This window comes from Ranitomeya imitator, chromosome 2 (assembly GCF_032444005.1).
Source record: "Ranitomeya imitator isolate aRanImi1 chromosome 2, aRanImi1.pri, whole genome shotgun sequence".
In the NCBI taxonomy this organism is placed as follows: Eukaryota; Metazoa; Chordata; class Amphibia; order Anura; family Dendrobatidae; genus Ranitomeya; species Ranitomeya imitator.
In genome coordinates, this window is record NC_091283.1 from 628,652,322 (window position 1) to 628,713,269 (window position 60,948).

At 45.2% G+C, this 60,948-nt stretch overlaps 1 protein-coding gene across 3 annotated transcripts; it reads right to left on the bottom strand.

Annotated features, from left to right (window-relative positions):
* Window positions 1–28,765: 28,765 nt before the first annotated feature.
* Window positions 28,766–60,467, bottom strand: LOC138665253 (uncharacterized). 3 transcript variants are annotated; one of them, XM_069752561.1, is made up of 8 exons: window positions 60,343–60,467; window positions 47,119–47,986; window positions 42,117–42,202; window positions 41,938–42,016; window positions 41,754–41,851; window positions 39,223–39,331; window positions 30,006–30,159; window positions 28,766–29,925 (listed from the first exon to the last, which is right to left on the bottom strand). In XM_069752561.1, exons 2-8 carry the CDS (start codon window positions 47,963–47,965, stop codon window positions 29,169–29,171), a joined length of 2,130 nt encoding a protein of 709 aa, XP_069608662.1. In that variant the 5' UTR covers window positions 47,966–47,986; window positions 60,343–60,467; the 3' UTR covers window positions 28,766–29,168. The 3 variants fall into 3 exon arrangements, with proteins under 3 accessions (XP_069608662.1, XP_069608664.1, XP_069608663.1); XM_069752562.1 differs by lacking the exon at window positions 28,766–29,925 and adding an exon at window positions 32,670–32,737 and having other exon boundaries at window positions 30,014–30,159; XM_069752563.1 differs by lacking the exon at window positions 30,006–30,159.
* Between the last annotated feature and the right edge of the window lie 481 nt (window positions 60,468–60,948).

Sequence of the window (60,948 nt, forward strand, 5' to 3'; positions counted from 1 at the left end):
TTCCGGATGTACATCTGATTAAGAAACACCCGGTGCTCCTGTGCCCACCTGATGGAATTGGTGAGACTGTTCCTGTTATTTATCTTAAAGTTACAGTTACCACTTTATGCAGTACCTGTTGTTAACTGTCCATTTTTGATATACGTATCTGGGTGCATGGGGATTGCTGTTGTCTCTGAGATGTTTTGACACAGCTTTCATGAACCCTGTCTCAGAAATATAGGTTCCGAAATTACGGTCGGTAACTTTTTTACCATGTCTGGGGCTTATCAGTCTCTGATATCCATTATTTATGGTTGAGACGTGGCCCCTGTGTCTTATGTGTTCACTTGGGTGACTATTTTTAACTAACTTTATAGTATTAAAAGTTATGTTTTAATTTCCACTTTTTTTGCTTTGTTATGATTTATTAGTGGGATCATCTGTATGATTCACACTTAAATACAGATGTTTGCTTTGTTACTGCTATATACATACATAAATACATATTCTAGAATACCCGATGCGTTAGAATCGGGCCACCACCCAGTCTCTATATAACGACCAACATGGATATTACCGCCATATGGTCAGTGGTAGATACCAGTCTTACAGAACATATAAGAGATCACAGCACAGTTACAGATAATGACTTACTGCTGACGTTCTTTCTGATGGAATCGTTCACTTTTCCCGTCTTTTCCATCTGGCCCAGACCGACATGACAACTTCTTCCAGCAACGACTCAACTGCAGAGAATACAAATAAGACACGTTTCACTTCTCATATTCCAACCCCATCACCATCTATTCCCAACGTGCACAAACTCCTCATCCTGCTGATACCCCAATACTGAGCCGCTGCTGCCACGTGTGTCCCTATTAATGCACCTGATACCCCAATACTGAGCCACTGCTGCCCTATGTGACCCTATTACTGCACCTGATACCCCAATACTGAGCCACTGCTGCCGTATGTGTCCTACAGCACCTGATACCCCAATACTGAGCCGCTGCTGCCGTATGTGACCCTATTACTGCACCTGATACCCCAATACTAAGCCGCTGCTGCCGTACGTGTCCCTATTACTGCACCTGATACCCCAATACTGAGCTGCTGCTGCCGTATGTGTCCCTGTTACTGCACCTGATACCTCAATACTGAGCCACTGCTGCCGTATGTGACTCTATTACTGCACCTGATACCCCAATACTGAGCCGCTGCTGCCGTATGTGTCCCTATTACTGCACCTGATACCCCAATACTGAGCCGCTGCTGCCGTATGTAACCCTATTACTGCACCTGATACCCCAATACTGAGGCACTGCTGCCGCATGTGCCCCTATTACTACACCTGATACCCCAATACTGAGATGCTACTGCCGTATGTGTCCCTATTACTGCACCTGATACCCCAATTCTGAGCCGCTGCTGCCGAATGTAACCCTATTACTGCACCTGATACCCCAATACTGAGATGCTGCTGCCGTATGTGTCCCTATTACTGCACCTGATACCCCAATACTGAGCCGCTGCTTCCGTATGTGTCCCTATTACTGCACCTGATACCCCAATACTGTGCCACTGCTGCTGTATGTGACCCTATTACTGCACCTGATATCCCAATACTGAGCCGCTGCTGCCATATGTGACCCTATTACTGCACCTGATACCCCAATACTGAGCCACTGCTACCGTATGTGTCCGTATTACTGCACCTGATACCCCAATACTGAGCCGCTGCTGCCGTACGTGTCCCTATTACTGCCCCTGCTGTGTGGTTCTCTGTGCCCTCTAAATTCTATGGTACCCTTCTATAATATAGCAATGCCAGGTGCAAGTGTCTTAGAAAACAGAGCCCATATTTTGATAGTCACAGTAACCTGAGTTCCCCTATAACAATAAGTGCCCACTTTACATTTAATAATGTCCCGAGTCTCCCCCTGTATAGCTCCCCTATACACAGTATGATGCTCTCCTATACACAATATACTGACCCCTTAGTAGCCTCCAAACTGATGGCTCCAACACTGTAATCCCCACACTGTATGATGCCCCTCTAGATAACCTCCATATAGTATAATGCACCAGATCGTCCTCAATATAGTATAATGCACCAGATAGTCCTCAATATAGTATAATGTACCAGATAGTCCTCATCATAGTATAATGTACCAGGTAGTCCTCAATATAGTATAATGTACCAGATAGTCCTCAATATAGTATAATGCACTCCCCATAGGCCTACTCAATATTGTATAATGCACCCCCTCATAGGCAGACCCTGTAATATAAGGTAGCACCCACAGGCAGACCCTATAGTATAAAGCAGCACCCCAATAGGCAGACCCTGTAGTATAAGACAGCACCCCTATAGGCAGACCCTGTACTATCAGGCAGCACCCCTATAGACAGACCCTGTACCATAAAGGCAGCACCCCTATAGGCAGACCCTGTATTATAAGGCAGCACCTCCATAGGCAGACCCTGTAGTATAAGGCAGCACCCCCATAGGCAGACCCTGTAGTATAATATAATAATAATAATCTTTATTTTTATATAGCGCTAACATATTACGCATAAGGCAGACCCCTCATAGGCAGACCCTGTAGTATAATGCAGACCCCCCAATGGCAGACCCTGTAGTATAAGGCAGACCCCCTCCCTAGGCAGACTCTGTAGCATTAGGCAGACCCTCCCATAGGCAGACCCTGTAGTATTAGGCAGCAAGGTGGCTCAGTGGTTAGCACTGCAGCCTTGCAGCACTGGAGTCCTGGGTTCTAATCCCACCTTGGACAACATCTGCATGGAGTTTGTATGTTCTCTCCGTGTTTGCGTGGGTTTCCTCCGGGTACTCCGGTTTCCTCCCACATACCAAAGACATACTGATAGTGAATTTAGATTGTGAGCCCCATCGGGCTGTAAAGCGCTGCGGAATATGTTAGCACTATATAAAAAAAAAGATTATTATTATTATTATTAGGCAGACCCCCCATAGGCAGACCCTGTAGTATAAAGCAGCACCCCAATAGGCAGACCCTGTAGTATAAGACAGCACCCCTATAGGCAGACCCTGTACTATCAGGCAGCACCCCTATAGACAGACCCTGTACCATAAAGGCAGCACCCCTATAGGCAGACCCTGTATTATAAGGCAGCACCTCCATAGGCAGACCCTGTATTATAAGGCAGCACCCCCATAGGCAGACCCTGTAGTATAATATAATAATAATAATCTTTATTTTTATATAGCGCTAACATATTACGCATAAGGCAGACCCCTCATAGGCAGACCCTGTAGTATAATGCAGACCCCCCAAAGGCAGACCCTGTAGTATAAGGCAGACCCCCTCCCTAGGCAGACTCTGTAGCATTAGGCAGACCCTCCCATAGGCAGACCCTGTAGTATTAGGCAGCAAGGTGGCTCAGTGGTTAGCACTGCAGCCTTGCAGCGCTGGAGTCCTGGGTTCTAATCCCACCTTGGACAACATCTGCATGGAGTTTGTATGTTCTCTCCGTGTTTGCGTGGGTTTCCTCCGGGTACTCCGGTTTCCTCCCACATACCAAAGACATACTGATAGTGAATTTAGATTGTGAGCCCCATCGGGCTGTAAAGCGCTGCGGAATATGTTAGCACTATATAAAAAAAAAGATTATTATTATTATTATTAGGCAGACCCCCCATAGGCAGACCCTGTAGTATAAGGCAGACCCCCCCATAGGCAGACCCTGTAGTATTAGGCAGACCCCCCATAGGCAGACCCTGGAGCATTAGTCAGACCCCCTATAGGCAGATCCTGTAGTATTAGGCAGACCACCTGATAGGCAGACCCTGTAGTATTAGGCAAACCCCCCATAGGCAGACCCTGTAATATAAGGCAGACCCCCCACAGGCAGACCCTGTAGTATTAGGCAGACCCTGTATATTAGGCAGACCCCCCATAGGCAGACCCTGTAGTATTAGGCAGACCCCCTATAGGCAGACCCTGTAGTATTAGGCAGACTCCCCCATAGGCAGACCCTGTAGTATTAGGCAGACTGCCCTATAGGCAGACCCTGTAGTATTAGGTAGACCCCCCATAGGCAGATTGTGTACTATATGTGCACACGATGCAGATTTAGTGCAGAACTGCAGCAGATTTTTCTGCAGCAGAAACGCTGCAGAACTGCACTGTGATTTACAGTACAATGTAAATCAATGTGAAAAAAAAAAAGCTGTGCACATGGTGCAGAAAAATCTGCACCCCTCCATTATAGAAATCCACAGTGGTAAAATCTGCACAAAAAAACCATAAAAAACACACAAAAAACGCATAAAAAACGCACCTGTGGATTCTGCCAGGAGATGCAGATTTAGTGCAGATTTTATGCAGAAAATTCTGCACCAAATCTGCATCGTGTGCACACAGCCTTTGGCAGCACCCCTTAAAAAAATAAATACCTCTTCTTTCTGGTTCCTGCACTGCTCTGAGTTCCCGCTCGCCTCGGCACCGCGCAGTGACTCATCGCATCCCCTGTCAGCGTTGCCGACGTCAGATGCTGACAGGGGGATGATGGGGGAAGGAGCGCAGCGCTCCTTCCCTCATCATTGGGGTCAGCTGTATCGGCTAAATGCCGGTACAGCTGACCCTGCGATGACAGGTGGGGGGCCCACTGCTGGCACCCGGTCCCCCCGCCTGCTCAGGAGCCCCATAGCGGTCGTCGGCAGAGCAGGGAGATCAATTCTTCCTGCTATGCCGCAGAATGTAACTATATCGGCGCGCGCAGTTACAGTAGCGTAGCTCCAGGTGGACCCCTCTCAGAGCACCAGGCCCAGTGTGCCCGCACCCTCTGCCCCACCGGTAGCTACGCTACTGCATGAGACAACTTACACAAGTGAGTGGGTCTGTGCACATGTCAGTGTGTTTCCACAGACAGTGTTTCCATGTGCCCCACACATAGACATGTCCGTTTTTTCCTGTCAGCACGGATGGCAAAACGTCCCGCACACGTGCACATGGAGATCACACATGGATGTCATCCGTGTGACACGCATTGGCAGCGGGGAAGAAGCGCTACTGTAAGTTGTATGGTAAATAAAGACACAGCCAGAATAAAGTCCTTTATCTAATATATAATTGCCTAGAATACTACTTCCTGCAATTTGTGCCAACTTCCGTGGCTTTGTCCGGAGCTAATGTCCGGAGCTAATGTCCGGAGCTAATGTCCGGAGATTAATTGCCTAGAATACTACTTCCTGCAATTTGTGCCAACTTCCGTGGCTTTGTCCGGAGCTAATGTCCGGAGCTAATGTCCGGAGCTAATGTGCGGAGATAATGTCCGGAGCTAATGTCCGGAGCTAATGTCCGGAGCTAATGTCCGGAGATAAGTGACGTCAACAGTGTCCAGTGTCTGATTGGTTGCCGCCTGCTGCGAGCGACCAATCAGAAACGTGCCGTACTGTGACACACTCCGCCCGCCATTTTGGTGTGATTTTTGAATTTTTACCTCACAGCAAGTTTCTACTGCGTGGAGGCGGGCCCAGTGACGTTGCTCTTCAAGCTCCTGCCGAATTTCGTCAAAAAAATGATAATACCATTTACCAAAACTATATATATTTAGTTGTGAAGTGGTTCAGTGACATTTTCACACCAATTTTGAACTTTTGTTTGGTGTTTTCTCCATATACTGCCTATTATTCACTGACTGTTATACTGAGAAACTGCCGTTTATTAACCTTTTCTTTGCCACATTGGGTATATTGCTCTATTATTTGCCACATAAGGACATTGTCCATTATTGCCCAGCAATTTCTCTGCAATATAAACTGCCTATTTATTAATATCTGTATTCCTGCAAAGAACTATTGCCTATTATTAACTGGCTATTTTCCTACTACCTGACACTGCCCACAACACGCAAAGTTGTCGTCTGATGTCTTTCATCCCTCCCCTCATAAGCATGTTCATGGATCCTGTGTAACTGTACCTTAAATAACAAGAATTGTCAAGAGCTGGTGAGTGCAGCCATTTTTTGTTCTTTCTTACTATTATTTATTAATTGTATTATTCTTACATTTGAATAAATAAAGTATATATGGATTCTAGACTCCCGATTCTTTAGAATCGGGCTGCCATCTAGTTAGAAATAAAACAGCACAGTTTTACTTTTTTATTTAAAAATAAAAAACACAGTTATTCTCACCAAACGCCTAATTCCACTGAAAGCTAAGTAAAAAGCCCCTATCTGCTGTCATTATTGATGAGCGAATATACCAGGCAACCCCCACATGTACTTATGCTAGCTAACAGATGTAAATCATTAAGCTGCAGCAAGAAAATCTAAATCTCCGAGCACTAAAAAATACTCGGAGTACCCCGGAGCATGCTCGAGAAATCTCCAGTAACGAGTATATTCGCTCATCACTAGCTGTCATTGCTCTGACTTGAATATAAGGCTTGCATGAGTCTCTCGCATCAAGTCCTCCTAGCTGCACACTCTGGTCCCGAGTGCTGGCGGCAGTTCTGGGACTTGATGCGCGAGTTGATCGCATTGAACTCGCAAATGTGAATCCGGCCTAACTCATCATTCTCCCCTGTTCGTGCCGATCGCCGGCAGAGCAGGGGAGAAGGATGAGAACCATGTTCAGCACCTGGTACCGGGGAACAGCGCTTACTGTAGCGCTTCTTCCCTGCCGGCCGTCTGTGTGGTACTGATGCAGCACAGGATTGCCACACGTGTGCCGCAAGCATTACACACATGGACACGGATATCTCCAGTACCGTTTTTCTGATATCAGAAATAAATGGATGTGCGAAACAGGCCTTAGAAGAAGGGAGGGAAAAATGAAAGAGCCGAAATAAAAAACAGTAGCATTCCATGATTGCACACTTAAGGGGTTATAGAGGACATGTGTGTGAGTCAGTGCTGCTGACTTATTACGGTATGTTTCCACAGTCAGGAAACACTGCGGATTGGACACTGCGTACAGCCGCAGTGACCAGATGTTACAGCATTCCATCTCCACTATGCATTCAAAGACGCAGGTGACAGACCCGCATATACACACATATGGCGCGTCCTTATAGACTGCTGCATGTCTATTTATCTTGCTGGGATGCTCAGTCTCCGCAAGATAAATATCACAGTCCAATGTATAGGATGCGGTGATTCCACATGGTTCAATGAACAGATGTGGAATCACCACACGTCAGTAGGAGCAGCGCTCCTCCCATCACCCCGCTGTCAGCGTCTGATGGCGCCGACAGGGGGCGCGATGACGTCACTGCTCGGCGCCCGCGGTCCGGAGGTGAGCTGAAGCAGCGCAGGAACCAGGAAGAAGAGAGGTGAGTATGCATTGTTTTTCTTTATGGTGGTGCTGCCTTATACTAGAGTCTCCTGGGGGGCAGGGGGTGCTGCCTCACAGAGTCTGCCTGTGGGAAGTGGGGGCTGCCTTATACTACAGAGTCTGCCTGTGGGGGGTGCCTGCTTACAGAGTCTGCCTGTGGGGAGGGGGCTGCCTTATACTACAGAGTCTTCCTGTGGGGGGGCTGCCTTATACTACAGAGTCTGCCTGTGGGGGGTGCTGCTTTACAGAGTCTGCCTGTGGGGAGGGGGCTGCCGTATACTACAGAGTCTTCCTGTGGGGGGGCTGCCTTATACTACAGAGTCTGCCTGTGGGGGGTGCTGCTTTACAGAGTCTGCCTGGGGGGGGGGTGCTGCCTTACAGAGTCTGTCTGTGGGGAAGGGGGCTGTCTTACAGAGTCTGCCTATGGGGAGGGGGGCTGCCTTACGCTACAGAGTCTGCCTGTGGGGGGTGCTGCCTTACAGAGTCTGCCTGTGGGGAGTGGGGGATGCATTATACTACAGAGTCTGCCTGGGGGGGTGCTGCCTTAGAGTCTGCCTGTGGGGAGGGGGGCTGTCTTACAGAGTCTGCCTGTGGGGAGGGGGGGCTGCCTTACAGAGTCTGTCTGTGGGGAAGGGGGCTGTCTTACAGAGTCTGCCTATGGGGAGGGGGGCTGCCTTACGCTACAGAGTCTGCCTGTGGGGGGTGCTGCCTTACAGAGTCTGCCTGTGGGGAGTGGGGGATGCATTATACTACAGAGTCTGCCTGGGGGGGTGCTGCCTTAGAGTCTGCCTGTGGGGAGGGGGGCTGTCTTACAGAGTCTGCCTGTGGGGAGGGGGGGCTGCCTTATACTAGTCAGCCAGTGGGGAGGGGGCTGGCTTACACTACAGAGTCTGTGGGGGGGTGCTGCCTTACAGAGTCTACCTGTGGGGAGGGGGGCTGCCTTACAGAGTCTGCCTGTGTGGAGGGGGGCTGCCAAATACTACAGAGTCTGTGAGGGGTGCTGCCTTATACTACAGAGTCTGCCTGTGGGGGTGCTGCCTCATACTACAGAGTCTGAGTCTGCCTGTGGGGAGGGGGGCTGCCTTATACTACAGAGTATGCCTGTGGGGGTGCTGCCTTATACTACAGAGTCTGCCAGTGTGGGGGGTGCTGCCTTATACTACAGAGTCTGCCTGTGGTGGGGTGCTGTCTTATACTGCAGAGTTTGCCTATGGGGCTGCCTTATGCTATAGAATCTGCCTATGGGGGTGCATTATACAATATAGAGTAGGCCTATGGGGAGTGCATTATACTATATGGAGTCCTATGGGGAGTGCATTATACTATATTGAGGACTATCTGGTGCATTATGCTATATGGAGGCTAACTGGGGTGCCATCATACAGTGTGAGGATTACATTGAGGGGGTCATCTTACAGTGTTGGAGCCATCAAACAGTTTGGGGGCTACTAAGGGGACAGTATACTGTGTGGGTGGTACTATACAGTGAGGGGGCATTATACTGTATATTAAAGAGCATCATACTGTGTATAGGGGAGCTGTAAGGGGGGAGACTCGGGACATTATTAAATGTAAAGTGGGCACGTATTGTTATAGGGGATCTCAGGTTTCTGTGACTGTCAAAGGGGTACACAGGGCATTATTACTTTCTAGGGGGCAAAATATTGGCACTATTTTCTAGGGAACTTGCACCCGGCATTACTATATTATAGAGAGGTGCTTTAGAATTTAGAAGGCACAGAGAACCACACAGCAGGTGCAGTAATAGGGACACATATGGCAGCAGCAGCGGCTCAGTATTGGGGTATCAGGGGCAGTAATAGGGACACATATAGCAGCAGAGGCTCAGTATTGGGGTATCAGGGGCAGTAAGAGGGACACATACAGCAGCAGCGGCTCAGTATTGGGGTATCAGGGACAGTAATAGGGGCATACGGCAGCAGCGGCTCAGTATTGGGGTATCAGGTGCAGTAATAGGGACAAATACGGCAGCAGCGGCTCAGTATTGGGGCATCAGGTGCAGTAATAGGGTCACATATGGCAGCAACAGCTCAGTATTGGGGTATCAGGTGCAGTAATAGGGACTCATACGGCAGCAGTGGCTCAGTATTGGGGTATCAGGGGCAGTAATAGGGACACATACGGCAGCAGCGGCTCAGTATTAAGGTATAAGGGGCAGTAATAGGGTCACATACGGCAACAGCGGCTCAGTATTGGGGTATTAGGTGGAGTAATAGGGACAGATACGGCACCTGTGGCTCAGTATTGGGGTATCAGATGCAGTAACAGGGACACATATGACAGCAGCGGCTCAGTATTGGTGTATCATGTGCAGTAATAGGGACACATACGGCAGCGGCTCAGTATTGGGGTATCAGGGGCAGTAATAGGGACACATACGGCAGCAGTGGCTCAGTATTGGGGTATCAGCAGGATGATGAGTTTGTGCAGGTTGGGAATAGATGGTGATGGGGCTGGAATGTGAGAAGTGAAACGTGTCTTTGCTGTGTTCTCTGCAGATGAGTCCTGTTCCATCAGAAAGAATGTCAGCGGTAAGTTATTATCTGTAACTGTGCTGTAATCTCTTATATGTTCTGTAGGAATGTCATCTACCACTGACAATATGGCGGCAATATCCATGTTGGTTTTTATATAGAGACTAGATGGTGACCCGATTCTAACGCATCAGGTATTCTAGAATATGTATAGTAGTATATAGCACAGCCCACGCAGTATATAACACATCCCACATAGCATAGAACACAGCCCACGTAGTATATAACACATCCCACGTAGTATATAGCCCAGCCCATGCAATATATAACACAGCCCACGTAGTATATAACACAGGCCACGTAGTATATAACACAGCCACGTAGTATATAGAATAGCCACGTAGTATATTGCCCAGCCACGTAGTATATTGCACAGCCATGTAGTATATAGCACAGCCCATTTAGTCTATAGCACAGACATAGTATATAACACAGCCCACGCAGTATATAACACAGCCCATGCAGTATATAACACAGCCCACATAGTATATAACACAGCTACGTAATATATAGCAATGTGGGCACCATATCCCTGTTAAAAAAATAATTAAAATAAAAAATAGTTATATAATCACCTTCCGGTGGCCCCCGGATCCAGCCCAGGCATTAAGCGATGCTCCTCGCGACGCTCTGGTCCCAAGAATGCATTGCGGCAATAACACGTGATGATGTAGCGGTCTTAGGCAAAAAAAAAAAAGGGATATGAGATGGTTTACTGTATGTAAACCATGTCTCATATCATGTCGGGGTTGTGAAGGAGATAGGAAAAGCCGGCAATTGAATTACCGGCTTTTCTCCTATCTAGCGCTGTATGATATATTAATATATATATATATATATATATATACTAGATTGTGGCTCGATTCTAACTCATCGGGTATTCTAGAATATGCATGTCCCCGTAGTATATGGACAATGATGATTCCAGAATTCGCGGCAGACTGTTCCCGTAGCTGATTGGTCGAGGCAACCTTTATGACATCATCGTCGCCATGGCAACCATTATGACATCTACGTCGATACTGTGCCCGTCGCTGATTGGTCGAGGCAACCTTTATGACATCATCGTCGCCATGCTGTGCCCGTCGCTGATTGGTCGAGGCCGCCAGGCCTCGACCAATCAGAGACACCGGGATTTCCAGGACAGACAGACAGACAGAAAAACCCTTAGACAATTATATATATAGATATATGTGTCTCACTGATATATATATATATACTAGATTGTGGCCCGATTCTAACGCATCGGGTATTCTAGAATATGCATGTCCCCGCAGTATATGGACAATGATGATTCCAGAATTCGCGGCACACTGTGCCCGTCGCTGATTGGTCGAGGCAACCTTTATGACATCATCGTCGCCATGGCAACCATTATGACATCTACGTCGATACTGTGCCCGTCGCTGAATCAGAAACGTGAGATGTCTACGTCCTTTATGACATCATCGTCGCTGTGCCCGTTGCTGATTGGTCGAGGCCTGGCGGCCTCGACCAATCAGAGACGCGGGATTTCTACGTCGATGCTGTGCCGGTCTCTCATTGGTCGAGGCCTGGCGGCCTCGACCAGAGAGCCGGGATTTCCAGGACAGACAGACAGACAGAAAGACAGACAGACGGAAAAACCCTAAGACAATTATATATATAGATATACCCCTATACTATGTGTAGACATTTATTTTAGCTATTCTATTCTGTCAGTGTGATTTTACTGTACACCGCACTGAATTACCGGCTTTTCTATAGACCAAGTAACACTGTTGGTCCGTGTGTAATCCATATTTTTCTCGCCCCCATAGACTTTCATTGGCGATTTTGTTTGCGCAATACAGTGACAAACGCAGCATGCTGCGATTTTCTACGGCCGTAGAAGACCGTATAATACGGATCAGTAAAATACGGCAGATAGGAGCTGGGGCATAGAGAATCATTGTACCGTATGCAATCCGTATTTTCTGCACCTCTCATACGTCCGTAAAACTTGCTAGTGTGACGCCGGCCTCAGGGTGCGTCACCCAGCTGTAATCAAGGTTACCTGGTTATAGGTCCACTAAAAAGTTTCACACCCTTCCCGAGCCAAAACCCTAGCTACGCCTCTGCACACGTACAAAAGCCGCTGCGCTTTGGATGGGGCAAGTGTCCACTGCGTCCAGGCGCTGCCAATCCGTACCATGGAAACATACCCTTAAACTGTTATTTTACATATACCTGGATCTGTCCACAGTTTTTGTTTTACTCAGATTTATATTATTACTTTCCCACTGTAGAGCAGCAGGAACTCCAGGAATTAATGAGAGGTAGAAATCCTTCTCCTGCCAGTGCCTCCTCACCTCAGTGCCTGTGCTCATCCTACAGCTGCTGGACATCTGTTGTGAATTCTGCTTTTGGGCTCCCTCCGGTGGTTGTAGGTGGTAATGCAGTTGTCCCTGGGCTGCAGTCCTGGACAGGTGTATCTGCTGATTGCAATTCCGACTGGGGTATTTAGGTTTGCAGGACTCATTAGTCCTTGCCAGTTGTCAATGTTTCTTGGGAAGTGTTGGACCTCCGTCTGGCTTCTCCTGCTTAGCTGTCAATTCAGCAAAGATACTGTGTCTGTTTCCTTTCTATGGCACACAAGCTGTGTGCTTGTTTTTTGATTGTATTTCTGCTCTGAGTATAGGATTCTCTGGAGTTGCAGAGATATGTTCCACGTCTTTAGTTAGATGGAGGAATTTTTTGTATAATCTGCTGTGGATATTTTTGGAAGGGTTTTAATACTGACCGCACAGTACTCTGTCCTATCCTTTCCTATTTTAGCTAGAGTGGCCTCTTGTGCTAAATCCTGTTTTCTGCCTGTGTGTGTCTTTCCTCTCCTACTCACAGCCAATATTTGTGGGGGGCTGCCTATCCTTTGGGGTTCTGCTCTGAGGCAAGGTAGAATTCCTATTTCCATCTATAAGGGTATTTAGTCCTCCGGCTGTGACGAGGTGTCTAGGGTTTGTTAGGTACACCCCACAGCTACTTCTAGTTGAGGTGTTAAGATCAGGATTTGCGGTCAGTATAGTTACCACCTACTCCAGTGAAAGTTTTCATGCTGCTCCAAGGTCACCGGATCATAACAGACATCCACCACTGTCCAGTCTGTGCGACTGCAGATTGGGATCTATCACAGAGATCATATGTACACTCACTACACTGAGCAGCCATCAAAGTAATGTATATGTTCTTGTGGGAGGAGCTCAGTCACAACAGAGCATTGCCAATCATTCCCCACTTGTACACACTGCTCTAAGGGTATGTCCACATGTTGCGGATTCCATTGCTGATTTTTCCATGCGGATTCTGCAGAATCTGCAGGTAAAATGCCCTCAGTTTTACCTGTGGATTTTCTGAAGATTTTGTGCGGAATTACACCTGTGGATTCCTATTATGGAACAGGTGTAAAACGCTGCAGAATCCGCACAAAGAATTGACATGCTGCGGAAAATAAAGCGCTGCGTTTCTGCGCGGAATTTTCTGCATGTGATTTTGTTTTTCATAGTACTGTACTGTACAACGCATGGAAAACTGCTGCGTATCCGCAGCCAAATCCACAATGTTTGCACATACCCTAAGTCTCCTCCTCGACTCCTCCCAGCCCCCAGTTAGGCAGGGGAATAAAAAAAGTGGTGAGCCGGCCCCCGTCATTCACATCAAAGAGCTGGCTCTTCATCTCGGATTGTTCACGAACGACACATCACTAAATAGTCCATGATGGAGAAGGCTCCTTTCCGGTGTCCCCACTAGAACAGGCTCGAGAGGTCCCTGCATTGAGAGATGTCAGCACAGCATTTTGGGGAGTATTGCGCAATGTGATAATGGATTAAACATCAACAATTTTACAAGAATTAATAATATAACAACTCAGTTTATTACTGTAGAGATGTAAGCATGAAGGTAAAGTCATATTTCATGTACAGTATAGACCAAAAGTTTGGACACACCTTCTCATTTAAAGATTTTTCTGTATTTTCATGACTATGAAAATTGTATATTCACACTGAAGGCATCAAAACTATGAATGAACACATGTGGAATTATATACTTAACAAAAAAATGTGAAACAGCTGAAATTATGTCTTATATTCTAGGTTCTTCTAAGTAGCCACCTTTTGCTTTGATGACTGCTTTGCACACTCTTGGCATTCTCTTGATGAGCTTCAAGAGGTAGTCACCGGGAATGGTCTTCCAACAATCTTGAAGGAGTTCCCAGAGATGCTTAGCACTTGTTGGCCCTTTTGCCTTCACTCTGCGGTCCAGCTCACCCCAAACCATCTCGGTTGGGTTTAGGTCTGGTGACTGTGGAGGCCAGGTCCTCTGGCGTAGCACCCCATCACTCTCCTTCTTGGTCAAATAGCCCTTACACAGCCTGGAGCTGTGTTTGGGGTCATTGTCCTATTGAAAAATAAATGATGGTCCAACTAAACGCAAACCGGATGGAATAGCATGCCGCTGCAAGATGCTGTGGTAGCCATGCGGGTTCAGTATGCCTTCAATTTTGAATAAATCCCCAACAGTGTCACCAGCAAAGCACACACACCATCACACCTCCTCCTCCATGCTTCACGTTGGGAACCAGGCATGTAGAGTCCATCCGTTCACCTTTTCTGCGTCGCACAAAGACACGGTGGTTGGAACCAAAGATCTCAAATTTGGACTCATCAGACCAAAGCACAGATTTCCACTGGTCTAATGTCCATTCCTTGTGTTCATTAACCCAAACAAGTCTCTTCTGCTTGTTACCTGTCCTTAGCAGTGGTTTCCTAGCAGCTATTTTACCATGAATGCCTGCTGCACAAAGTCTCCTCTTAAGGCCGGGAACACACACAGTGAGATATGGCCGAGTCTCGCAGGTTAAAACCAAGCTCTGGCACTGGCACTCTGGAGCGGAGTGTGCAGCCGCATAGCAATACATGGAGCTGCACGCTCCGCTCCGGAGTTCCAGTGCCAGAGCTTGTTTTTAACCTGCGAGACTTGGCCATATCTCGCTGTAGTGTGATCCCGGCCTAACAGTTGTTGTAGAGATGTGTCTGCTGCTAGAACTCTGTGGCATTGACCTGGTCTCTAATCTGAGCTGCTGTTAACCTGCAATTTCTGAGGCTGGTGACTCGGATAAACTTATCCTCAGAAGCAGAGGTGACTCTTGGTCTTCCTTTCCTGGGGCGGTCCTCATGTGAGCCAGTTTCTTTGCAGTGCTTGATGGTTTTTGCAACTGCACTTGGGGACACTTTCAAAGTTTTCCCAATTTTTCGGACTGACTGACCTTCATTTCTTAAAGTAATGATGGCCACTCATTTTTCTTTACTTAGCTGCTTTTTTCTTGCCATAATACAAATTCTAACAGTCTGTTCAGTAGGACTATCAGTTGTGTATTCACCAGACTTCTGCACAACACAACTGATTGTCCCAACACCATTTATAAGGCAAGAAAGTCCCCTTAATAAACCTGACAGGGCACACCTGTGAAGTGAAAACCATTCCCGGTGACTACCTCTTGAAGCTCATCAAGAGAATGCCAAGAGTGTGCAAAGCAGTCATCAAAGCAAAAGGTGGCTACTTTGAAGAACCTAGAATATAAGACATAATTTCAGTTGTTTCACACTTTTTTGTTAAGTATTTAATTACACATGTGTTAATTCATAGTTTTGATGCCTTCAGTGTGAATGTACAATTTTCAGTCATGAAAATACAGAAAAATCTTTAAATGAGGTGTGTCCAAACTTTTGGTCTGTACTGTAGATGAAAGTGGGACCCTGGAGAGGATGTTACTGGTGGGCCCTTGGCATTCCCGTCCGACACAGACCAGATCGGAGAGAGATGGCGCCTCCACTCAACGACAACTAGCCCTCACTGCCCATAATAAACCCCATAGAGGAAAGAAAAGAAAACCACCTCAAAAAAACATGGTGTGTGACTACAATGTACCAGCAGATAAATAAGAGTGAAGATAAGTCACAGATGTAAAGGGCCAGAGTCATTTTGATGGTTTAGATGCCAGACCCAGTCATACTGAACATAGGGCAACCCGTTAAGAATATACCATTAAATGCAAGAATATAATATATTCAAAGAGTAATGGGGGCACTGACCCTAAAAAGTCAGGCCTAATAGTGTCCCTACTTTGCCACGGAGGTTGGCACCCCGATGGAACGAGATGGCGCCCCCCGCTCAACGAAGGCTTGCCGTAGGTGACCCTAGTGTTCCCTGAGAATGACAGTAATATATGCTGCCAAATGTTTAGTGAGAGGTATAGCTAAATACAAGGCTGGAGAGAAATCACACTTGTGCTAGTTTCACACATCAGTTTTTTCGCCGCATGCCTCATCCAGCGTAATTTGTGAAAACAGGATGGGACGGAACCGTTTTGTCCAGTTTTCCATCCGGTTTTTGACGGATCCAGTTTTTAAGAACGCCCCTGGGAGGCTCCAAAATGTGATTGGCCCCCTCAAAACTATATATACAGTCTTCCTACAGCCCATCAGTCACAGGTTGGAGAGGAGCAAGTGTTTGTAGAGAGATGGATGTCATTATTGCGAAGATTCTGCAGAACAACTTGGATTTCATTGTGGAGGCGAATCGATTGAAAGCAATTGTTCTGGAGAAGGAGCGAGAGAGACAACGCATCATGCGTCTGCGCCGTTTGTGGATCCACCCAATCACCGCACTGAGAACGACACGTGTGGAGTAGGAAACTGGCTAATAGGAGCAGTGCCTAGTAAAAGGACTATAAAAAAATATTTTCTACATGCATTTGCATATTTCCCATAAGGGATGGGGGCAGTGTTCTGGATCACTGCATTGAGAAACACGTGATGGTGTCTCCGCGGTGTTGGATGTTTTTATCTCCCCGAGGTCATTCATCGTTATGTTTATAGTCCTTTTACTAGGCACTGCTCCTAATAGCCAGTTTCCTACTCCACACTGATGAGGGGCAAATACCCCGAAACAGCTGTCTGTGGATGGATACCATGTTTTCGCATAGGTAGTTTTCCTTTTGGATGCTGCCCTTCCCGTGGTTGTTCCTTCCCGGTGAAAGACCTGGCTATTTATTGCTTGCATTGAGAAACACGTGATGGTGTCTCCGCGGCTTTTCTACATACATTTCCAGTTCAGACTGGGAATTTCCACCATCTCCGGAATTGTAAAGCACACTTGCCGTGCACTGTGGGACTTTTTGCTCGATGAATTTATACCACATCCCACAATGAAAATTGGTTGGAAGTAGCCGAGAAGTTCCAGCAAGTGTGTCAGTTTCCCAATTACTTGGGCGCACTGGACGGGAAACATATCCCTATTGTGAAACCGGCTGGTTCGAGATCAGAATATTTTAACTATGAAAAGTACTTTTCCATTGTGCTGACGGCCATTGCCGATGCGGATTATAAATTTGTAGTGGTGGATATTGGGGCATATGGCCGCTCTAATGATTCCCAAGTTTTCAAACTGTCTGCAATGGGGCGCCATTTGTATGGAAACACCTTTCAATTCCCCCCCCCCCCCCCCCTCCCCCAAGACCACTGTCTCAAACCTCTGGGCCACCAATGCCTTTTGTTTGTGTTGGGGATGGAGCCTTCCAGCTGTCAGAACATCTGCTGAAACCCTACTCCAGTCGTGGATTAACACAAACAATAAGAATTTTTAACTACCGCCTCACACGTGCACAGAGAATGGTGGAGTGCGCTTTTGGGATTTTGACCGCCAAATGGAGAGTTCTACTGACATCTATAAACTTGAATACAGACACTGTTGACAAGGTGGTGAAAGCTTGTGTTGTCCTGCACAATTTTGTGATTTCCAAGGAACAGATTTCCATTGAGGACCACTCTGAAGAAACCACCTTGGCTGATTATAACAAAATAACGTATAGAAGTTATGTGACAGTTTCCCAAATTAGGGACCAATTCGCAGAATACTTTATGTCACTGGCAGGATGAGAGAGTTTGAACAATTTGTCTTTGACCTTGCAACGGTATTTGACCTACTTTTACCCAAGTTTTGTACCTGTTTGTGTGCTACCCAAAGTATTTTACCTTCTTTTACCCAAGTTGTGTACCTCTTTGGGTTCTACCCAAAGTATTTTACCTTCTTTAACCCAAGTTGTGTACCTGTTTGTGTTCTACCCAAAGTATTTTATCTTCTTTTACCCAAGCTGTGTACCTCTTTGGGTTGTACCCAAAGTATTTTACCTTCTTTTACCCAAGTTGTGTATCTGATTGGGTTCTACCCAAAGTATTTTACCTCTACCAATAAACCATCTTTAACCCAAGTGTTAACTATACATTATAAAGAAAATACAAATTTGCTTTAAAAACACAGTTTTATTACAACTTTTTTGAACAAAACAATAAAATTCTGTTTGGCAACACAAAAATAAACTTTATTTGGCTGCGCCAAAACTTAGAATTTTGAATACGTCGGGGTGGAGATAGTGCTGGAGGGGCTGTCAGATAGGGACACTTCAACAGCGGGAGTGTGGAGAGAGGAATGTGGTGGTGGTGGTGGGGAAGGATCAATAGGTAGTGGTGGAGAAAGCAAGTGAACGGGTGGACAGGAAACTGGGAGTTGGGTTAGGAATTTGGTATGATGGAGGGGTGTAGCTTATGTTTTGGGAGGATTGGGAGGCTGAAGCGTTGAGGGGTGGAGAAGGGGGTTGGGACATGATGGGTGAATGAGGCTGGTGGTAGTGGGCAGGGAGAGGAGGTGCAGAAGATGTTGGAAACTGATATGGGGAGGGATGTTCATACTGGTCTGGATGGTGGGAAGGGGCACGGGCGGGATGCTGGTAGTGGTCTGGATGGTGGGACGGGGCACGGTCACGATGTGGGTAATGGTGAGGTTGGTGGGACGGGGCTCGGGCACGTTGCTGGTACGGGTCAGGAGGATGGTAGTGGCTGTAGGGAGGGACAGTGGCTGAATGGGGGCAGGTGCAGGAGGGGTGGCAAGTGCGGTGGCTTTGGAGGCAATGAGCGCTAGAGTAGACTGGCAGGCTTCCATTACTTGCATCTGCTGATCAGTAGATAGCTTCTCCATTTGCTCGAGTACCGACCGGAAAAAAGTGTGGTTCGGTGACTGACTTGCCTGTGAACGCATCGTTAGCAGAAGTGTATGCAACTCGTGTATGCTTTTATTTATTAAAGGGAACCTGTCACCCTGTTTTTTCAGTATGAGATAAAAATACCGTAAAATAGGGCCTGAGCTGTGCTTTACAATAGGGTATTTTTTGTCCCGATTCCCTACCTATGCTGCCGAAATACCTTACAAAAGTCGCCGTTTTCGCCTGTCAATCAGGCTGGTCTGGTGAAAAGGGCGTGGTCACAGCGCTGTTTCTCCCCCACATCTTGCTTATCTTCCCGTTGGTGGCGTAGTGCTTCTCGCATGCGCAAGTGCCGAATGCACTGCGCAGCTGTAGAAAAAGAGCGCGATCTGCGCTATTCAGCGGTTTATCGGTGGGCGCGGCCATCTTCCTGAGGCCGCGCGTGCGCAGATGGAGTGTCCTGCTTCCCGGGGCTTCAGGAAAATGGCCACGGGATGCCGCGCGTGCGCAGATGGAGATCGCGGCGGCCATTTTCCTGAAGCCGAGATGGCGTACAGAAAAAGCTATATCCTCACCAGCAGATTTATGCAATGGAACCGGCCAGGATGCTCCAGCACTGGTGGATGGTACCGAGGGATCAGATGGGTGGGAAGGTGCAGAGGGGCCGGGACTGTCGAAGTGTCCCTCGGTGGCGGACTCCTGAGGGATCGCCCCAGAAGGGTTCAACGCAGCTGCAGGCTCCCGACAGTGCTGTGGAACAAAGGAAAAAAAAAAGTAATTAATATGCTGATATTGCATGGCCCTTGCTGAAACAACAAAAGAGGGTTAGACTTGTAAAACATTGCTTATTACATGTGGTGGGTAATATTTACCTTCGCGTCAACATCGTTGACCTGAGGAACGACAGGGCTAGGGCATATTTGTATCTGCTCCTGCGTCCTCCAGAACCACTCGGGGCTCACATCTCTTTGTTGAACTCCTTTTTAAAAGCGATCCCTGATAGACCGCCACCGCTTCACAATCCTCTCACCTGTAAAAAAGGAGAAACACAAATTGGTAAGATACAATCCTTTGAATGCATCAACATAACTGAACTGTGTATACTTACGTTCTTGATTCTGGGCCGAACATCGAGGTCCTCCCAGTTCTCAACTAGCTGTTGGCATACTTGTTCCCAGAGTCGACGGGTCACTATGACATCAGCATGGCGGCGGTCACCCATGTTCCACAGCGGCTCCCTGTCTCAGATCAGATCGATGAGGAGGTCAATATTGAGGCTGACCTCCTCACCGTCCGAATCAGGAGCACGCTGTGAAGCCTGTTATAAAAAAGGGCAAAAAAATAAAATTAGATTCAAAACAAAGAAAATACCAAAAAACAAAGCAAAAAAAAAAAGTCGGTCGCCACGACTCTCACACCAAAGACCCTGGGAACCACTCGCCGAGGACCTCTTGATGGAGCACCAGAATCCGAACTCTAAAAGAAAAACATAGCAATTATGTGCTTCTAGTTTGCCTTTTTATGTGTTGTGTACATTTTGATATCTATAATGATCATTCTGTTCATGTTGTGCGATGTGCCCAATGATCTGTTTCTATGTGTTGTGTGCATTGTTCTTTCTGTAATCTTTTGTTTTTATGTGTTGGGTGTAGTGTGTGGTGTGTGGTTCCGCGATGCATGAAAGAAACATACCAATTGTGATCCCGCTCCAGATCTTTCTCCACCCCTTCGGTCTTCTTCTGGAAGCACCTCTTCTGCAGCATACATACAGAGAGAGAGCTAGACAGAGAGAGAGCTAACCAAAGAGAGAGAGCTAGACAGAGCGAGCAAGACAGAGAGAGAGCGTGAGAGAGCTTGAGCGAGAAATTATATAAAAAAGATATATTCACCTCAGTGCGCTGCCGACTAGAGGTAGGGCTCCCAGAAGACATGGCTGATGGCAGGTAGGCTCTTGCTGGCAGGCAGGCTAGGCTCTTGCTGGAAGGCAGGCAGGCTAGGCTCTTGCTGGCAGGCAGGCAGGCTAGGCTCTTGCTGGAAGGCAGGCAGGCAATGCTCTTGCTGGAAGGCAAGCAGGCTAGGCTCTTGCTGGAAGGCAGGCAGGCAAGGCTCTTGCTGGCAGGCAGGCTAGGCTCTTGCTGGAAGGCAGGCAGGCTAGGCTCTTGCTGGAAGGCAGGCAGGCTAAGCTCTTGCTGGAAGGCAGGCAGGCAAGGCTCTTGCTGACAGGCAGGCTAGGCTCTTGCTGGAAGGCAGGCAGGCAATGCTCTTGCTGGAAGGCAGGCAGGCTAGGCTCTTGCTGGAAGGCAGGCAGGCAAGGCTCTTGCTGGCAGGCAGGCTAGGCTCTTGCTGGAAGGCAGGCAGGCAATGCTCTTGCTGGAAGGCAGGCAGGCTAGGCTCTTGCTGGAAGGCAGGCAGGCTTGGCTCTTGCTGGAAGGCAGGCAGGCTAGGCTCTTGCTGGAAGGCAGGCAGGCAAGGCTCTTGCTGGCAGGCAGGCAGGCTCTTGCTGGAAGGCAGGCAGGCTAGGCTTTTGCTGGAAGGCAGGTAGGCTAGGCTCTTGCTGGAAGGCAAGCAGGCTAGGCTCTTGCTGGAAGGCAGGCAGGCTAGGCTCTTGCTGAAAGGCAGGGTGTGGCAGGATGTTGGCTCTCTTGCTGGAAGGCTGGAAATGAGTGAGGGCCTCAATGGCATTGTTTTATAAATGCGTCCTGGGGGCAGTCCTATAGGTTCTGAGCATGCTCAGATTAAAAAACTGGATCAGGCCGCCGGATCCACCTTTTTCCAGATCCGGCGCATTCCGGCATCCATAGACATGCATTTTAGCGAAAAGCCAGAGGAGCCGGATCCAGCTCCTTCCGGCTTTTTCGCTGCAGACAAAAAAACTTTACAGTAAATTTTTTTCCAGACGCCGCAATCGAAATTTTCGCCGGATCCGGAAAAAAAACGGAAGGAACGCTGGGCTATCCGGCGCTAATAAAAGTCAATGGGGAAAAAACGGTTCCGGTTTTTATTTTTGCCGGTTCTGGTTTTTCAGAAAAAAGCTGTAATCAGCTGGAATGAAAAAACCTGATGTATGAAAGTAGCCTTACCTGGATAGAAGAATTGTGTTAGTATAGTGCACAAAGAGTCAACAATATGCAAGAAGTGGGATCCTAAATACACCCTAGAATGTTCCCAACCGATGTGACAGCAATAGTATCCCTGTTAAATAGTGATGAGCGAGTATACTCGTTGCTCGAGATTTCCCGAGCATGCTTGGGTGTTCTCCGAGTATTTTTTAGTGCTCGGAGATTTAGTTTTCTTTGCTGCAGCTGAATGATTTACATCTGTTAGCCAGCTAGATTACATGTGGGGGTTCCCTAGCAACCAGGCAACCCCCACATATACTTATGCTGACTAACAGATGTAAATCTTTCAGCTGCGGAGAAGAAAACTAAATCTCTGAGGACTAAAAAATACTCAGAGGACACCCGAGCATGCTCGGAAAATCTCGAGCAACGAGTATACTCGCTCATCACTACTGTTAAATCTTAGATGCAATTAGATAGCTTAACATACATACATTTTCTCAAGGCACTCTAAAAAAAATGAATACAGTGTCCCGAATAGTTAGAGATGCTACAATCAGGGAAATAGGACAAAGAACTGACTAGTTCGTGTCAATGGATGGTCAGTAACCCGGAGCTGAGTAACGAACTATCATTACTAATGGTCACTTCCCTGCTATTTCCTCACAATAGATATCTCGGAGATTTTCCTTGACACACTATTTTATAGCATGTTAGTTTTTTGGATGGCAATGTGCATCTTACTTGGAGTATCTAATCTATTTCATCAAGGCCAATTGGACGATTGCAATATTACAAGTTCTGTTTACTCGGTGCGTGGTATTGTTTTGTCGTTGCTTTGTGGAGATCCTCAGGCTTGGGCATTTTCTTTGCCTGAGGATTCTCCAGTTTTGCTCCGATGTTTTTATATCTGCTCAGGGGCTCATTTATGATGACCCCTATAAAACTGAGGCTGATGAATCAATGATCCGTAGGTTGGTACTTAGGTCAGACGCTAGGCAGTGGAGACCTTCTGGAATGGCCCAGCTCTACGTAGTTAATTCTGCCAGCGTCGCTCTAGTAAAATACTTGATATGATAGTTTATACTCCCTCTCTGTTGTCCCTGGGTGAGGCCATGTCTTTCTCGGTGTGCCTTTGGGATAAGGACACATTTGAGACTGTTTCTGTATTTACTCCCTCTCATCCTATTGAGGCAGGTGAACGTAGGCAAAGTGGAGCCTGCAGAGAGTCCAAGGAGCGAGTTGTCAAACAACTTCTCTTCTCAGTTTATTCTGCGGTTGAATGGGTCATGTAATGATTCAGTGTTTCAAATGGAACAACAAATTTCATAAAAATAATGATGATATAATATAGAAAAAGATTAAGATGTAAAGACATTGATCCTAACAGTGTGAAGTTATCTCATGCATACTACAGGTTGTTTTTTACAAGTATCTTTGGTTACAAAATCTGGAGTTACAGTGGCATGTAAAAGTTTGGGCACCCCTGGTCAAAATTACTGTTATTGTGAACACTTAAGCAAGTTGAAGATGAAATGATTTGTAAAAGAACTATAGTTAAATATAGATAGATGAAGGGGTTAATGTTGATATTGTCTGCGCTGTAGATATATAGTAAATCCAAAAGATATTTCATATTAAGAATGGTGGTTTATTCAACGCGTTTCAAAGTCTTGGTGACTTCTTCATCAGGAAATACCACACAAATCTTTTTGTGATTTGTGTGGCATTTCCTGATGAAGAAGTCACTAAGACTTTGAAACGCGTTGAATAAACCACAATTCTTTAAATGAAATATCTTTTGGATTTACTATATATCTGCAGCGCAGACCATGTCCACATTGACCACGTCATCTATAGTATGGTCAACAGCTGACCCATGGATCTGCTGCAGCGGATATTTGTACATGCTACAACAGCTTCATCTGGTGAGTATAATCCATTTGTTATATTACTGTACATCGGATAAGACACTATTTGCGCTGATCTCTCCAAACAGTTTATTCGGTGTATAGTTAAATATGACACATTTCCTTTGTATTTTAGGCAAAAAAAATATATTGCTATATTGTCATTTTTTATATTTTAAAAATTACAAAAAGAAAAATGAACCGATACAAAAATGTGGATATCCTTGGAGATTTTGATGCTCAGATAATTTTGACCAATGTTTCATATTTAATTAGCCTGTTAGGGTTATGGCTTGTTCACTATCATCACTAGGAAAGGCCAGGTGATGCAAATCACAACTTTATAAAACCCAGCCTTCACTAACTTTGTGCCAAAAAACAGTAGCCATGGGTTCTTCAAAGCAGCTGCGTAGCACTCTGAAAATTAAAATGGTGGAGGCCCACAAAGGAGAAGACTATAAAAAGATAGCAAAGTGTTTTCATGTTGCCCTTTCCTCAGTTTGAAATGTAGTTAAGAAATGGCAGTTAACAGGAACAGTGGAAGTATCACGGTTCCACCCCTCAGTGTGTCTGGGATGCAGTTACTGACAGCTCAGCAGTCCAATCTGGTACAGGGGTGTGCTGAAGCTGTCAGTACTTTGATTGACAGCTTAGCCATCCAATCTGGTACAGGGGCGTGCTGAGCTGTCAGTGTGTTGATTGACAGCTCGACTATCCAATCTGAGACTGTCAGGGGTCGGCTGTCTCCAAGTGTTCATTATTTCAGGTAATTGTCATGCTACTTAACTGAGCTGTGTCTCCCAGAACCTTGTCAATTGTACATTCAGCTTGTGAGGTTTGTTTACCTGTGCCTTGAGTTCTGTATGTTTGATCTGTAGCCTGACCTTGAACTTCGTTCTGACCATTCACATGTTTAACCCCTTCAGCTCTGATCCATTATCCTTCCGGTACGGTGACCTCAGAACATTAAATTACTACGCTTTTGTCTCTTCCTTCTGTTTATGACGTACCCTCCTGGCTTCTGACCTTGGACTTTTTGACCATTCTGACTCACGGCTTGAGAAGAGACTAGGGTCATAGGAAGTCAAGATAAGGTATGGAAGACCAAGCACAATTTCAGTGACAGAGGTTCGTAGGATTGCTAGAAAGCCAAATCAGAATCCCCGCTTGACTGCAAAAGACCTTCAGAAGGAATTAGCAGACTTTTGAAGCTGTGGTACATTGTTCTACTGTTCAGAGACACCTGCACAAATATGGCCTTCATGGAAGAGTCATCAGATGAAAACCTGTCCTGCGTCCTCACCATAAAATTCAGTGTCAGTAGTATGCAAAAGAACATCTAAAAAACCCTGATGCATTTTGGAAACAAGTTGTGTAGACCAATGAGGTTAAAAATAGACCTTTTTGGCCACAATGATCAAAGGTATGTGTGGAGAAAAAAGGGCACAGAATTTCAGGAAAAGAACATCTCGACAATCATTAAACATTGGGATAGATCAATCATGTTTTTGGGTTGTGTTGCAGCGAATGAAACGGGGAACATTCCACAGGTAGAGGAAAGATTGGATTTAATGAAATTTCAAGAAATTCTTGATGCAAACATAACACCATCTGTAAAAAAAAAAAGCTGAAGCTGAAAAAAAAAGGATGGTTTCTATAAATGGATAATGATCCTAAACACGCGTTAAAATCCACAATAGACTACCTCAGAAGGTGCAAGCTGAAAGTTTTACAATGGCCCTCACAGTCCCCTGATCTAAACATCATTGACAATCCTTGGCTAGACCTCAAAATAGCAGTGCATGCAAGAGAACCCAGAAATCTCACAGAACTAGAAGAATTTTACAAGGAAGAATGGATGAAAATTCCTCAAACAAGAATTTAAAAAGACTCTTGTCTGGCTACAGAAAACGTTTACAAGCTTTGAAACTTTCAAAAGGGAGTGCTTCTAGGTACTAACCATATAGAGTGCCCAAACTTTAGCATCGGCACATTTTCCTTGTTGTAATTTTTAAAATCTAAAAGATGACCTTTTTTTTGCCTAAAATACAGAGAAAATGTTTAATATTTAACTTTAGACTTTTTAGAGATCATTTCATCTTCAACTTGCTTAATTGTTTACAATAACAGTAATTTTGACTGGGGTGTCCAAACTTTTACACACCACTGTATAGTTAACTCTGCATTTATTGACTCGGGTTCTGACTTAGATCTCATTGACAGTGATTTTGCTTTTCAGTGTGGCTACAGTGTCAACACTCGGACATTGTATCCAAGTATCAGCAATTGATAATTCTTCCCTTACCCAAAGTCATATTACTTCTAAATTTTAGAATGTGTGCATAAGAGTGGGAGTGTTACACACAGAATCTATGTCTTTCATGGTCTTTCCATCATTACCAGCTAAAGTTGTGTTGGATATGCCTTGGTCAGTGAGGCAGGCGCACTCCCTTAGGGGTCCCGAGCATTTGCAGCAGGAGCTTTACAGATTATAGCATGGTAGCAACTAGAAAGGAGTTGAGTTTTTGAGGGAATGATGTCACAGGAAGGGGCAGGGCCTCCTTCAGTCCAGTGAAGACACAATGGCGGGAAGCAGCATTATGCTGAGGTTACTGGAAAGGAGAGGAGGGAAATATTATGGATCCGTGTACAGATGGGAATGAGGACATAGGACTCAGTGTGAGTGCTTGAGGATGTATTTTGGAAAAAGTTGATGCTACTTGAGTGGGGCTTTATGGAGAAGGGTGGCACGATGAGGGACTTTGTGGAGAAGGGGGCACGATGAGGGGCTTTGTGAAGAAGGGGAGCACAATGAGGGGCTTTGTGGAGAAGAGGGGCACAATGAGGGGCTTTGTGGAGAAGGGGGGCATGATGAGGTGCTTTGTGGAGATGGGGCACATGATGAGGGGTTTTGTGGAGAAGGGGGCATGATGAGGGGCTGTGTGGAGAAAGAGGGGCATGATGAGGGGCTGTGTGGAGAAGAGGGGCATGATGAGGGGCTGTGTGGAGAAGGGGAGCATGATGAGAGGCTTTGTGGAAAAGAGGCATGATGAGAGGCTTTGTGGAGAAGAGAGGCATGAAGGGGGCCATGATGAGGGGTTTTGGAGAAGGGGCATGATGAGGAGCTTTGTGGAGAAGGGGGGCTTGATGAGGGGCTGTGTGGAGAAGAGGGGCATGATGAGGGGCTGTGTGGAGAAGGGGAGCATGATGAGAGGCTTTGTGGAAAAGAGGCATGATGAGAGGCTTTGTGGAGAAGAGAGGCATGAAGGGGGCCATGATGAGGGGTTTTGGAGAAGGGGCATGATGAGGAGCTTTGTGGAGAAGGGGGGCTTGATGAGGGGCTTTGTGGAGAAGGGGGGATGATGAGGGGCTTTTTGGAGAAGGGGGGATGATGAGGGGATGTGTGGAGAAGTGGGAGGATGAGGGGCTGTACGGCGAAGGGGGGGATGATGATGAGGGGCTGTGTGGAGAAGGTGGGATGTAGCGCTGTGAGGAAAAGGGGGTTATGAGGAGGGGCTGTGTGGGGAAGGGGGTGATGATGCATACTGGGTGGCTGCAAGGTGAAGGGGGTGATGTAACTCCCTTGTAGATTTAAAACAAACAAAAACAAAAAAAAAGCTTACTCAAGCTCTAGGCGCACAGAAGCACGGAATCCCTGGGACCACATGTAAAATAAAAACATGGAGAAAAATCCAGCTTCTTGGAAATTCCAAAATTTATTGAACAACAGATACAAAATCAAAATGTGCTAAGTTGCAGGAACAGTTTCAAACACACGAGGCCATGTGCATCTGAAACATGTTGCTAGGCTGTCTCTGCAATTTAGCATGTTTTGATTTTTTAGCTCTTTCAATAAAATTGGGAATTTCCAAGAAGCTGGATTTTCTTCACATTTGTAACTCCCTTGTGACTGTGTTAGGAAGTGGGTAATGTCACTGTTGTAATGCTGCATGTTGGTGGGGCTCTGGGGGTAGAGGGTTATGTCACTTGTGTGCTTTTTGTTTTTGTTATCTCTAACGTGACTAAGCTCTACTTATTGTTTTGTAAAACTCATTGTTATAGACTTGTATGTATCAATATATTTAGATCTTTCTCCTTTTTGTTAGTTTTATTAAACAAATAAATAAGTCTATTTGAGAACTATGGGTTGAATTTTTATTTCTAAAGCTTGTTCACACATTACAATTTGCTGGGGAAACAATCTGTAGCAAAGTCCTCACCTGTAGACCCACACTAAATCATTCAGATCTCGTTGACAATTTCTTTCCTGTTCTCAGCAGCATTTTAGCATTTTTTTTTGGTCAGAAATATGACAGTGACATTTAAAGGGAACCTGTCACCCCGAAAATCGCGGGTGAGGTAAGCCCACCGGCATCAGGGGCTTATCTACAGCATTCTGTAATGCTGTAGATAAGCCCCCGATGTATCCTGAAAGAGGAGAAAAATACGTTAGATTATACTAACCCAGGGGAGGTCCCGCTGCTGGTCCGGTCGGATGGGTGTCTCTGGTCCGCTGCGGCGCCTCCCATCTTCATTCCAAGACGTCCTCTTCTGATCTTCAGCCACGGCTCCGGCGCAGGCGTACTTTGTCTGCCCTGTTGAGGGCAGAGCAAAGTACTGCAGTGCGCAGGCGTCGGGCCTCTCTGACCGTGGCTGAAGATCAGAAGAGGACGTCTTGGAATGAAGATGGGAGGCGCCGCAGCGGACCAGAGACACCTATCCGACCGGACCAGCAGCGGAACCGCCCCTGGGTGAGTATAATCTAACGTCTTTTTCTCCTCTTTCAGGTAACATCGGGGGCTTATCTACAGCATTACAGAATGCTGTAGATAAGCCCCTGATGCCGGTTGGCTTACCTCACCCGCGATTTTCGGGGTGACAGGTTCCCTTTAAAAGGATAACAGCTGTGGGCTGAGCTCCAATCCACCTGTGGCTGTTAAAAGGTACAGGATGGATGATTAAATTGTAAATTTATTTTGTTTGGATCACATTAAACAATTTAGTGTTCAAACTATGTGTATTTTCTTACTCATTACATTTAAGGCTTGAACCTTCTGTAAAATGATGTTGGACACACATTGTTGGAGATTGTAAGACATTGTTTACTGTATGCTGTACAAGTCATTACTACAATTTACAATCTACAAATGTATTTTTTTTGGTTTAAAAACACATAGTTCAACATTTCCCCCCCCCCCAAAAAAAAAAAAATAACAAACTTATGAAATAACAAAACATGTTTATGACAAAGAATATATATTACGAATTATAAAAAGAGCCAGAACATCAAGGAGGAGGTACATGCCTGGGTGATACAGACATTTCTGATGTTAGATGTTGTGGGTGAAAGTTGGCTGAAGAAGAGGGAAAAGTGTGGAGTGAAGGGTTATACGCTGTGGCTGTTTGAAGAGCAGTATAGGTATGGGCAGAATGCGATGGAGGCAAGGGATTGTGTGGTTGGCGACCACAAAAAAAACGAGGTCGATTTTTGATAGAAACATGAAATTGAGAGTCTAATTCCGAGCCTGCGACTGTTCTGTAAGGCCTATGTGGCCGAGAATAAGTCATATGAGAATGGCCAGTAGCTGGAGGTGGGATAATGGTATTAACCATTGTGTAGCCAGTTTGTTGCCAATGCTCCAAAACAGTGAATAATTCAATGGGGTCATTAGGTGGGATGGCTGCCTGAACCACTATTTGTAAAGCAGCCCGAGTCCGAAGGCGAATCTGCTCTGGCACACGCCGTACATAAGGGACCAAGCTGCGGCAAAATGACTCCTCACCATCATCATTTATAAGGCGGCTTAAATAATCAAGAACCCTGGTATCAAACTCAGTCACAGTAGAGGTGGTCAGCCCCTTTCTCTTATGGGACCATCTTGAAGAACAGGAAGGAACATTTGCTGGCTCTGGTGCTGTGGAAGTGGAAGTAGCAACTGTGACCTCTTCAGTTTTCTCCAGTTCCTCTACCTCTTCAGTGGCAGATATGTCCAAGGCCTCTTCTTCCAAAGCAGGATCCACATCTTGTACGTTGCTTTTGGAGCTGAAATGCGTAATAAAAAAATAATTACAATGCACACCTGTAAACATTTTGGCAATGTACATATCAAATATTGCACTTACGGGTGCTGCTCAATAATTGATGATAGCAAGCTAAGCCGTTCAAAATATATGTATGGCCTCTTTTTTTTAGCGGACAATCCACTTTTAATATTCTGCATTGTCTCCCTCGGGTTCTGATCTTGGCAGCTTCTCCGGTCTCTAGTTACATTATCCACTGTAAAGTAATCATTACATATAGGTATTCAAAATTGTCAAAAAAATTAGGGAATTAAATATTTTCTAAAATTTTTTTGTGGTTGCTAATATCTATACAGTTCTAAAATGTTGCGTTATAATTCAACTTTTTCCGACAACCCCCTTACACACTATATAGACTTAAATACTATGATATACAGTCATGACCGAAAGTGTTGGCACCCTTGAAATTGTTCCAGAAAATTATTGCAATTACACGTGTTTTGGTATACTTGTTTATATGTATTGGAACACACAAAAAAGACAAATTTAAATATAATTTCACAGAAAAGTCCAAACAATAGGCTGGACATAATTGTTAGCGCCGTTCCAAAATTGGGAGTAAACATCTTTATTTCAAGCATGTGATGCTCGTTCAAACTCGCCTGTGGCAAGTTACAGGTGTGGGCAATATGAAAAATCACCTTTTTATCTGATTTCAGGTGTGGAGAAGTTGACTCAATCTTTGCATTGTGTGTCTGTGTAAGCCACGCTACACATGGAGAACAGAAAGAGGAGGAGAAGAAATGCCCAGTCAAGGGAGCAGACTGGAAAAGTAAGATCTGCTCTGTCGACGTGACACACAAGCCACAGAATTGTAAGTTCTTAGCCCCGTAGCAAAAAATAAACAAAGACCCTGAGTACCCCTTTATGTCTGTTGGAGATTGTTAAAAAAAAAAAGTGTTTGTGTACTTTTTTGTTTACATTTTTAATATAGCAGTTGTTTCTGTTTTGGAAGCAGTTACCAATTACCGTATATAATCGAGTATAAGCTGAGATTTTCAGCCCATTTTTGTAAGGCTAAAAGTGCCCCTCTCGGCTTATACTCGAGTCATTGTCCCAGGGGGTCGGCGGGGAAGGGGGAGCGGCGGCTGTCACATCATACTCACTTGCTTCTCCGATGCAATGGTCTCTGGCGCTGACAGCTTGTTCCGGTGTTCAGTGGTCACATGGTACCGCTCATTAAAGTAATGAATATGGATGTGGAGCGCATATTCATTACTTTAATGAGCGGTACTATGTGACCACTTAACACAGGAACAAACTGCCTGCGCACGCCAGAGAGACCATCGGAGAAGCAGGGTCATACAGAGAGACGGCACCAGTAGGGGGTGAGTATGATGGGGGAGGGTGAGCCTTGCGATAGTCACCTGTCCCCATTCTACCGCCGGGCTCCGTCTTCCGCGTCCTCTGGTTGTGACGTTCAGGTCAGAGGGCGCAATGATGTGGTTAGTGCACGCACTCTGCCTTAACAGTCACTGCAGAGAGCTGGAAGACACAGCGGCGCGCGGCGGTGGAATGGGAACAGGTGAATATCGCAAGTGTCGGGAGCCTGAGCCAGCGGCAACTCCAGCACCTGACCCCTATAGTGCGCTGGTATCCCCGCCTCAGAATCTGGGCACCTCTCCCCCAGGGACAAGCGGTGAGTATCTTTTTTTTTTTTTTTTTTTTTTTTTAATTGCAGCAGCATATGGGGCATAATATTCTATGGAGCATCTTATGGGGTCATCAACCTTTGTCCAGCATTATATGGGGCATAATATTCTATGGAGCATCTTATGGGGCCATCAACCTTTGTGCAGCATTATATGGGGCATAATATTCTATGGAGCATCTTATGTTGTCATCAACCTTTGTGCAGCATAATATGGGGCATATTTTAATATGGAGCATCTTATGGGGCCCATCAAGAACTTTATGGAGCATTATATGGGGTGTATTTTGTATGGAGCATTATATGGGGCTCCTGATTCAATATGGATATTCAAAACACTTAAACCTACTGATGCCTCAATCTATTTTACTTTTACTGGTATCTATTTTTATTTTTGAAATTTACCAGTAGCTGCTGCATTTCCCACCCTAGGCTTATACTCGAGTGAATAAGTTTTCCAGTTTTTTTTATGGCAAAATTAGGGGTCTCGGCTTATACTCGAGTATATACGGTAATTTATTATTCCATATTCCCCACTACATCAATATTTTTTCTCATTGGTATCGCTTTGTCATACTTTAACCCCACATTTTTTTTTTTTTTTTTCAAACTTCGTTTAACTTAAGATTATACAACATAACACTGTTACATCATAGAACAAAAAACAATTCTCATTGCTCATTAATACTGTCTGGCAATTTAGCCATGCCCTTAACATACCATGGGTCTTATATCTTAACCAAAAGCATAAGACGCCCATGTCTTCATCACATAAAAATACTCATCGCATGGGGACTAATGTGAGTCAAAAGGAAATCAAACCAAGGCTTTCCTACTTTCTCAAATTTTTGAGGACATGGTCTATTTTTATATACCACCCTCTCAACAGGAAGCTATAGTTTTTACCATATTGACCCAGTGTGAAATTCGTAGGGATCTTCTATGCATCAATCTCATGGCAATAGCCTTGCTAGACAAAAACAATGTTACCCTTAGAAGAGAGTGTAAGGATAGTGCGGCCAGATCTCCACATCAAGGATTCCTAATAAACGCACCTTAGGGCAGAGTGGTACAGGGGGTTGTGTGATCTTGATGAGGATAATTTTGACCACTTTCCAAAAGTCTGCAATAGGAGAGCAATACCACATCAGGTGCATAAAATCTGCCGCCTCTTCCCCACACCTATGGCAATTTGCAGGGGTACCCATTTTATATATGCTCTTCAGTATGGCTCCTGCTTTTTGATAAATGTGTTTTCTTTCTGACACGCATTCTGCAAATTCAAGTGTCGGCTGCACTACAGCATGGTTGCTTTTTGTCCAATACAGGCTTCTTTAAGGTACCGTTACACTAAACGACTTACCAACGATCACGACCAGCGATACGACCTGGCCGTGATCGTTGGTAAGTCGTTGTGTGGTCCCTGGGGAGCTGTCACACAGACAGCTCTCTCCAGCGACCAACGATCAGGGGAACCAGGGTAAACATCGGGTTACTAAGTGCAGGGCCGCGCTTAGTAAACCGATATTTACCCTGGTTACCATTGTAAAAGTAAAAAAAAAAAAAAACACTACATACTCATATTCCAATGTCTGTCACGTCCCCCGCCGTCAGCTTCCCGCACTGACTGTGTCAGTGCCGGCCGTAAAGCAGAGCACACTGGTGACATCACCGCTGTGCTCTGCTTTACGGCCGGCGACGCTGACAGTCAGTGCAGGGAAGCTGACGGCTGGGGACGTGACAGACATCGGAATGTAAGTATGTAGTGTTTTTTTTTATTTTTAACTTTTACAATGGTAACCAGGGTAAATATCGGGTTACTAAGCGCGGCCCTGCACTTAGTAACCCGATATTTACCCTGGTTACAAGTGAACACATCGCTGGATCGGCATCACACACGCCGATCCAGCGATTAAAACCGGTGATCAGCGACCAAAAAAGGGTCCTGATCATTCCCCACGACCAACGATCTCCCAGCAGGGGCCTGATCGTTGGTCGCTGTCACACATAAGGAGATCGTTAGCGAGATCGTTGCTACGTCACAAAAAAGCGTGACGTTGCAACGATATCGTTAACGATATCGTTATGTGTGAAGGTACCTTTAGTCTGAAAAGCTTAATTGCCACCTTGACAATTAGACGAGGTATTTTACTTTCCCTTATTATTAGGATTATTTAGTCTAGAAAAAAGACGACTGAGGGGCGATCTAATAACCATGTATAAGTATATAAGGGGACAATACAAATATCTCGCTGAGGATTTGTTTATACCAAGGAAGGTGACGGGCACAAGGGGGCATTCTTTGCGTCTGGAGGAGAAAAGGTTTTTCCACCAACATAGAAGAGGATTCTTTACTGTTAGGGCAGTGAGAACCTGGAATTGCTTGCCTGAGGAGGTGGTGATGGCGAACTCAGTCGAGGGGTTCAAGAGAGGCCTGGATGTCTTCCTGGAGCAGAACAATATTGTATCATACAATTATTAGGTTCTGTAGAAGGACGTAAATCTGGGGATTTATTATGATGGAATATAGGCTGAACTGGATGGACAAATGTCTTTTTTCGGCCTTACTAACTATGTTACTATGTTACTTTTCTACTAATTACATTGTTACATCGTTGAATGCTACTGCTTAAATTTACACTTTCATGGCTTTGATCTTATTTACCTAAGTTTATCCTTCATTTACTCTCCCAGCAGTGCACACTCCTCCCTTTTCCAGATCTGTTAATTCTATTATTTATTACCAGTTTTTATTAGTTTAAAGGGAACCTGTCAGCAGAATTGTGCTGAGTAACCTACAGACACTGTAAAGGTACCTTCACACTAAACGACGCTGCAGCGATCCAGACAACGATCCGGATCGCTGCAGCGTCGCTGTTTGGTCGCTGGAGAGCTGTCACACAGACCGCTCTCCAGCGATCAACGATGCCGGTAACCAGGGTAAACATCGGGTTACTAAGCGCAGGGCCGCGCTTAGTAACCCGATGTTTACCCTGGTTACCATCCTAAAAGTAAAAAAAACAACCACTACATACTTACCTACCGCTGTCTGTCCCCGGCGCTGTGCTTCTCTGGTCTGGCTGTGAGCGCCGGGCAGCCGGAAAGCAGAGCGGTGACGTCACCGCTCTGCTTTCCGGCCGCTGTGCTCACAGCCAGACCAGAGAAGCACAGCGCCGGGGACAGACAGCGGTAGGTAAGTATGTAGCGTTTGTTTTTTTTACTTTTAGGATGGTAACCAGGGTAAACATCGGGTTACTAAGCGCGGCCCTGCGCTTAGTAACCCGATGTTTACCCTGGTTACCAGCGAAGACATCGCTGAATCGGTGTCACACACGCCGATTCAGCGATGTCAGCGGGAGAGCCAGCGACCAAAGAAAGGTCTGGCCCTCTAGCCCCGACCAACGACATCACAGCAGGATTCTGATCGCTGCTGCGTGTCAAACTAAACGATATCGCTAGCCAGGACGCTGCAACGTCACGGATCGCTAGCGATATCGTTTAGTGTGAAGGTACCTTAAGGTTGGCGCAGGTAAACTGATTATAAATGATACCTTGGTTGATGAAATCCTTCTTGTTAGCTGTTTAATCTTTACTTTCAGTTCTCAGTTAATGATAAGCTTGTGCTCCGGGGTGGCCTGTGGGGTCTTCATGTGGTGCACTGATTAGGTATTCATCACTCTGGCTTCTGACAGGTCACTGATCCCTCTTGGCTCCATCTTGCTAGTGGAAAAAAAAAATTGCCTCCTCCAAGATGGCGCCGCTGTTACTCAACACAATGCTGCTGACAGGTTCCCTTTAAGCCAAGAATCATGCTATCCCAACTGCATCTTTATCGGCAATTTTATCATTACTTATTGTATGTTTAAAGGAATACACCCACTAAGTGAGGTCAGCATTTTGCGCCCTTTTATGTATTTATACCTGTGTCTATAGCAGGTTTGTACAATGTGTTTTTCCTGATGAAAAAGGTCAGTTTGACCAAGAAACGTGTAGATTTAAAACTGTCCAAATCCCAATCTTTGGGGATTTAGATGTCAACCCCCCTCATAAGTACTCCACTTAAGACACAGGATAATTGTGAACCTAACCTGTAAAGTGATGACGTTTTTATTTTTACTATTTCTAGGTACAGTATATTCATATACACTGCTCAAAAAAATAAAGGGAACACTAAAATCCCACATCCTAGATATCACTGAATGAAATATTCCAGTTGTAAATCTTTATTCATTATATAGTGGAATAGTCTTGAGAACAATACAACCTAAAAATGATCAACGTAAATCACAACTAATATCCCATGGAGGTCTGGAGTTGGAATGATGCTCAAAATCAAAGTGGAAAATGAAGTTACAGGCTGATCCAACTTCAGTGGAAATGCCTCAAGACAAGGAAATGATGCTCAGTAGTGTGTGTCCTCCAAGTGCCTGTATGACCTCCCTACAACGCCTGAGCATGCTCCTGATGAGGTGGCATATGGTCTACTGAGGGATCTCCTCCCAGACCTGGATTAAAGCATCCGCCAACTCCTGGACAGTCTGCAGTGCAACGTGACATTGGTGGATGGTGCGAGCCATGATGTCCCAGATATGTTCAATCGGATTCAGGTCTGGGGAACGGGTGGGCCAGTCCATAGCTTCAATGCCTTCATTTTGCAGGAACTGCTGACACACTCCAGCCACATGAGGTCTGGCATTGTCCTGCATTAGGAGGAACCCAGGGCTAACCACATCAGCATATGGTCTCACAAGGGGTCTGATGATCTCATCTCGGTACCTAATGGCAGTCAGGCTACCTCTGGCGAGCACATGGAGGACTGTGCGGCCCTCCAAAGAAATGCCACCCCACACCATTACTGACCCACTGCTAAACCGGTCATGCTGAAGGATGTCGCAGGCAGCAGATCGCTCTCCACGGCGTCTCCAGACTGTCACGTCTGTAACATGTGCTCAGTGTGAACCTGCTTTCATCTGTGAAGAGCACAGGGCGCCAGTGGCGAATTTGCCAATCCTGGTGTTCTGTGGCAAATGCCAAACGTCCTGCACTGTGTTGAGCTGTGAGCACAACTCCCATCTGTGGACATTGGGCACTCAGACCATCCCCATGGAGTCGGTTTCTAACCGTTTGTGCAGACACATGCACATTTGTGGACTGCTGAAGGTCATTTTGCAGGGCTCTGGCACTGCTCCTCCTGTTCCTCCTTGCACAAAGACTGGAGGTAGCGGTCCTGCTGCTGGGTTGTTGCCCTCCTACGGCCCCCTCCATGTCTCCTGGTGTACTGGCCTGTCTCTTGGTAGCGCCTCCAGCCTCTGGACACTACGCTGACAGACACTGCAAACCTTCTTGCCACAGCTCGCATTGATGTGCCATCCCGGATGAGCTGCACTACCTGAGCCACTTGTGTGGGTTGTAGAGTCCGTTTCATGCTACCACGAGTGTGAAAGCACAACCAACATTCAAAAGTGACCAAAACATCAGCCAGAAAGCATTGGTACTGAGATGTGGTCTGTGGTCCCCACCTGCAGAACCACTCCTTTATTGAGTGTGACTTGATAATTGCTAATAATTTCTATCTGTTGTCTATTCCATTTACACAACAGCATGTGAAATTGATTGTCAAACAGTGTTGCTTCCTAACTGGACAGTTTGATTTACTTGGAGTTATATTCTGTTGTTTAAGTGTTCCCTTTATTTTTTTTAAGCAGTGTATGTTCAGTACATATTATCTGATCACCTACTGAGGATTCGCCGACACAAAAAGAGGACTTAGAAATCCTCCAAAAATCTTTCAAAAAGACACCAGAAAAAAAAGCAGAGATACTTACCCGCCCAGGCATCCAAACCAATGCACTATCAGGGTGCAGTGGACCAGATTAAAGATGGCAGCAACACAGGTGCAGCAATACCGATGAAACAGCCACTCTCAACCTACCAATCCATGGAGGGGGTGGCTGTTTGGTATATTAGTGCACAAAAGATACTAATCTGTATGCGGCATTATTCACATACAGGTGATGCAGAGCATCTGGCTTACAGCCTTTTAGTGACACCCATTCTCTTAGATCAGGTGGGCTGCCCAATGCTAACCAAAAGCATCCTGTGCAAACAGAGGCCACCGTTTACAGAGCCATCTGGGCCCAACTGCAACCTGAAGGAAAAAAAGGGCAAAAGACACAATATTCATTTCTCTTAAGTAGCGGCACATGTGACCACCAGGCAGCAGGAGGAAGCCTGCTCATTGTGCGCAGCGTCCTGGTGAGTTTTCCGCCAGCTGTGCTCTGCTTGTGAGCAGCGCATGACGTTCCTGCCATGCGCTGCTTACAAGCATAAAGCAGTTGAGCAGGACGCTGCGAGGGAGCGCCGTGTAGGTGAGAGTAATCGTTTGCATTTTTTAATGTATTTTGATGGGGCCATGCATATCAGCATGGGGATGGGGTTGGAGGCCAATTATAAGGATGGGGCCATGCATACCAGGATCGTGGTTGGGAGGAAATCATAGCAAGATAATATTATTAAAGAGAATTGAATATTTATCGCCCTCCATGCCTACGGGCGTGGAATGCAGTGGATATTAATTTCTCTTTAGCAGCGGGAACAAGCGTTAGCTGCAGCCGATGGCTCCAGCCTCCTGTGACCTGCTGCTCCACCGATGCCGTTCCCCCAACTCCCCACCACAGTCAGACTATACCGTACCCCACTATACAGCCGACCATAAGATGCAACCCCCCCCCCCCCCCATTTTTGGAGGAAAAAAGTGCATCTTATAGTCTAAAAAATACGGTAATGATAATAAAAAATTAAAGAAAAAAAAAAAGTTATGGTTCTTGGGAGAGGAAAAGAAAATGGAAAATCACCCCGGTCATGAAGGGGTTAAAGGTACATCCACATGGAACGTAAGTGAAGCAAAAAAGCAGCAACTATGGATTTTTCCACAAACCTAGTACATGTGGAATTTACCCCCATGCATTACAAAAGGTGAATATCAGCAGCATAAATTACATTTTGACGACTAAATCTTCAATTAGTATTTTACCCAGTGTGTGGACAGTAGTTTGGAGAAAACTCATTCACTTTGTTGGTCCGGTTAAATGCTGAAGATTTTTCTCTACCAACACAAATAGAGGAAAATCTGCAGGGTATCCACCTCTTGTTAACACTCAAAAATCTTCCAATACAGTGTTCTCGTAAAAACCTTGGGCTTCTTCGTATAGTGCCCATTCCTGGTTCTCAGCCTGCGTCAGGTACGTCTGCAGTACCATGCTGTTTTCCATGTCTGGCCCTGCACTTATGTTGCATGAAATAAGGTGAGAGAAGTGCATAAAATGAAACATTATAAATTGTGATGAGTTGAACTTTTTTTTTTCCTCAACAAGCGATTTTCCAATTTCTAATATAGTAGTGATGTCGCATTAAAATTAGATGTCGTTCTTTTACCCTGAAGCCACCAACACCAGAACCTGCCTTTTATGAATGGGGCTACTTTTTCCATATCTGGCTTCTGTATTATGCTCAATGTAACCTGATTTACTATCAGAATCACTAAAAAAAAAAAAAAAAAAAACGCACAAAAGAAACCCACACTTCTACAGGCACGTATTTATTACTGACCTTTATCTATAGGAATTTCCTCCTCATTTTGTTGATCACCCATCACATACGTCTCCTCTTCTTTTTCTTCTACTTTAACCTCCAGTTTAACATTGGTCAGATCTTCACCCTGATTTCACAGATGTAAAATTCAGTACACAGTTGGAGAAGTCCAAAAATACATTCTACAATGAATCCTGTGACACCCATTGATCTTTCCTTTGTGAGCGTTATAATTTATGCATCTTTTGTGTATATATATTGTGTGAAATACACAATTGCCAATTGTATATTTAGGTAATATTGTTGTATGGCCAGAAAGGGTTGTTAGCTTTGTATTATTTTAACCTGTTTAAAATATAATAAAATACAATTACCGTATCTGAAAAGAATATATACATTCTCAAAGTGCATTTACACTGGAACGTTCATTTCCCAATTAACAGGTCACTGACGACCAAGCAAAGCGTAGGGTGAAATGATTTTTAAGTTTGCTGAAAAATCATCACTCTCACAGTACATCATCCTGAGTGAACAGGACATGTGCTGCTGAAAACAATGTTATTCTGTGCACAGAGAACCATAGTGTGCGGCCAGCTATTAAACCCTCACTGATCGGCTTGCATGTAGCTGACAGGTGGCCGTTTAATGGCCTCGATCTGCCAGTGTAAATGCACCTTAAAGGGAATCTATCAGTAGGATTGCTCCCCCCTCCTGTCTATATGGGCATGGAAATCATAGGAAGCTGAATAAAATGATACCTTGCTATATGCGATCTGACGTCTTATTCCACAGATATCTATGTTTTTCTTATATGTAAATGAGCTGTTCCAGGCTATGGGCCATAGACTGATCTGTATGAGAATCTGTCTCCAAGGCTTATTTTACATGAAGGAGAGTTACCAGCGTGATGTGTGATGGCAGCTCTCTTCTGATCTCACCGCAGAGCTACTGTATGTGTGATTATACATGACACATCTGCTGATTCCTCTCCACTTTCATCTTACAGGCAGATAAGGTTGCCATAGAGCAGAGCTGTGAGAGCTGCAGCTGCTAATGTGTTTGTTATCAGAGAAAGTTCAGTTCTCCTGTTAGTTGTGTGTTAGTTACATGTCTCACATTGGTAACTCCCTCCTTCTTATAAAAACTAGCTCTGGAGGCAGATTCTCATGAAGATCAGTGTCCTATACATTGCCCTCAACAGCTCAGTTACATATAAGAAGAAGGTGGGTTTCTCTTGAACAAGACATCAGATTACAGATAGCAAGGTATCATTTTATTCAGCTTCCAATGACCTACTTGCCCATGAAGTCGGCTTATAAGTGTTGATCCTACTGACAGACTCCCTTTAAAATGAACCCGTTATGTCTGCAAATGCTATCTACCTGCAGATATAGGGTTACACTGCAGGTTAATAGCGTTCAAATGCTGTCCAGCCGCCTTACTGAAAGCACGGCTACCAGGAGAAAATTAACTTTATTCCTCCTGGGGGCTGCCAGCTTTCAGTCATAGAAATGTGCCCAGAGCGGCTGCAGTTGTGTCATTGTGAACAACAGCTGCAAGCGTGCCCCATCACTTTGATTGGCAGCTCACTCTTGACAAATGCGCTGCAAGCAAAGTGCCAGGGCGTGCTTATAGCCTACGCTCACTCCAGGAGGAATGGAGGTGCGCCTTATAAACCGAACACTGTTCTTACCGAGGGGGTCAATGCTCCGGGCCCGGAACTGGGGGTGTTGCGGTGGTTCTGTGATGTGCGGTGGTGGTACGGCGGCGAGCGGTAGCGGTATATGGCGGCCGCCATTCTTCTTCCGGGGTCCGGCTTCTCACTCAGTGCAGATGGAGGAAAGCCAGGATCTCCATCCGTGCCTGCCTCTACTCGAGGTCTCCAGGAAAATGGCCGCGTATGCGGCACAGGCGCAGATAGAGATCTCGGTACCAAGATCTCGGAAGATGAGATCTCAGCACCAAGATCTCCATCTGCGCATGCGCCGCCCCAGCAGCCATTTTCCCAGAGTCCACCGCATAGTAAACAGTGGGCTTTCACAAAATGTCAGCAGAGCCCCCGCAGCGCCACTCTTGCCTCCTCCAGTAGCAATCCTGGGACCCTGCTCCACTTCGGCCTGCACCACCGAACACCCGAAGCGTCGCACATTCGAACACCTCTATCTCCCAGTCTGGAGTCCGCAGTATCGCCCCACTCCTGCCCCCGCCAGCCGCGACCCTGGGACCCCACTTCACCGCAGCCACCAACCCTGGTAAGCAATAAGACACCTGGATTGTAAGAAGCACCACCATTTTATTTTTAAAAAAGTTTTTTTTCCTATTTTTCGCCTCAAAATTTGGGGTGCGTCTTATAAACCGAAAAATACGGTAATTATCTCCAAGTAGCCATACTTTCAGCCAGATGTCCAGACAGCATTGGAATGCTATTAACCTGCAGATTAACCCTATATACATAGGTTAATAGACATGAGGACATGACCGGTTCCCTTTAAGACTATGTTGACCTCAGGCTCTATAAGAATTAGGTAGGTGTCTTGGTTCAGTCTTACCTGATGATCCTTTTTAACACTGTCATTCCGGCCTAGAAAAACTTGAGAATACAAAGGACTGGAACATCTCTCTGGCGGATTTTTCGTACACGATCCATCTGTTAGAATCACAGAGACAATGATGGAACACACTGTATGTAATCCTCAAACTTATCTACACTATAAACAATAGAGGTCTCCTTACTCTGCTGATCAGCCCTTATATACATCTCCTCCTCTTCTTTGTCTATGACTTCGATCTTAATGTCCAGTAGACCATCAGCCTAAACAGACAAAGTAAGAAATACAGAATTTAAAATAATTTCATGCACAGTGTCTAAACTGAAATGAAATAACATTGTACAATAAGTCGGTTTTATTTACCTGATGAACCTGCTGCTTTTTGTGACAATCCTGGGAATGCAGAGGACCAGGACATTTCTCTGATCTTGATCTTTTTTTGGACGGAGCTGTAGTAAAACACAAACCGATGGAGATAAGAATGTACATGTGTATATACACAAGTCCAGTTCTGTCAAACCAATTGTGCAAACCACAATAAGAGTCAGTCAAAAGTTTAGAGGAATGATAATGACACTCGCTGGTAATTTAAAGGTTCTTAATTATAATTGGAAAGTGATTGCAGCATCGAGGAGCACACATTCTGGCCAACTGTGTCAATATGCCATAGGTCTGAACTTTTATTCATGCGGAAGCACCCTCTCCCAGCAACAGGAAGCTGGGAGTGCACTCCTGAATAGCCATTATGGGGCAAACCCTTTAAATTCTTGTCACATGACAAATCACACAAGAGGAACGGTTACAGGTTACAGCTTAGAATTGTACTGATAAATTGTTTTATTTAAAGGGAACCTGTCAGCAGATTTTGCCGCTATAAGATGCGGCAACCGCCTTTCAGGGCTTATCTTCAGCATTCTATAATGCTGTAGATAAGCCCCCGGTCTGACCTGCAAGGTAAAAAAAATAACTTTTATTATACTCACCTGGGGGGCGTTCTGGTCCGATGGGTGTCGCAGGTCCGGGTCCTCCCATCTTCTTGCGATGCCGCCCTCCTGTTGCTTCATCGCTCCCCGGCATCGCGCTCCTGAGCAGGCATACTTATAATATAACATATTCTGCAGCGCTTTACAGTTTTGCAAACATTATCATCGCTGTCCCCAATGAGGTTCACAATCTAAATTCCTTATCAGTATGTCTTTGGAATGTGGGAGGAAACCGGAGAACCCGGAGGAAACCCATGCAAACACTGGGAGAACATACAAACTCCTTGCAGATGTTGTCCTTGGTGGGATTTGAACCCAGGACTCCAGTGCTGCAAGGCTGCAGTGCTAACCACTGAGCCACCATGCTGCCCTATTGAGTGCGCAGGTGCCGGGAAATATCAGAGAGGCCCAGCACCTGCGCACTGCAGTACTTTGCTCTGCCCTCAACAGGCTAGAGAAGTACGCCTGCGCCGGAGCGCAATGCCGGGGAGCGACGAAGCAACAGGAAGGCGGAATCACAATAAGTTTGGAGGTGCCGGACCCGGACCTGTGACACCAATCATACCGCCTTATTATGAGTATAATAAAAGTTATTTTTCTTATCTTTCAGGTCGGACCAGGGGCTTATCCAGAGCATTCTCGAATGCTGTATATAAGCCCTGAAAGGCGGTGGCCATAGCTTATATCGGCCAAACCTGGTGACAGGTTCTGTTTAAACCTTTTACTAGCAAGGGCACAAGTCAGAGCTCCTTTCCCTCATCTCTTTACCTGTAAAGTCTATAGTGAACCTAAAGGTGGATTCAAGACCTTTTCTAACTATTTGTACCCCTTTTCCCAATTTGGCCAATGAGACGTCTTAGTTTAACGAAAGATAATAACTAATTATTCTGTTACTAATCAATACATTAAAGGTACCTTCACACTGAACAATTTAACAACGATATCGCTAGCGATTCGTGACGTTGCAGCGCCCTGGCTAGCGATATCGTTGTGTTTGACATGCAGCAGCGATCTGGATCCTGCTGTGACATCGTTGGTCGGAGCAGAAAGGCCAGAACTTTATTTCGCCGCTGGATCTCCCGCAGACATCGCTGAATCGGCGTGTGTGACGCCGATGCAGCGATGTCTTCACTGGTAACCAGGGTAAACATTGGGTTACTAAGCGCAGGGCCGCGCTTAGTAACCCAATGTTTACCCTGGTTACCAGTGTAAATGTAAAAAAAACCAAACACTACATACTTACATTGTGGTGTCCGTCCCCCGGCGCTCTGCTTCCCTGCACTGTCAGCGCCGGCCGGCCGTAAAGCACAGCGGTGACGTCACCGCTCTGCTTTACGGCCAGCCGGCACTCACAGTCAGTGCAGGAAGCAGAGCGCCGGGGGACAGACACCGGAATGTAAGTATGTAGTGTTTGTTTTTTTTACATTTACACTGGTAACCAGGGTAAACATCGGGTTACTAAGCGCGGCCCTGCGCTTAGTAACCCGATGTTTACCCTGGTTACCAGGGGACTTCTCATAGTTGGTCACTGGAGAGCTGTCTGTGTGACACCTCTCCAGCGACCACACAGCGACGCTGCAGCGATCGGCATCGTTGTCTAGATCGCTGCATCGTCGCTAAATGTAACGGTACCTTTACTATGACTCAAATGTCTTCAAGCATTTGGTAAATATGTGCATGTAGGCAAAGACATAATAAGCATGTATAAACTATGAATGAATTATATATTTAATTTTTAGGTGTCATGGATCAGAATTATAGCCACAATTCTTTCATGCTTGCAAATTCCTCTGTGACATTTTCACAATTTGTCTGTTGTCTAAAAAAAAAAAAAAAATCAGTATGGGGGAACAAATATGATTTTTTTTATATCACTTTATAATTCCAATTTATTAAAAGTGTGAAAATTGTTCTGGCATTGAGAGTAATTATTAATTTAAAAAAAAAAGAAAGTATGACGGCACCAGGATGAGTGGTTATTGATGGTAATTGATATAGGCAAACAAGCTGCAAAAAATCAATGTTTCATGCGGCACGCAGACAAACCGTGGATTAGAATCGCATAGTGGTGCACAACCAAGCAGCAAGTCATATAAGGGCGTCCAGAGAGAAAAAAGAAAAAAGTTGGCACTCACCCAGCGATGAAAGTAGAAAAGTCCTTTATTTATCCATACAATGGGATGCGGACATGCCTGAAGGGCTGCAGTACAAACGAGAGGGTGCGAGGAGGGAACCGGACGACGGCCGTTTCGCGTGGACTGCGCTTCAACGGGTCCAGGTAGGTATGTCATACCTGGACCCGTTGAAGCGCAGTCCGCGCAAAACGGCCGTCGTCCGGTTCCCTCCTCGCACCCTCTCGTTTGTACTGCAGCCCTACAGGCATGTCCGCATCCCATTGTATGGATAAATAAAGGACTTTTCTACTTTCATCATTGGGTGAGTGCCAACTTTTTTCTTTCTGGACGTAATTATTAATTTCCCCAACACAAGAGATCAAAAGCAGAAACATAATCTAGGAATGGACTACTGAGCACATAATATTTCTTTTAGAAACTAGATACACCTTAGAGAAATCAGGTTCTACAGGGTTAAACCCAATACTGAATACAGAGGCATAGGAGATCGGGCGCCTTAGGGTTCATCGAAAATGCATGCTAGTAAAATTATTTAGACAGAGTCTTGCATTATCATGTTTTTTGTATAACTGAATTGCCCTAAAAGATTTTTAAACAACGGTCTAGTAAGGTTACTTAAGATTCAAAAGGATGAAATTAACCCCTTCACAACATCTGCCGCACATATAAGCATCTAATACTCTGCAAAAGCATTTTCCCCCACATATAGGTATCAGCGTATTCAGGAGAAATTGCACAACAAATTGTATCGTCCATTTTCTCCTGTTACCCTTGTGAAAATGAAAAATTGGGAGCTTCATAAACATTGTTGCGGCAAAAAATAAAAATGTTCATTTTTTCATTGCTTTCATTCCTGTCAAGTGCCTAAAGGATTCATACACTTCTTGAATGTGGTTTTGAGCATACATATGAGAACATTTTACACTTTTGAGTCACAGTCAAGGAGATTTTCCTATACATTAAAAATCAACAGTATGCATTCCCATAACTTTCCAGATATTTTACAGAAAGAGCCTTAAAGAGGTTGTCCACTACATTGTACAATGCCCCCACCGATTTAAACCTTGTAAAAATGTATTTTTGTAAATACCACACGTTGCCATCTGTGCCTGTGATTGGCGCCATCGGTGACTACTCACTCGGCATCACGTGACCCCGGCTGCAGCCGCCGCTGACATCCTGCACGCAATCTCCGATCCTCACAAGATCCTCTTTTAAACTCCCCTCTTATCTCCTCTTCCCACAATCGCATACAAGATTTTTCCCTTGTATCGCTCCAACTCTGGAACGCTCTACCCCAACATATCAGACTCTCGCATACCACGGAAACCTTCAAAAGGAACCTGAAGACCAACATCTTCTAACAAGCCTAGAGCCTGCAGCAACTCTCGTTCTGCCAAACCAACCAGCACAACCAGCTCACCTACTGTATCCTCACCCATCCCCGTAGACTGAGCCCGCACGGGCAGGGTCCTCTCTCCTCCTGTACCAGTCAGTGATTTGTTTTGCTCAAGATTATGGTACTTGTTTTTGGTTATGTACGCCACTTTTCATATGTAAAGCGCCATGTATGCAATAAGAATAAATAATATTAAAAGTGCCGACAAGTTCCGGATCTCCTGCACTCCCCCAGGCGTGAGCCAGTCGCGCGCACCCCTGATTGACTGGGTTGTGGGCGGTGTTTCACCGCACGTCACAGCCCAGCATCCAGCGCACTCTTTCCCTCGGTCCTCAGCTTTTATTGGCCGCAAGCGCGTGCTGGATACTGGGCTGTGATACGCCGCCAACAGCCCAGTCAATCAGAAGGGGTGAGCGAGACTGGGTCACGCTGGGGAAAATACGGGAGATCCGGAACTTGACGTGACAACAGCAGATGTCAGCGATAGCGCAGAGAGGTATTTACAAAAATACTTCTTTACAAGGTTTAAATCGGTGGGAGCCTTACACAATGTAGTGGACAACCTCTTTAAAAAAAACTAATGAATAGAGAGAGGCCACACATGTCTAGTCAGAATGTGACTGGAAGTATGCAAATTGCATTATTTGCCATCACATGACAGCCCACTCTTGTCCACTGGAACATCCTGACAGAGTGAGCACTGCGAGGATTCGTGACAAACCTGCACAACCCCTTTAACCTTCACGATTCATAATTAAATTGTCGAGACAGAATTCAAAAACTAAAAATTTTTCATCCTTGACGATGTCTTCCTCTGATACAGACTCAGCTCTTTTGGGTTAGTTTACCTGAATCTTTGAAAAGAGATGCACGTCCGCAAAGGTCAGAATCGTCAATGTTTGATAGGTGTGGCAAATAATCTGAAACTTCTTCCAATCTTGTTTTGCTACTGTTGTCTTCAACAGAAGTTTCCATGTTCTGCGGCGCCGTGGTTCGATCCTCTACAATTGGAGATAGCGAAGATGTCTGTTCAAGAAAGTTTGGTTCAGTTGTTTGGAACAAGACGTTTCTCGTAGGAGCGGTTTTCTTCAAGGGTGAAGAAAATTCTTGACTTTCAGAAGAATGTAATGTAGGTTTATCACCAGTGGGTGTGGAGGTCAGTGTGTGGATTCCCTGTACGCTGTTCCCTGTCCAGATTAATGTAGAATTTATCAGTGTGCTGTATGTTTGAGTGCTGAAGCTTCGAAATCCGGGTTTGGTCAAATCGTCTTCATGACTGCTCAAATTTTCAGTCTCTGCCATTTCAATCAGACACAGTTTTTGAGCGGGTGACTCGAAAACTCGCTTTGTGCTTCGGTGACGATTTTTTTTCAAATTCTCTTCTATTATGGTTTCGCCCTCGCTGACAGTGGGGAATATGGATGGTATCGCATCGGGTTTTAATTTTATTCCGTTATAATGGTAGTCGTAACAATCAGCTGAGAAATGTCCAGAGCATATTACATATTTACTGGTTGCGCGGCTATCCATTATTTTCTTTGATAATGCGTGGATGTCATTAAATTTTTGTCCACTGCTCTCCAGCCATGATATTATTTTGCCAATATCATTTGGGAATTTGTGAAACATTATCGCTTGACTTTGGCCTTTGCGTCCGGATTTGTTGCAACACTGGTTCACAATGCACGAAGGCATGTTTACAAAAAATGTTTTTTTCTGTAAAAAAAACAAAAAAAAACAGGAAAAATGTATTAAATTTATTATTTAATTCAAATTATATTTAGTTTTATTAATCCGGCCATATATAATGCCTTCGATACTGGTTATTGGGTGAATGACAGCTACAGTATGGTTGTGAAAATGCCACTTAGTGGACATGGAAACAACGCTAAAAAAAAAAATTAAGTAAAAAAAACACAAAAACATTGGTTCAGGTAAATCATAGCAGCTGGTCAAATGTTAAGAGATAAAGGTATACTTAAAGGAGTTGTTTGGGACTTTTATATCAATATCAAGGCGATGTGGAGGGATAAAATACAGAACCCCCCCCCACACACACACACACACACACACACACAATGACGAGCTGTTCCTAGTGCCGGTTGGATGGTCCAAGTTGCTGAGCTGCACAGCACAGTTCCGTCATGTGCATAGTGGCCGTGGCGGGGTACTGCACATCCACCCCCTATTTATACAAACAATGGGTAGATGTACTGTACTTAGTTGCTGCCACTATTTAGGTGATGGAGCAGTGCAGCTCTGCAATTGGGCACATCAAGCTGGAAGCAGGGACAGATGAACAGCACCCCCAGCAGTCAGATATTGATGGCCTGTGCATGCATTTGTGGCTATACTGTAAATCACTAATATTTGAATTGCAAAAGTAGAACCTTTTTCGCTTTATAAGGCTATTTGTTTCCCTACACATTCAACTTAGACAGTCATAAATCAGAAGAGGGGAGCTCTGAAAATGAGAGATAAAAGAGACAAACTTTCCCATTGGATCATCAGGATGCGTTCACTGATGGATTCTCAGTTAACTCATTCTGCAGCCAGCAATCAATAGTGCAACACAAGGCAAAATGTGCAAAATTACTAATGCAACACGATTTTAAAAACTAGTTTTAGCCAAAAATATAAAAATGCAATCAAATAAACACGTCTACATTATTATCTGCTGCATGTCCTTGTGTTCAGTGTGCACCCTTGATATGTACGGTGTTACTACGTGACATGTACAGTGTGCATATTTTTACCTAGGTCCTTGACATGTATTCATCTCATATCTGCTCAATCTGGCCATGTACCGTACCTATTTTTTTTTTTATCTAAAGCTATGTCCTATGTATATAGAATGACTATCTCAACCTATCACTATCTATGTAGTCTCTCAACTGTGAAACGGGGTGAGGGGAAGATTTTTTTTTTTTTTTAATTGGTAGCAAAGAGGTCGTAAAAGAGGGATATTTGGGCAGCACGGTGGCGCAGTGGTTAGCACAGCAGTCTTGCAGCACTGGGGTCCTCGGTTCTAATCCCACCTTGGACAACATCTGCAAAGAGTTTGTATGTTCTCTCTGTGTTTGCATGGGTTTCCTCTGGGTTCTCCGGTTTCCTCCCACATTCCAAAGACATACTGATAGGGACTTTAGATTGTGAGCCCCATCAGGGACAGTGATGATAATGTGTGCAACCTGTAAAGCGCTGCGGAATATGTTAGCGCTATATAAAAATAAAGATTATTATTTGTACACTTATTGCCAATGCAGACTCACTGGTAATGTAAGAAGACACTGCTGCAATATGTTTCCTGCTGCTCATTGTCACTCCAGTTGTCTGCATAGCCCGGCTCTAGAATCGTCATCAGGATTTACTGCTATGTACAACATAAGGGAACAACGGTGCCTGTGGAAGATCTTGGCGGGGGAGACAAGTCATTCAGAGAAGAATAACTTGTCACTCCATGACTAGACAACAGTGGTGGGATCAAAAAGGGAGAGAAGCCAAAGATGTAAGAGCAGGACCAAGCCCCTGTACTTCCAGCTTATTGTAGAAAAACTGGACAAGGGATTGGAATCAAAGAGAAATGGGGTATGTAGACCACCAGTCTAGCAGCTTATGTGTAAGAAGCTCTGGAGTTTTAATCATATTGTCCAATGCACCGACGCTTCTGGACAAAGGTAAAGTAAATTGAATCTAAAAAACCGATAACATTCCAGCACATGGTATAAATAATTCAATGATAATAAACACATATCCTTGTGTTGTTGTCATAAGAAGAGACTATGCATGTCAGACGTGTCCACCCTTAGTCAATGCTCATACTTTAAACACATTGGTTCCGTTTTTGACCACAGTTCTCATTACTAAATAAAGGATTTCATTTTTAACATCAATTTAATTTTTTTTTATCTATAAAGGAATAGTTCAGGGACAAAATATACAGTAAGATGTAGGGGAGGGTCTGGTCTAAGCTCTATATATAAAAAAAAAGTCAGGTCTGGTCTGTAAATTGGGTGGTTTAGTATGGAATTTGTATAATAGGTTGAGCAATGGGTTAGGATTTAAAAAAAAAAAGTCTAGCATTTAGTATGTAGGCAGGGATTTAAGTTTGAGGGCAGTAAACAAAAGGATATACATTTTCATGTATGGGATCTCTATTTATTTAGGTGATCTGGTGTGTGTTCTGAACTCATTTTGGTAAAAAAAAGGGATTTATATGTAATATTTGTCATTCATATGCTGTAAATTGGGAGGGTGCGCCATATAGATTGGGAGGGCACAAAGTGACACGTGACACTTTCTAGAATCCTCATATGTCCCTTCCCAAAAGTTGACAAGTAAGATCACAAGTCAGGAGAATCTATGTCTACATAGGTTTAGGCCCCGTAGGCAGGTCTCAGACATTCAGAGTCTCCTCTCGCTTAAGCTAGATCTACAGGTGGTGAGTACACTTTGGATTTTCCATCCAGATTTGTGTGTGGAAAACACAGGATTACGTACCGGTAATGCTCTTTTATAGAGCCACGACAGCACCCACTGAGAGAGGGGATCCGCCCCTAGGAACAGGAAACCCTACGGAGAGATAAAAGGGGCGGCCCCCCCAGTTTGGGTTACAGAGATTGCGAGGAACCGCCCACCAGTTTTAGTAGACAATTCTTTATCATCATTCATTATAATTTAACTATGTATAAGTACAAGAATCCACCACCCTTAACAGTGCTCATATGTACACTAATATATGTAAATGGGAGGGAAGTGAAGGGGTGCTGTCGTGGCTCTATAAAAGAGCATTACCGGTACGTAATCCGGCGTTTTCTCTTCGCCACGACAGCACCCACTGAGAGACTTTCAGAGATAGTTATTTGGGGGGGATTATCGTATTAAGGACTGATCTACCGAAACACAAGTCAGTGGAGGCAGATAGATCTAATCTATAGTGACTATAGAAGGTAGTAGGAGAAGACCAGGTTGCGGCCTTACATATGAGTTCTATAGGAACCTCTGCTCGTTCAGCCCAGGATGATGCTATCGCCCGGGTGGAATGTGCTTTCACAGTCTCAGGTGGATTCTCCCCTTTAGATGAATAGGCCAGGTATATCGCCTCCCGAATCCATCGGGATAGTGTGCCTTTTGTAACACCAGATCCTTTCCTTTGACCCTGGAAGGAAACAAAGAGCCCTGCTCTTCCTCCAGGCGCTAGTCCTATCCAGATAAGTTATTATAGCCCTTCTCACATCTAAAGTATGGTACTTCTCTTCTTCCTGGTCTGTAGGATTATTATAGAAAGAAGGAAGAAGGATCTCTTGAGATCTATGGAATTTTGTACACATTTTAGGTAGGTAGGAAGGGTCTGTTTTCAGGACAATTCTATCAGGAAATATTGACATAAAGGGAGGATCTACTGATAGTGCCTGTATGTCACCTACTCTTCTTGCCGATACTAACGCGACAAGAAGAACGGTCTTAAGTGAAATATATTTAATGTGAGCTAAGTCTAGAGGCTCAAATGGATGACCTGTTAATGCTTCCAGGACCAAATTAATATCCCAAGGAGGCATCTGCGGAATCTGAACTGGCTCTGATCTCTGGCAAGCTGAAATAAATCTAGCTATCCATCTATTACCCGCAACATTGTGACTATACAAGGCCCCTAGAGCAGAAACTTGTACTTTCAGAGTATTAACTGAAAGGCCTAGGTCACGTCCTTTTTGAAGAAATTCTAGAATAGTGGAGACTGGAATTTCACTAGATAACGCCGATGGATAGAGATTTAGAAATTTCTTCCACACTCTCACATATATGTCAGTAGTGGATCTTTTTCTACTTGTTAACAAGGTATTAATTACACTATCGGAGAAGCCTCTTAGTTTTAACAGCTGCCTCTCAAATTCCAGGCTGTCAACCTTAGTCCCTTCACATGAGGGTGGTTGAAGGGCCCCTGGGAAAGAAGATCCTGATCCTCCGGGAGGATCCACGGATCCGAGATGGACATGGCTCTGAGCAGGGAAAACCATGGTCTTTTTGGCCAAAATGGGGCAATCAGGATTATATTTGCCCGGTCCTCCCTTATCTTCCTGATTACTGTTGGTAAAAGAATCAGAGGAGGAAAAGCGTATGCTTTCTGAAATGTCCAAGGAGTCTGAAGGGCATCGAGAATGTCGGGATTGTCGGCCCGGAACATTGAAGCGAATCTTTTTAGTTGTCGGTTTTGTCTTGTGGCGAAGAGATTTATCTCGGGTGTACCCCATTTCATAGTTATCATTTTGAAAATTTGATGATTTAGGACCCACTCTCCTTGGTGGAGGGTATGACGACTGAGGAAGTCTGCTCTTGAGTTGTCCACTCCTCTGACATGTAGCGCTGACAGGGACAGAAGATGTTCTTCGGCTATGGTTAGAATGTCTTCGGTTATAGACATGAGCGTTCCTGATCTTGTTCCTCCTTGATGATTGATATAGGCGACTGATGTCATGTTGTCGGACAGAATTCTGGTATGTGTCCCGTGTAGCTGAGGGAAGGAATTCACATAGAGCATGATAGATAGCTTTTAGCTCTCTTATATTAGAAGAGTTGTCTGACTCCGTGACTGACCATAATCCTTGGACTAAATGGTCTTTTAAATGTGCGCCCCAGCCAGTAGGACTGGCATCAGTATATATTATATTTGAGGGTTTAACTACCCAGGGGACTCCACTGACCAGGTTTTTTGGATCTAGCCACCATATCAGAGATTGGATTACATTATTAGAAAGGGAAATTTTAATATTTAAATGACCATGAGATTTTTCTTCTTCATGTAAAATTGCATACTGTAAATGCCTCGAGTGAAATAGGGCCCATGGAACCGCTGAAATACATGACGTGAAGGAGCCAAGAAGGGACATGCCTTCTCTCAAAGAAATTAGGGGTTTATCTATTACTGACTGAACTTTATTCCTGACCGTTATCTGTTTATTTTCCAGAAGGAAACATTTCTGGCTTGTAGAATCTAATATAATCCCTAGGAAAATTTGCCGAGTTGTTGGGATAAGTCTAGATTTTTCCCAGTTTATTATCCAACCCAATCTTTGCAGAGATGCCATCATATCACACAACCGTTGTTGACATTGCGAAGGAGAATTTCCTACTACTAAGATGTCATCTAAGTAGGGAATTACGAGAGTGTCTTTTAGTCTTAGATATGACATTACCTCCGCCATTAGTTTAGTGAATACTCTTGGGGCTATAGATAGCCCAAAAGGCATTGCAGTATACAGAAAGTGTCGGACACAACCATTCAATACAATCGCTACCCGTAGATATTGTTGATGCTCTGCATAAATAGGTAGATGGTAATACGCATCTTTAAGGTCGAGAACTGTCATAAAGCAATAGGGAAACAGGAGTTTAATGGTGGACCGGATAGATTCCATCTTAAAGGTTTGATTTTCTAGGTAGATATTTAATTTTTTAAGATTAATAATAGTTCTGAATGTTCCATCTGGTTTTGGAATCAAAAATAACAGGGAATAGAATCCCTTTCCCTCCTGTAGGAATGGAACCTCCACCAAGACTCCCTTAGCTAGGAGACTTATTACCTCCTGCTCCAATGCCTCTTGTTGTAACTGAGACTTTAATGAAGTCAATAGAAATGAGTCCGGAGGGACTCGGGAAAATTTTAATTGTAACCCAGAGGCAATAAGGTTATTTGCCCAAATATTCGCTGTTATGGCCCGCCATTCATTAGCGAAGGAGGACAATCTGCCTCCCACAGGTAGATCTGTCCTAACGGGGTTTTTCTTCAAACTTGAAAGGGCGCTTCCCAAAGAACGCACCCTTTTGTTTTGTGTCTCTTGTGGCCCAGCGATCCTGGTTCTTAAACTCCTTCCTTTTATTAAATGCGGGCTTTCGGAACGCTCTCCTATAAAATGGAACGTAATTATTACTATTTGGAAAGCCTTTCTTCCTTTCCCCTGCTTTAGTTAAGATCTCATCCAGTTTGGTACCAAACAGGTACTCACCCTGACATGGGAGGCTGCATAACTTAGACTTGGTCTGAGGGTCACCTTTCCAGCCCTTAAGCCATAGGGCCCTACGTGCTGCATTGGTTAATCCTGCCGACTTGGCTGCCAGGCGTATAGAGTCGGCAGATGAGTCCGCTAGAAAGGCTGTGGCACCTCTAATTAGGGGTATAGAGGACAATAATTTCTCTCTCGAGAGAGAGAGACCTCCTTTCAGCCCTTCTTCCAAGTCATTCAGCCAAACAAGCATGGATCTTGCGGTGCATGTGGCTGAGATTGCCGGTTTAAAGGCCCCTGCAGAAGTCTCCCATGCTCTTTTAAGGAGCGAATCGGCTTTGCGATCTAGAGGATCTTGTAACGAGCCTGAATCCTCTACAGGCAGTAAGGATTTCTTTGATGTAGACGCCACAGCTGCGTCTACTTTTGGGGCTTTTGACCATGTTGTGAATTCTTCATCATTAAAGGGGTAGCGTCTCTTTGAGGATGGTGGTAACCCCCTCTGCCCCTGGCTTTCCCACTCTTTTTTGATCAGACTTTTTACTGCCGTTATTACCAGAAAAGAGGGTCTCTTCTTTTCGGATAGGCCAGCAAACATAACGTCTTGCTGTGTTTTAGGGACTTTAAGATCTTCTATGCCCATGGTATTGCAAACTGATCTCACCAGATTGTCAATGCTATCTGTGGGGAAGCACGTATCCTGATCCTCATCTGAGGATATCTCCTGCTGCGATCTATCTGAGTTTGCTTCCTCTAACTCAGACGGCTGATCGGATACAGGTGAAACGTATCCTCTTTTCTCCTTAATACGTGGCTCTCTGTCAACGCTTTGTAGGGCTCGTAATTCTTCCCTAATCATGGCCCTTATATCCTCTGATTTAACTGAGGCTTCCTCACGTAACGTTGATTTTATACATGAATCACATAGCCTTTTAGTGTAACTATCCGGAAGGGGCTGGATACATAACGCACACTGCTTGTGTTTCGCTTTTTCCTTCCTTTTTACCTATTATAAAGGGAGAGGGACAATAATCAGACTAGTGGGGTAGATGCACACTCACCCAGAAGCTGACCGATCAGGTACCGGCTGAGGAGGAGACACAGATGCAGGTGGCTTCCTTTTGGACGATCCGCTCTGCCTAGAGCGGCTGCTGCTGCTGGCATGGCTGCGAGGGGTGACGGTGGTAACCTCTAGAGAAGGTACCGCAGGCTCTCTTGCAGAATCCATTTTGGACGCCGGGATGCAGCGCCGGCGTCCTTTTCACATGGGGGCCGCCATGTTCTTCCTGTTGAACCCGGAAGTGCTAACCACTTCCGGGTCGCGGCCATATTGGATACTCCGGCGCTGTTACCGGCTTCAGCGCCGTCTCACTCCTCCGCACCCCGGAAGCTTACCAGCACTTCCGGGGGCATACACTGGGCTCCACACCGCACAGGCGTCCGCCGAGGACGGCGCGACGCTACCACCTGGTGCTTGCCCCGCAGACCGCCGGACATCTGCCGCGAACCGGCCCCCACGACGTCTGCCAGCAGAGGGGGGAAAACTGAATCAGCACCCCCGACGCTGCATCCAGTCCTGGAGCCCTTGCCGTCCTCACAGGTAAACTGCGCAAACGGCGTCCAGGCTGGGAATCCTCTTCTCCGTGGATCTTCCCGTAGGAACAGGAAACCAAAACTGTGGGAGCGAGGGGGACCGCCCCTTTTATCTCTCCGTAGGGTTTCCTGTTCCTAGGGGCGGATCCCCTCTCTCAGTGGGTGCTGTCGTGGCGAAGAGAAAATTTAATTATTATATCGTTACAGTGCAAGAAATTTTAACAAATCTCATCCTTGAGCTGTAGAATAAAATCTGCAGCAGAAATTAATCTGTGGTTCGGATTCAAAGGGGTTGTTACCTTTCAGGACATCTTTGTCCCCAGGTAGTTTGATATTAAAAAAAAGAAAAGAAAATACACTGTACTCACCAGTGAGTCTCAGTGTCTGGCATTGGCAGGGGTGCTGACGTCATGTTGACAGTGCCGCAGCCATTCACTGAGCTCAACATCTCTGCCAGTGTGGACGATACCCTGCTCAAAGCCTGCTGAGCTCGCCGGTTGGTTGTCAGGGTCATTCCATGGTAGCTTATGTTACAACACAATATAGTAACTTATGTTACAAAGATGATGGTAACTTACCTTACAATAAGGTTAATCCAATGGATGGTAACATATTGTAATGTAAGTTACCATCAGCTTAGTAACGTAAGTTACTATACTGTGCGGTAACATAAATTTTCTATATTTCTTGTAATAAAAACTGGTGCTTTTAACTTGAAAGGTTAAAATTTTGTTTTTAAAGTTGCTGGGACTATGGTATTTTAATACAATAAAAATAGAGCTTCTCCCCTGTTTACCAGAACAGAAAATTTGGCAGACTCATGAAGGACAATTGCCTTTCCTTTTTTTGTAACGCAAGTTACCAATAAGGCCATGTTCACACGTTGCGGTTTTTACCACGGAACCGCAGCGATTTTGCCGCTGCGGGTCCGCTGCAGTTTCCATTGCGTTTACATTTACATGTAAACCAATGGAAACCGCAAACCGCTGTGCACATGCTGCGGGAAAAACCGCGCAAAAACGCCGCGGTTAAAAACCCGCAGCATGTCACTTCTTTGTGCAGAATCGCAGCGATTCTGCACCCATAGAAATGCATTGATCCGCTTACTTCCCGCATGGGGCTGTGCACACCATGCGGGAAGTAAGCGGATAATGTGCGGGTTATAAATACTGATACTTACAAATACTGATGTAAAATACTGACCAAATACTGCTAGTGTGACGGCAGCCTAACACTGTGTTTTGTATTTAATTTTATTGCTGAAAAATGAAACTGGGTCGAAATCTATTGAGAATAGTTTAATGTACAATATACATTGACTCCTTTTTGTGCCTACCTTCAAAGAACAGTCTGAAGCCAGTGTTTGGCTTGAGGATGTAACGTAAGTTACCATGGAATGACCCGTCACACAGTCAACGTGTCAGTTCTGCAGCCAATGTCAGGCACCAGGTCTGGAAACAACCACTTTAGACCACGTGCACACGATCAGTATATGTAACCCAGAACCAGGAGTGGGTGATAAATACAGAAGTGGTGACGTGTTTCTATTATACTTTTCCTCTGATTGTTCCACTCCTGGTTTTGGCTTACAAAAACTGAGGTAAAATACTGACCACATACTGAACGTGTGAACGTGGCCTTAAACTTCCAAGCATATGAATTTCTGCTCATTTTCTCAGTAGATTTCCCCTCTGCCATGCATATAACACTTGGATTTTGATGCAGATTTGCTACAGCTGTGACGCTGAACACTGGTATGTGGGAATCAATCCGAATACCGGGGCTACCCCATGACCCCATAGTTCGCTATGTGTCGCTGCTACATCACAGGGAAAGTGACGCCCCCCAGGGGTATTGTGACAAACGAGCAGCCAAGACACAGTTGGACTTCTTGCGACTTGTTGCAGCCGTCTTAGGCCGGCGTCACACTCAGCGTATGAAAATACGGTCCGTTATTTATGGCCGTAATACGCAGAAAAGTCCCCAAAATAGTGATCCGTATGTCATCCGTAGGCAAGGTGTGTCAGCGTATTTTGCGCATGGCATCCTCCGTATGTAATCCGTATGGCATCCGTACTGCGAGATTTTCTCGCAGGCTTGCAATACGGACATACAATGGATCCATGGGCTCAAATAATCGTAAAAACATATATAATGATTATATATATATATATATATATATATATATATATATATATATATATATATATATATATATAAATCATACAGCGCTAGATAGCTTAAAAGCCGGTAATTCAATTCTCAAAACCGACATGATATGAGACATGGTTTACATACAGTAAACCATCTCATATCCCTTTTTTTTTGCATATTCCACACTACTAATGTTAGTAGTGTGTATGTGCAAAATTTGGGCGCTCTATTGAATTAAAGGGTTAAATCGCGGAAAAAATTGGCGTGGGCTCCCGCGCAATTTTCTCCGCCAGAATGGTAAAGCCAGTGACTGAGGGCAGATATTAATAGCCTGGAGAGGGTCCATGGTTATTGGTCCCCCCCTGGCTAAAACCATCTGCCCCCAGCCACCCCAGAAAAGGCACATCTGGAAGATGCGCCTATTCTGGCACTTGGCCACTCAGAAAATATTCTGAAAAGTTCTCAGGCTTGAGTTCATATGAGGACATCCAGCAGAGGTTGCATCACCGCAACTCCAGGTAACTACAGGTCATTCACCTACATTCCATTCATTCGCCGGGTTTTTACAGGCAGGGGCGGCTGCATTAGCAGGCTTCTGCTTGTAAAATTAGTTAACCCTTTCAGATGGATTTACAACGTGGGACGAGACTGATTGTCGGAAGGTATGGAATTTTGTTGTTTGTTTTTTGTTTACATTTGTTTCAGGTGACAAGGGTCTTCAGGTGGATTACCAGTATAATAAAATATTACAACAACCTGTGTATTTATTTCATTAAAATATTTTGTAATAATGTGTGTGTTTTTTTATAACCATTTCATACTATTGGATTAATAATGGATAGGTGTCATAATTGACGCCTCTCCATTATTAATCTGGCTTATTGTCACCTTACAATAGCAAGGTGACATTAACCCTTCATTACCCCATATCCCACCGCTACACGGGAATGGGAAGACAGTGGCCAAGTGCCAGAATAGGCGCATCTTCCAGATGTGCCTTTTCTGGGGTGGCTGGGGGCAGCACGGTGGCGCAGTGGTTAGCACTGCAGCCTTGCAGCGCTGGGGTCCTGGGTTCCAATCCCACCCAGGTCAACATCTGCAAAGAGTTTGTATGTTCTCTCCGTGTTTGTGTGGGTTTCCTCTGGGTACTCTGGTTTCCTCCCACATTCAAAAGACATACTGATAGGGATTCTAGATTGGGAGCCCCATCTGGGACAGCGGTGATAATGTGTGCAAAACTGTAAAGAAAGCGCTGCGTAATATGTTAGCGCTATATAAAAATAAAGATTATTATTATTATTATTATGTTTTTAGCCGGGGGGGGGGCAATAACCATGGACCCTCTCCAGGCTATAAATATCTGCCCTCTGTCACTGGCTTTACCATTCTGGGGGAGAAAATTGCACGGGAGCCCACGCCAATTTTTTCCGCAATTTAAACCTTTCATTTAATAGCTAGAGCGCCCTAATTTTGCACATTCACACTACTACTATTAGTAGTGTGGAATATGCAAAAAAAAAAAAGGGGATATGAGATGGTTTACTGTATGTAAACCAGGTCTCATATCATGTCGGGTTTGTGAAGGAGATAGCAAAGGCTGGCAATTGAATTACCGGCTTTTAAGCTATCTAGCGCTGTATGAAATATTAATATATATATATATATATATATATATATATATATATATACCTCTATTCTATGTGTACACATTTATTCTACCTATTCTTCTGTAAGCTGTCAGTGTGATTTTACTGTACACCGCGCTGAATTACCGGCTTTTCTCTCTAACAGCGCTGCGTATTTCTCGCAAGTCACACTGCTTGTCCGTGTGTAATCCGTATTTTTCTCGCCCCCGTAGACTTTCATTGGTGTATTTTTTGCGCAGTACGGTGACAAACGCAGCATGCTGCAATTTTCTACGGCCGTAGAAGACCGTATAATACGGATCAGTAAAATACGGCAGATAGGAGCTGGGGCATAGAGAAGCATTGTACCGTATGCAATCCGCACCTGTCATACGTCCGTAAAACTCGTTAGTGTGACGCCGGCCTTACCTTGGGGGGCATATTACAAACCTTTCCAGATAGCGAACTCTGGTCACACAACAAATGTCGCCGCCATATAGCCTCAGCCCAGATCTCTGTGTGGTAAGGACTTTCATCCTGCTTCCTCTGCTAGTAAAGCTCTGCACACTGTATGGAGCCCTTGCTGACTGAGTGTCAGGCCATTGTGAGGCTTTGTCTAAGATCTTCTGGGGTGAGACACTATTAGCAGCAGATGTACAAGGATAAAGCTTTATATAATGCACACAGCGCACGGCATACATACCCCGAGCTAGACCTGAAGGAGCGGCTCTATAATGGTGCCTGCAGGACCTGTGGTGACGTCACTGTCACGTGATCAGCGACAAAAGAAAAAAAACAAGGGCAAGATTTAGACAGGATACTGAGCTGTGACTGCAGGACCTGGGATGATGTCACCGTCACGTGATCACTGACAGTTATGAGGATATGAGTGACTACGGGACCTGTGGTGAGGTCTTGTGACATTAGGGGGCGGAGCTCAGCAGTGAGAAGTTGATCTGTGAGGGGGATTCCCTGTGCCATGTGGATTGTGGGGCCACCTGTGCTGTGTGAGGGGGGCTCTCTGTGCCATGTGGGGCCAACTGTGCTGTGTGAGGGGGGCTCTCTGTGCCATGTGGGGCCAACTGTGCTGTGTGAGGGGGGCTCTCTGTGCCATGTGGGGCCACCTGTGCTGTGTGAGGGGGGGCTCTCTGTGCCATGTGGGGCCAACTGTGCTGTGTGAGGGGGGCTCTCTGTGCCATGTGGGGCCACCTGTGCTGTGTGAGGGGGGCTCTCTGTGCCATGTGGGGGCACCTGTGCTGTGTGAGGGGGGCTCTCTGTGCCATGTGGGGCCAACTGTGCTGTGTGAGGG

Bases quoted from the DNA above. Each gene is read 5' to 3' on its own strand.
- LOC138665253 (XM_069752561.1), bottom strand. From the start codon at position 47,965: ATGCCTTCGTGCATTGTGAACCAGTGTTGCAACAAATCCGGACGCAAA. The intron at 42,203-47,118 runs GTAAACTAACCC...GTTTTACTACAG, and splicing joins ATCTCTTTTCAAAGATTCAG to CTCCGTCCAAAAAAAGATCA. The intron at 29,926-30,005 runs GTAAGTGCAATA...TACGCATTTCAG, and splicing joins TCAATTATTGAGCAGCACCC to CTCCAAAAGCAACGTACAAG.